Here is a 52,175-nt window from a genome sequence, read left to right on the forward strand (position 1 = left end):
TGGATTCACATTGAGTATAACTAACAGTCGACCTCACCTGATATTCAGCCCAGTTATGGCCTGTATGGATTGCTTTAGACACTTCCTTCTCTATGGTCTGTCTCTGCTCTCTTGGAATCAACTCTACTGTTGCAGCCTTCTCACTTTGCATACAAAGTCACACCCTTTACGGCATGTGAGTGACAAAGAAAGAGGGGGAACCAGGAAACTAATATGTTTGTTTTGAATGACGGAACATAGTGCCACTTCATATGAAGAATGCACTTGGTGCATTTAAAAAGGGTGATCTCTCCTTCCCTCTAAAACTAACTGCTTCTGCTAGAAGTACAGAGTCTTTTCTGGCCAGCTCTGAAAAAGCTAGGTAAGAATGATAAATACTAGGAAAGGATGTTTGTATATTTGAAACGCAATGGCAGAGTCCTGTGAGAGGTCCAGACTAGATGCTACGTAGGAGATCTATGACTCCATGCATGTCTCTCCATGCATAATTTCCTCCCAAACTGATTCCCCAGATCCAAATCCACAGTGCCTTGAAGCTGCAATTACCTACAGAGGGTGAGCGTAGGAGCACAATTTGGGTTAAATGGCAAGATCCATCACTGGACGGCTGAAATATATTGTTCCTGTCAATCATGAAATTAGGAGCTGTGATGATATGCATTTGTCTTTTAAATATTTTAGACCTTTATTCTTTGTTTTTAGATCCTTTTAAATATTTTACATTGTTCTTAACATTTTTAATATATATTTACTTTTTTATCATAATGTATTTTCATTATACTGTATTAACATTGTTGTTACATTTGGGTGTTTGCTGCCCTGGTCCCTTTTAAAAGAACTGTAATAAAAGCATGCATAGATAGAAACTTTATTTGCATTAGCCACTAGCCATAGCAATAAGAAAAAATATACTGGGGATAGAACTAAATAGTTAGGGATACAAAATACATTCTGGAGGTCTACATCAATACAAATGACAGAACTGATGCATGATCCCACAGATAAAATATGTGAGCCAATAGGCTTTCTTTTGATTCCCCCCCCCTAATCTGAGGAATATTAGTAAGTTAATCAAATAATAGATCTTATTCTAATTGCCCCTGCTAACAATTTTGCAGTTTTTGCTGTCACCTGGTTATCTTGATCTACCAGAAGAAAGACACAGTAGCAGTGCTTGAGAGTCCTGGTTTGGGTAGTAGTAGAGGGGTAATAACCTCACTCCTCAAATCTTTATAGAGAATGCAATCTAGCAGTAATAAATACATAAGCAGATTGTTGGCACCTGTCTGTCTCCAGAGACAATGAAGTGCGCCTCCAGGCCTGAAGTCAAACCACTGCAATAGCAGCACCAAAGTGACCTCCCTGGAGCGCAAGCCTTGGCAGTGTGTTATTTTGCAGGCTGGATTCAATTGCATAAGCAGCAAATTCAGGTTGTACATAATAAACCCACTTCCACCCAAATTGGATGTTTTTGTGATAAGGAGAATGAAAGGAAATGCACTAGAAAGCGTGAGGTGACATTTGCTTCTAACCATGCTGTCTAACTTCCCAGCTAAAAGAATTAGGACTATTTATCCACAAACAGGTTGTCTGTAAGTGACCATAGCTGGTGGCAAGTATGAAGAAGGAGGTCTCCACCTTCATTTCCATGTTGGTGGACTTAATGTGAAAGATAAAAGGTGGGTGGGGGCTTCTGGAGAGTCGCATCTTTTCCCCCTTCTCCCTATTCCAAACAAGCGGGGAGCTGGTTCAGATGTGGATATCAATGGGGAAAGTGTATACATGCCTTGCCTCCACCTGTGGGCGTTCTCAGATGTTGGCAGAGATTTGGGGTGCTGCTGCTTCTGGGATCCAGAGATTGCAGGGACTTGAGGCTTCTGTGCTGCTTCTCCAGACTCAGCAACAGACAGGCCAATGACAGGAGCACTACCTTTTCATTGCTGATATTGTGTGTTTAATAGTACGGCTCCTAGAGGACATTCAGATTGAAACAAAACATCTGTTGTCTGGAACTGACTGGAGCTGAACCACCCAGAGAATACTTCAGAAGGACAGCAATGCCAATAGTTACTTCCGCATTGACAGTGTGGCTTCTGCAGCTGACCATGCTACAAGGTGACTGATGGAGTTGGGGAAGAGCTTGGAGAACAGTTACTCCAAGGTTTCATTTCTTAAAAAAATTAAAAGTTGTGAGGGGTCCTGGGAAATCATGCCTTCTCTGTGCCCATATTTTTCCAGGTACAGTCCCAGATTTACAGAAGCTATACCGGTTTCTGATTTGATCCTGGAATGTCCCACTTTTCCTTAGGACGTCTGTTCTTCCCAACTTAGATAGTTCCAGGGTAAAGCCATAACATTAAAAGAGCTAAAGTCCTGATGAGCCCAGGTTTAAATGTAGTTCTAAATACATCCCCTAAGAACCATGTTTCAGAATGAACTCGTGGCACAATTGTCAAATGTGTTAATTTTTCAACCAATTGTGAAAAGATTGGCTGCATTCACAGACAATCATCTGTCAGGTTATTAAGCTGACATATGCACATGATGCCTTTTGCCCACCCCACACAGTCTATTTGCTCCTCCTCTACTTTAATAACGCAAGCTGTTATTAAAGTAGGAAGCTTCTAAGGAATCTTCATGGTTCATGTTTTGTCCAAACCAGTGAACTATGGTTACCAAATTCAGAACTAGCCAGGCAATTAAACCGCTATCAACCCACTTTTTTATAACCTGGTTTGTTTAAAAGTGATTAACTATACTAACCAGGTTTTCAGAACATGGGATAATAGAGTTAACTAGAGGCTTCTTGCTTTGAGTATGGCATGCCCAAAGAGAGGAGTGAAGGGGCTCTGTTCACAAGCAAATAATTTGTGCATACCTTGGCTTGTTGAATAGAGACATGTTTGTCTGAAGTGGGCCAGTGTAAACAAGTTCCCTTCCCCCTTGTTCATACATACAATCCTACACTGTGTCATTCTTCTACAATGACTCTTACCTGGGGTATCTTCTTTCTTTATTTTCCTCAGGTGCTACAAGCTCAAAAGCAGGTAAGAGTCGTTCAATACATTGGAAGGAGTTTTTCACAGGAATCTCTGTGGAGGAAACTAAAGAAAAGGCCTCCTAAAAACCAGAGGTCTTGTAATCCAACATCCTCACCTTAGATAGGATACTCCTTAATATGTCACATTGATATGAGGAAGATCAACCCACAATAAGCTGATGTTGCCACACCCAGTGGCATAGCGTGGGGGGTGCCAGGGGTGCCGGGCGCAACATCGGGGGGGGGGCGCGCTCGCTGCCTCCGGAGTCGCCGAAGAGCCTCGGGCGCAGGCTGTAGCGCAGCCGCATGTCTCGCGGAACCGACGAGCTGTGCGCGCGTCCGGGCTGAAGGCGCCCGGCAGGCAGCGGCTCTCAGCGCTCGCCGCGGAGGACGCGCCAGGCAGCCCCTCCTCAGAGCCCCGCCTCCGCCGCTGCTGCTGCAGCTGCTGGGCTGTTGCATTTTCCTCGCCTCTCTGCCCCCCTCCCCCTCCGGGCAAGCGGCGTCGTTTGGGCGGCAGCGCCAGCGGCAACTCGCAGGTTAGGGGTTAGGGGAGGGCGCAAATTACTTGCCTTGCCCCGGGTTAGGGGGCGCAAATTACTTGCGTTGCCCCGGGTGCTGACAACTCACGCTACGCCGCTGGCCACACCACAAGTAAAAAGTAGAGCAAAGAAGGCATCGCATTCTAGATGTGATTGCATGGTCTTCAGTAAGAATTGGTTTTAGGTGTCCAACTTCCTTAAGACATGGTGCCAAGCTGCACGCTGTAATGCCAGGGTGGAGGAAATACTCAGTCCTCGAGATTCTCCTCAGTTCATGCCCCCTCCAAAGGCCACACTGCTTTCCCCATGTCACCCACCCTCACCAGCCAGCCATTCATACTGCCTGCTTGGAATGTGTCCTTCAACTGTGCTGCTACCTTTTTCTTATCTGGATGGAGGAAGATGTCAGTGAGGGGATGCAGAAGCCTCTGGACTTTTGCGTGGCTGGAATGTGCTCTACTTTACAAAGGTAACAGTCTCAATTCCTTTGCCCACTAAGCTGTGGAAGAAAGGCCCACCCATCAAGCATCTCACATGAAGAATCTTAAAATGACTCTTGCCGTCTTAATCTCTGACCCATGGAAACCAAAACCCCCAAGGTTTTACATGGTTCTACTTCTAGCTATGGTGATGGAAGATGTATGGGAGAAAGGGATGCCAAAACTGAGAGCTAAGAGTCCAGGACTCATGGATTCCACTACCACATATATGAGTAAGGATGGGTGAGAATTTTAATTTGGTTCACATTTAAAGGTAATTAATAATAATAATAATAATAATAAATTTTATTTATATCCCGCCCTCCCCAGCCACAGCCGGGCTCAGGGCGGCTAACAACAATCAAATAATAATCACACAATCTAAAAATATTTCATTATAAAAATTAATTAAATCAAATTGATGGCAACCAATTAAGCAGAATTATGTGCAGGTTGCCAGAGGAGGGAGTCAGGCTGCGCCCTGACCAAAGGCCTGGCGGAACAACTCTGTCTTGCAGGCCCTGCGGAAAGATGTCAGGTCCCGCAGGGCCCTAGTCTCTTTTGACAGAGCATTCCACCAGGTTGGAGCTGCAGCCGAGAAGGCCCTGGCTCTAGTTGAGGCCAGCCTAACCTCTCTGAGGCCTGGGACCTTGAGGATGTTATTATTTGCAGACCGTAGGTTTCTCTGTGGGGCATACCAGGAGAGGCGGTCCCGTAGGTACGAGGGTCCTAGGCCGTATAGGGCTTTAAAGGTTAAAACCAGCACCTTAAACCTGATCCTGTACTCCACCGGGAGCCAGTGCAGCTGGTATAATACCGGATGAATGTGGTCTCGCAGCGAAGACCCCATAAGGAGTCTCGCCGCGGCATTCTGCACCCGCTGGAGTTTCTGGGTCAGTCTCAAGGGCAGCCCCACGTAGAGCGAGTTACAATAATCCAGTCTGGAGGTGACCGTCGCATGGATCACCGTGGCTAGGTCAGGACGAGAGAGATAAGGGGCCAACTGCTTAGCTTGGCGGAGATGAAAAAATGCCGCCTTTGTTATAGCTGTAATCTGCGACTCCATAGAAAGGGAGGTATCGAAGATTACACCCAAACTCTTAACGGCCGGTGCTGGCACTAATTGCACCCCCGCAAGAGATGGGAGTTGCCCCCTCGATCCCATATCGTCCCGCCCCAGCCAGAGGACCTCTGTCTTCGAAGGATTTAACTTCAACCGGCTCCCACGTAACCATCCAGCCACAGCTTCCAGACATCTGGTCAGTGTGTCTGGGGCCGAGTCAGGATGGCCATCCATCAACAGATAGAGTTGGGTGTCATCAGCATACTGATGGCAACCCAGCCCAAAACTCCGGACAAGCTGGGCGAGGGGGCGCATAAAGATGTTAAAAAGCATCGGGGAGAGAATTGCACCCTGAGGCACTCCACACACCAAGGAGTGGCGTGATGACAATTCCCCCCCAAGCGCCACCCTCTGTCCCCGACCAGAGAGAAACGAGCGCAGCCATTGAAGGACTGTGCCCTGGATCCCCACGTCGGCAAGGCGGTGGTCCAGGAGTTCGTGATCGACCATGTCAAAGGCTGCTGACAGATCTAGAAGAATCAGCAGCCCTGACCCGCCTCGATCCAGCTGCCTGCGGAGATCATCTGTTAGGGCGACCAGAGCCGTCTCGGTCCCATGACCAGCGCGGAAGCCGGACTGGAATGGGTCCAGAGCAGATGTTTCATCCAGAAACCTACCAAGCTGTTCAGCAACCGCTCTCTCAATCACCTTACCCAGGAATGGAAGATTCGAGACCGGGCGGTAATTGGATAGATCTGAGGGATCTAATGATGTTTTCTTTAAGAGCGGACGCACCACCGCCTCCTTCAGTTCCCCTGGGAATATCCCGGTGCCAAGGGACAAATTGATGATATCCCCCAGGGGGCCCCGCACCTCGTCTGGACACGCTCTAATCAGCCATGACGGGCACGGGTCAAGAGGACAGGTGGTGGGCTTTCCAGCTTGGAGGAATCTGTCCACATCGGCTGGAGATATCCGGTCAAAGTGGTCCAATACTGGACCCGAGGACAGTCGAGGGGCCTCCAGTTCCTTTATTGTATCCAAATTGGCAGGGAGGTCATGGCGGAGCAACAGGACCTTCTCCGCAAAAAAGCTCGCAAATGCCTCACAGCTGTGTGTCAGATTGTTATTTAAATTTGGCTGTCCTTCAAGGGACGTTAAAGACCGAATTATACTAAATAATTGCGCCGGGCGAGAGCTAGCGGATGCAATGGAGGCCGAGAAGTAAGACTTCTTAGCAGCCTTCACTGCCATCTCATAGGTTTTCATAAAAACCCTATAAGATGTTCTTGAGGCTCCGTCACGGGCACCCCGCCATACTCGCTCTAGCCGTCTGAGGTCCCGCTTCATTTTCCGAAGCTCCTCGGTAAACCAGGGAGCCCGGTTTCTGCGAGGTCGCAGAGGGCGCTTAGGTGCGATCTCATCGATGGCTGCCAGGAGCTGGGTATTCCAGCCCTCAACAAGCTCAGTCGATGAGTCGCCAGGGGGAGCAAGGTCCCGCAAGGCTTGACGGAATCTATCCGGGTCCATCAGCCTCCGCGGGCGAGCCCAAATCGGCTCGCCACCTAAGCAGGGTGGGGGTGGAAAGTCAATCCTGGCTTTCAGAGCGTAGTGATCAGACCATGGCACCTTCATCGAAGGAGACATGATCACATCTATACCGGCGCCAAAGATCAAATCCAGCGTGTGGCCTGCTTGATGTGTGGGGCCCGAAACAAACTGGGAGAGCCCTAGTGTCGCCATGGAAGACACCAGGTCCAGAGCCTGTGAGGAGGGAGTGGCATCAGCGTGGAAGTTGAAGTCTCCCAATACCAATAGGTTAGGGAACTCCAAGGCCCAGCCGGCCACCGCCTCCAGCAGGCCTGACAGGGTGGCTGCTGGTGCGCTAGGTGGCCGGTACACCAGCCAGACAGCCAAGCTCTCCTCGGAGCCCCACACTAGGCCAACACATTCAATGCCGGGGATCGATGGCGATGGTAGAGCCCTGAAAGAACAATTTTCCCGGATTAATACTGCCACCCCTCCCCCCCGGCCCACAGTCCGTGACTGGTGGAGGACGGAGAAACCCGGGGGCACCATCTCTCGTAAGGTAACAGTTACCCCTTCGCGCACCCAGGTCTCCGTCACACAAGCCAGGTCAACTCCCTGCGAGATAAAGAAATCTCGCAGGGTAGCGGTTTTGTTGCCTATAGACCTGGCATTGCACAACACCAGTGAAGGAGGTGAGTAATCCTTGCTCACCCTACCCTCGTCTCTCGGGATGGGGCGCAGATTGGAAGGGGTACGAGCGTATCCATATCTCGATCCCCTTCGCCTATAACATCTGCCCCCACCGCCATACCTCCCTCGCCCCTCCACGGTCGCAATCCCAAGCCTCATACTAACCTCCATTTACAAATAGAAAACAAAACAACCAAAACAATTATGCCCAAACAAAACCAATCCCCGCCCCACTCAGTGTCCAACCCCAAAAACAAAAGGCCTAGTTTGCACTTTCTCAAGCAGTAAGCAGTATATGTGAAGCAAAATACAACCATACTTCAAACTTCACCCTTTTCCTAATTTTGCACTGCAGAAATTAAACTGCTGTAAACGTGTTAAGAAATAAAAAAGTCAATTTCACTTACCAGATGAAATGCCCATTAAACCCAGGAGAATCAATGACAAGAAATATGGTTTTAAAATCTGCAAAAAAACCTACTTGTAAACTAATTCAAATTTAGAATTTTTTTTCCTCGTGTTTTCCACCTCTTCTGCTACATTACTTCCATTATGTGTGTGCTGCAAACCGTAATGGCAAATCCTCTTATTTCCTCTTCCACAGAGAGTGGGCAGCTGATAAATGCTCCAAAAATATTTGGGGGCCAACCAGCCTCTGATGGGTCATGGCCCTGGCAAGTCAGCATTTCGCTGTTTTCTTATCCTATTTGTGGAGGCTCCCTCATAGCCGAGCAGTGGGTCCTGACAGCAGCTCACTGCTTCTTCTATGGGTGAGTATCATACAGTATGTATTGCTTTGCAGCCATTATAAAGCTTCACCATACAAGGCCAGACTAATTTCAGCTGCCTACCAGTCAGCTTCCTGGTGTCTTAGGCCTCAGCTGCACCATACACTTAAAGCACTATCATACCACTTTAAACAGCCATGGCTTCCCCTGCAGAAACCTGGGGACTGAAGTTTGCTGAGAGCTGTTAAGAAAGTCCTGCTCCTCACACAGAACTACAGTTCTCAGAATGGTTTCAAAATCCATCCCTCTTCCCATGGAATCGAGCTCTTGGAATTGTAGTACTCTGGGGGATACAGGGTTAGGGTGAAAAGCAGGAACTCAAAGGTCAGCATTGCCAGATCCTCTTATTGTTATTTTTTGCCCTTCTATTCACAGAATCGGGCCCATGTTCCATTATAATGTCCTCCTAGGTGCCCATCAGCTCTCAAACCTCTCTGATAATGCTGTAGCATCTGCTGCAGAACAGATTATCCTCCATCCTGACTACAATGGCAGCATTGACCACACAGCAGATATTGCTTTAATCAAGCTGAAGTCGCCTGTGAGCTTCACTGACTACATCCTCCCCATCCGCCTGCCAGAGTCCTCTACAAGCTTCTCTTCAGAAGAACACTGCTGGGTAACTGGATGGGGAGATATTCAAACTGGAGGTGAGGGGTTTTCTTCGTAGCACTTTTTCAGACTCTGTGACTCATCCAAATGAACAGCTCCGGGGCGTGGCATTGGGGGGAGGGTCCACAGGGGTGGTTGCCCTGGGCACAAAATTGTTAGGGACACAACATTTCAACATCCAACGCTGCCTCAATACGTCTGTGCACTTCCGTCACTGGGCTCTGTTGAAAACGGTTTCTCCATGCAAACCAGGAAGTGACCTCTCCAGACAACAGAACAACTCTTCTTTTCTTATCTCTGTTGCTGTGATCACCTGGGCGACGCGGATACCGTTAGGTGGTTGAATGCACGTGCGTACTCCGTCCATTTCCCTCACAAAAGTAACATAGAAAAATGCATACCAGAATGAAATTTGCACTAAAATGCTGGTGAATCTTCATGAGGATTTTTTAAAAAAGAATTGCAAAATGAACATTCCACACACACACCCCCGGGCCAATCCTACCATTAGGCAGAGTGGTACAGGTGACTCAGGTGGTGAAGGGTGTGGAGCAGTCAGAACTGTAGGCGTCATGTGATCTGCCTGCGCTCTCAAAGTAGCCCAGTACCCTCAAGTGCAGTGGAGGATTCTGTCCCACTGCCTGTGTTAAAGAAAACACCAGTATTGTTCGTGGAATCTCAGAGGGAGGGAATTTGGTATTTTGCCTCAGACAGCAAAATGTATTGGGCTGCACCTAGGTTTCCCTAGAAATAAATATGGGAGGAGAAGTTGTCCCAAAGTGTGGCAGCTACATATCTACAGTGTACTCAGTGCTAAATTTTTGTCCTACGGAATGCCTCTGCATTCCATGAACACTTTTCCTTTCTCTATCTTCTAGTGCCTTTACCTGCCCCACAAACTCTCCAGCAAGTGAAGGTGCCGCTCATAAGCCGAGAAGCCTGCAATGCTCTCTTAAACAGTGTCTCAGAGAAGGGCTTAAGAAAGGATCCCGTCAAGCAGGATATGATCTGTGCTGGTTACCCAGAAGGTGGGAAAGATTCCTGCCAGGTAGGTTGCTCCATGACCTGTTCTTCATACAGCCATCAGAGAAGGTAGACAAAGGCAGGCTCTGGCGTGATGGCATTATAAAAAGAAAAATACCTTGTGTCTTTATGAAGAGAATTTTACAAGAGATTCTGCCTGAGCATTAGGAAAAATTTCCTGATGGTAAGAGCTGTTCAACAGTGGAACAGACCCCCTTTGAAGGTGGTGGACTCTCCTTCCTCAGAGGTTTTTAAGCAGAGGTTGGATGGCCATCTGCCAAGAATGCTTTAGCAGAGATTCCTGCATTGCTGCGGATTGGACTAGATGACTCTTAGGGTCCCTTCCAACTCCACAATTCTATAAATCTACAATTCTTTGAATGATCACGTTGTGTGAACATAGCCCTTAGCCATTTCTTCCTAATTTTGGTCTACCATTGGGAGATGGCACCTTGCAGCTTTTCAGATTCACCTATTTCCCCAAGAGTTCTTGTTGTTTTGTTTAAAAATATTTCTGTGCTGCTTGTTTTAGCAATAAAACCTAAAAATATAAAAGCTTCATATAACCAAAATCAAGAATAAAGCAGATTTGAAAGAATAAAAAAATACTTCCTCTGTTTAAAATATGTATAGCACACCTTTCTTTATAAAAAAAAAAGTTTCCCATACATGTTGTAGTGGGTATGAGTTACTCGTGCGTAAACTGGTGCCTTTCTCGGTTAATTTGCCTTGTTAAACCTTTCTGGCTGCACAGCCCCTTCTCATCGTGGCTGTCTCAGTCACTGGCAGAATCCGTCAGTGGGCGTTTCTTGAACCTCTTCCAACATAAAAGTTGTTTGACACCCAGTCTCCTCCTCCTCTCACTGCGCGGGAGTCTTCTGCGCAGGGAAGGCGTGGGTAGCGGAGGACCTGGGCTCTCCTCACTGATGTCCAGTGAAGAGTCCTGGAGCCCTCTCTCCACTTCCCCCATCTGCCTCCCTTTATCCCCGGTGTTGCGCTGATTGGCTTCCCCCTCTACTGAGCTGTTTCTCCCCCTGCTGCTGGGTCCTTCGCCAGCATCATCTGGGAGCCTCCCCTTCGCCTCTCGCTCCGATGTCAGTTCCCTGACACATGTCAACTCAGAAACAAGTCCTCTTGTTTGGACTCGATGGCCCTTGTGGTCTCTTCCAACTCTATGATTCTATGATTCTGTTTGGTGGGGTTAGTCTCAGGCCCCTGACCATGAGTCATGCTAGCTGTAATTGTTAGGATATAGAGACCAACAACATCAGGTTCCCCATCTCCTATTGTTGTTGTTGTTGTTTAGTCGTTTAGTCGTGTCTGACTCTTCGTGACCCCATGGACCAGAGCATTATAAACCTTATTTCAGCCCCCTTGGCTGATCAGTATTTGGAATCTGTTGCTAGAGTTTTCCACCATGGATTCCATGTTTTCTCCCATCTCTTTCTCCACAGGGTGATTCTGAAGGACCTTTGTTTGCCCCAATGAGTCCTGTTCACTTCAACGAGACTTAGTTCCAGGTCAATGGGTAAAGGGTTGCAGCCTTGGTCATTTAACTGTATGGCTTGGGGCTCAAATGTTGAAACTCAGTAAAATCCACATAAATTTGTATCTGAGATGAAAGCCATCAGTTCTAAAGGGAAGAAAGTTTACTTATATTGTTTTTGAAAGATGGACACCACACATATCATCACAGATGATGCTTTCCCCCCTTCTCTCTCACACAGACCTAAATGCCTCTTTTAAGATGGCCCAAGTCATCTACAATTGTTAGAATTAGTTGTGTTGTTGTTGTTGAATTGAATAATCCTTATTAATTTTTTCAACAATCTTTCAAACCCTACAAAATAGAGCAATATTTCTACCCCTAGTGTTACAGGTGCAGTCGAAGGGGGCTGAGGCTGACAGGGTCACTATGTTGTTAGTACCTGCCGGAGGCAAATGAAGATTTATACCGGGTGCTGGGAACTTGTTGTCCTCCAGATGTTTCTGGAATACAACTCCCACCATCCCTGACCATGAGCCATGCTGGCTGAAGCTGTTGGCAGGTGGAGTTCAGAGGCATCTGAAGGGCCACCAGTTCCCCATCCCTGGTTATAAACCTCATTCCAGCTCCCTCATCTAATCGGTATTCCTAATCAGAGTGCTCATTGCCGTGTTCACCACAGATCCTGTACCATCTCCCATCTCTTTTTCCACAGGGTGACTCCGGGGGACCCTTAGTTTGCCAGCTCAAAGAAGGTTGGATGCAGGCTGGGATTGTGAGCTGGGGAAGGGGCTGTGGCCAACCCTCCCGCCCAGGTGTCTACATTTCAGTACCTTTCTATGCCAACTGGATCCAAGAGAGAATACAGGGTAGAAATGCAGGTGGTGGGGAAATTGGTGGGCTACCCAATGTTGTGACATTCACCTCGGTGGCGTTTGTACTGGCCCATTTGTGAGAAACCAGTCTGCTGGCTTCCAGTCTGCCCACCGATTGTATGGAATAGCTTTTCTTTCTTTTTTTAGTTTTAGTTTTTATTTATACTTTGCAAATGTATACATTTCATTAGTTTTACAATCAATTTAACATTCTCCATTTGAGCTCGTTTTCTCCTCTAAATATATAATTTTCAAACAAAATCAAGAGCAGATGAATGGATATGTTCACAGCTGCTATATTCACAACTAAATATGATTACATTAGAGTATACATTTGAGTTTTATTATTAACAGCATGCAGGGTAATCTTTGACTTCCTTCCCCCTTCTTCCGCGGTTCCTTAAATTTATTTTTTAATATCTTCTGCATATCCAAATTCATTTAACTTGTTCATTTCATTATCAACTGCAAATATATACTCTTATATAACTGCAGGTTATTAGAATAATCCTGTTATTGTTTTTATCTGTTTACAATCTGTAAATATTCAATAAATCATTTCTATTCTTTTATAAAAAGTTTGTTATCTTGATTTCTGATTCTTCCGGTAAGTTTCACCATTTCTGCATATTCCAAAAGTTTTTGTATCCGTTCTTCCTTTGTTGGGACTTCTGCTTCTTTACACTTTGGGGCAAGTAGCATTCTTCCTGCTGTAGTAGAATACATAAATAAATTTCTATACAATTTAGGTAGTTCTGTCCCTATAATTCCCAAAAGAAAAGCTTCTGGGGTTTTTTAAATAAAAGTTATTTTGAACATCCTTTTCAGTTCATTGTATGGAATATCGTGAGTTAGGCTGCTGGTTGGACTCATTTAAATCACCACATGTAGTATGGATTCAGGGATGCTTACCTTTACTTCTATTTAATCTCAGCATGTCTACCTTATCACATTTCAACTGTTTTGTAAACATCTGATAATGGATTAACCAACCAGCAACCAGCCCAGACATCAATACTGAGCAGCTACATGGTAGAAGAGAGAGAGAGAGAGCAAAGGCTTTGTTAACGCTTTCTCCCCAAGTAAGGGGGTGTGACCTAGCTAAACCTGACTGGACAGTTTACTCTATGGTCTTAACCCCTTCATGCATGTTGGTTAAGCATGTTGGTTATATGAGGCTGATTTATCCCACAAGAACAATTCTGGGAGGCAAATTAGGCTGGGAGAGTGTGACTGGCTCAAGGTCACCCAGCGAGCTTCATGGCTAAGTGGGAGTTTGAACTCTGGTCTCCTAGGTCCTAGTCCAACACGCTAACCACAACACCTCACTGTTACACCCAAAGTGCCCTGGAATTGTCACTTGGAGAAAAAGCAGAGACTTTCTTCATCCATGGTCTTCATTTGCAAGCTATGATACTTCAGACTTTTACAGTGATACTGAAAGTGCTGCTTTAATGTCCACAATTCCATTTTATTTATTTTATTTTTTATTAAATTGACATTTTTAAATGACATGAAAACAAGTGGAGAATAAATTCATCACCTGGAACATAATGAAGTATAAATTGAATTTTTTCAGCTCACTCAAGTCTTTTATTAGCAATAGTCTGGATGCAATAAGATTGCTTTGTATTTTACTCATGATTTTAAAATCATCAATAAATTGTTATAGAATGCTTGCAATCGTTTTATAGCTTCTATTCTTTGTATGATTACTCCCCCCCCCCCTTTTAAGTATGTTGTCATATTAAGTGGGAATGATGTTCCCTATTCCTTGCTCTGATCCAAAGTAACGCCTCAACCTTGATCAGAATAGTAATAGAATGAAATCTCTTACCATTGACAAAAAATATAGTTGATGGAGCCATTATTCTTTACAGCAATCTTCAGAAACTACCATATTTTTCGCTCTGTAAGACTCACTTTCCCCCTCCTAAAAAGTAAGAGGAAATGTTTGTGCGTCTTATGGAGCGAATGCAGGCTTCACGGGCTATCCCAGAAGCCAGAACAGCGAGAGTTCTAGCTCTCGCTGTTCTAGCTTCTGGCTTAGCCGTGTGAAGCCTCCGCAGGGCAGCGGACAGCCTTCATCCCACTGCCCTGCGGAGGCTTCGCGCAGCTATCCCTGGCTTTTGCAGGAGGTGGGGGAAGGGACAGAGAGCGCAACTCTGTCCCTTCCCCCACCTCCCAGAAAAGCCCGTAAGAGCCGTGCTCCCTTTAAAGAGCACGTGGCTCTTGCGGGAGGTCAGGGGAAAGCCAGGAGGCTTGCTTTCGCTGAAGCCAGGAGAGCAAGCTTTCGCTGAAGCCAGGAGAGCACCGATCCCGCTTGCTCTCCTGGCTTCAGGGATAGCCCTGCAAAGCCTCCTGGGCGAAGATGGAGAAGCGCTCCCTCTTCGCTCAGGAGGCTTCTTATTTCTTGTTTTCCTCCCCTAGAAACTAGGTGCGTCTTATGGTTGGGTGCGTCTTATAGAGCGAAAACTACAGTATTTGGAACTGCTTTTGTGCTGACATAGCTAAGCAACGGTATTATCATTGAGATAGCAGCAAGGCCCTGTGTAATTTGAACTGAGTTCCTGGATAAAAGAGTAGAAATATATGAAACATCTGTGTAACAAATAAATAATTATGGCTTATTACGACAGAACAGCAATACCACCAAACAATTTTGAGAAAGATAAGGATTTTTAAAAATGAAGACTGTCCATTTTGAGTTGGAAAATGCTGGGGGGGTTAATATGATATTGAAAAGAAGAAGAAAAATAACTATGTTCAGAAATTTTCTGATTTCAAGGGTAGCCAACACTGTGCCTTCCAGATATTGTTGGAATAAAACTTCCATCAGCTTCAACAGCAACATAAAATAGTCAGGCATAATAGAAATTACAGTCCAGTCACATCAGCCCTCTTGTTTTATTGCCAATGACAGCCAGGAACCTTCTAGAGACAAAAGGTGGAAGAACTCAATCACAGACTGAGCCCTTTACATAAAGCAGAGGCAAATTTAGGTCGCACTGGGCACAGAGCCTTGGGGGCGCTGCAGGGAATGCTGTAACTATGAGGTAGAATGAAAGGCAAGAGGCCGGAGGCCACCACATTTTGGCATCACACAGGGCACCACTAAAATGTGAGGCCTCCAAGGTCCTCCACTGCATAAAGGGCAATATCAAAATTGTGATGGGGATATTTCTTGGCCACCAGGCAGTCAGTACACCACAATCTCCTCCCTGTATAAAACAGGGACTGCTTTGGAAAGTCAATCAAAAATCCATCTTTATCTGAACCCCCTGCCTGAAAGAGCAGCTGTCGAAACACTAGAATCCCATTCCTTGAGCTGCAAATTTCCAACAGAGATCAGAAGGTCACGGAATTTCCTCAGCTGCTGAACTACATTGAATTATGTTAGCAGCGGCTATTTGAGAAGTGCAATTTCAAGAACCATATGCATTCATCCGAGTCTGTAAGTGGCATGCTGCTTACCTGGTAAGTACGGTCCTGTAAAAGGTAAATGTACCCCTGCCCGTACGGGCCAGTCGTGTCCGACTCTAGGGTTGTGCACCCATCTCACTTAAGAGGCCGGGGGCCAGCGCTGTCTGGAGACACTTCCAGGTCACGTGGCCAGCGTGACAAGCTGCATCTGGCGAGCCAGCGCAGCGCACGGAAACGCAGTACGGTCCTGTACCACAGCCAAAAACAAACAGTCCCTGCCCATAGACTTGTCATCTTGCCAGAAGCTCAACACAAAGGAAGAGGGAATGACGGAACAGGAAATACATGATATGGGGGACTCTGGAGGTGATATGGGGAATTCAACGAGGTGCCCTCCATATGCTCCATATGCTCCATTGGCTGTGGCACATCAGGGCTGAAGACCAAAAGCTTCTAATAGGCACCATGTTAGCTCCTCCTGTAATGTTGCCTTAGCCTGTCAGTACAGCACTGGCATGTGCAGAACTGGTGCACCAGATCCTCTTCCTCCTCCTTCTTCTATTAATTTTATTATTTGTTAAATTTGCATACCACCCTTCATCCAAAGATCTCAGGGCACATCACAGCATAAAAACACAAAATAGAAACACAAAGTGCTTAATAAAAACAAGAACAAAACAAAAAGTAAAACCATAATTAAAAGGACATCGCATGCTAATCATCCCAAGGCCTGGTTGAAGGGGAATGTTTTTGCCTGGTGCCTCACTGTGGCTAGTGGGTGTGAGTGGTTTGTGTCCATCCATTGCATTATTAACATTAAACCTGTTAAATAGAAGGCCTGACATGACTTACAATGCTGGATGACCGAGTGTGTACGGTTACCAACCACACTGGAACTTTATTTGTTTGGCCATCGATGGCTACACGTAATGCTTTGAATACAACCAAAGCAAGTCTATAGTTGCCGTCAAATGATACTATAACAATGGAATAAATGGAAGTAAAAGAACAAAAGCAAATGAAATAAATTCCTCCTATCGGTATTCACTGCAGTAGGTGTGGCAGCGATACTGACATGCAAATCTTTATAGCTGGTGCTGGATTCTATAAAACTATGTAGAGCTTTGGAATGAGGAAACAGCCCAGATAGTTGATGCAACTCCCTCACAAGTGCCCTCTCCTTAGGGAATAAAGTTGGTTGAGTTTGCATTTTAATGCAAACCTACGTAATTCATGCTTCCAAAACTATGTGCAAACGAAAACACAACTATCCTTTGAAATCCTCCTAATTTTGTGCTGCAGTTATCCAAACAAATAATGCATACATTAGGAAGAAGTGTGATTAAAAGCAGATATATTAGTGAAAATGACATGCAAAAATATATTACATTACTACTACTACTACTACTACTACTAATAATAATAATAATAATAATAATAATAATAATATTTTTATTTATATCCCGCCCATCTTGCTGGGTTTTCCCAGCCACTCTGGGAGGCTTGCAAACATGCATATTAAGTAGAATTGCATACAAAATTGCAAAAATGCACATTAATATGTTAACTATTTTTTGTGATTGCAGGGGATCTACTTTGAGCATGACTAACGTGATCACACCCAATATCTTGCCCAGTTATGGCTTCTGTGGATTGCTCTAACCATGTTTTGCATCTCATGCTGCATGCAGTCACACCCTTTTTTATTTAAAAAAATCAAAATATTTTGTTTATTGTTGTTCAAACCAGGAAACTAATGTGCTTGTTTGGAGTGACTACTACATAATGCGGCATGATAAAATAACACGTCTGGTATATTTATAAAGGGTGATTTCTCCTTCCCTATAAAACTAGCCACCATTCCTAGAATACAGAGTCTTTTCCACCCGGCTATGAAGGAACCAGGTAGGAATGACAAGACTAGGACAGGATGTTTGTATGTTTGAAATGCACAGGCAATGTTGTTTGAAGTGGCCAAAGTGGATATTGTATAGGAGATCTATGTATCTCCCTGTGGAATTTCCTCCTACATTGATTTCCCAAATCCAAACCCCATCCACTTGCAGCTACAATTAGCTGCAGAAAGCGAACATAAAGGCACCATTTAGGTTGCATAGCAAGATCCCATTATGGATGGCTGAAAGATCTTGTCCCTGACAACCCTGAAATTATTAGTCATGAGGGCATGTGACTAGTACCATTGGTATCCCTCTCCTCCATGAATTTGTCCAGCCCTGTTTTAAAGCCACCCAAGTTGGTGGCCATCACTGTCTTCTGCAGGAGCAAGTTTCATGGTTTAACTATGAAGGAGCCCTTCTTTTTTTCTGTCCTGAAAAAAAACGTAGAGAGACTCTCAGGAACCCAAAGAGGAGGAAATGCACAGAAGCACCACCCTTTCCCCTTGATTTGGAACATTATATAGCACAGTATATTGAGATCAAAGTTCAGCATTTACTAGCATTCGTTGGAAAAGAACCATCTGAAAGACACTTCAGAGAAGGACTGCAGAATCAGAAGTGAGTGGAGTATGTTGTTTTGCCCTCCTTACTGGTATTGTGGCTGCTGCAACCAAATTGTGCTAAAAGGTGATGGATTGGTGAATGGGAATCAATCCCTCAAGTTTTCCCCACCTTTCAGGGGTGTAAAAAGGAGACGGGTTTAAAGAGTGACGGCTCTAGACTGTCACTATTTTGCGGGGCAGGGGGATTCAATGACATAACCAGCAAAATCAGGTTGTGTGTAACAAACCCACTTCCTAGCAAAATTAGATTTTTTTGTGATAAGAGTGAAGAGAAATGCACTAGGAATTGCAGAAGAATATCTGCTCAGCACAGTAACAGCAAACCTTCCTGCCGAAAAATTAGGATGAATGTTCCATAAACAGGTTGCCTGTAAGGGGAAATTGTTTGTGGCAAGTGTTTAAAAAGAGGAAATTATGCCCCAAATAGTAAGAATTCAGAATTTTATAAGAATTTAGAAGAAAAAAATTGGGATCATAATAATGAAAATATAATTCTCGTAGGAGACTTTAATGGTGTGACCTCTGTAGACTTGGACAGAAAAGAAAGAAATAGGGTTATGAACGGTGGGAAGTTCCCTCTTACCTTCTTCCAATTTCCAATTCTCAGAAACCCAAAAATTGGGAGATAGAATAGCTAATATTTTGGTTTCCAAGAAAATAATATTAAGACCAAGTAAAGCAGAAATTTTGCCCAGAGTAATGACAGACGATAACCCGACAATGCTGGAAGTAACACAGAAGAAGGAGTACATGAAAAGGTGGAGACTAAATGAGAGTATCCTGAATGATGATGATGTAGTTTAAAAAGCCAAAGATATGTTAGAAGATTTTTTTCAAATTAATAACAAACAAGGGATGGATATTAATATAATTTGGGGTGCCAGTAAGGCATATATGAAGGGGTTCTGCATCCAACAATCTGCTATGAAAAAGAAAAAAAGAGATCAAAACTTCAACCTAATGCTTAAAGAAATAAGACAGAATGTAAAAAAATTGGCAAAAAATCCTAAGAATGAGGAAGCCCAAGTGAGGATTAGGATACAGTGGTACCTCGGGATACATACGCTTCAGGTTACAGACGCTTCAGGTTACAGACTCCGCTAACCCAGAAACAGTACCTCAGGTTAAGAACTTTGCTTCAGGGTGAGAACAGAAATCGTGTTTTGGCGGCGTGGCAGCAGCAGGAGGCCCCATTAGCTAAAGGAATTGCAACTACTAAAAGTTATCCAGATAGTATATCTATAATGTTTCACCATTTATAATTAGTCTAGCCTTTGGGGAGTTATAAATTGCTTTTATACCATGACATATTTTCTTGCCTATATTCATCATTTCCAATGTTTTCTGCATAAATACCCACGAAACATTATAAAAGGCTTTCTCTGCATCCACCAGGATCAGTGCTGCCTTCTTTTCTGGTCTCATTTCTAAGTATTCTATTGTATCTGTTACCAGTCTTATGTTATTATAAATTTGTCTTCCCGGTAGGAAGCCTGACTGATCTTTATTTATTATGCTTGCCAATATCTTTTTCAATCTGTTAGCTAGAATTTTTGCAAATAATTTATAATCTGAGTTTAGAAGGGAGATTGGTCTATAATTTTTAATTTCCTCTAAGTTGGATCCAAGTTTCAGTATTAATGTAATTAGGGCCTCTTGCCATGATTCTGGCACTTGACCTCCTTCTAAAATGTTGTTTTTATTTCTTCTAACACTGGTTATATTTTCTCTTCCAGTTTTTTATAATACATTATATACTATCTGGACAACTTTTAGTAGTTGCAATTCCTTCTTTTATTTCACTTTAGTATTTCTAAGGGAACAAGACACGGCTGTCCTCTTTCACCTCTCCTCTTTAACATAGTTTTGGAAGTATATTTGAAAGCAATAAGAGAAGGCTAAGATAGAAGGAATAAAATTTGGTCAAAGGGCTTATAAGGTTAGAGCCTTTGCAGACAACCTAATAATCACAACAGAAAACCCACTAGAGAGTATTGCAGCATTGGAAAAAACAAATGAATTTGGACAACTATCAGCATTCAAAATTAATAAAGAAAAAACAAAATTATTGGTAAAAAACGTTTTCAGACATCTCAGCAGCTGAACGTTTTGGAAGCTGAACACCGAAAACCCAGTAGTGAATGCTTCCATTTTTGAACACTTCCGAACGGCTTCCGAGGCAAATTTCTCCATTTTCCCTGTTGAACTTGCTGACAGCCCTTTGATCCTCAATTTTCAAATGTTTCGGACTTCCGGAAGAGATTAGGTTCAAAAACCGAGAGTCCACTGTATCCTTTCTAAAGTTACCTTGGCAGCTGGGTGCTATGCTTCTGTGTGTGAAACTAGGAAATGGAAAAGTCAGTGTTTTTCTGTTAACCTAGTATTTTTCTCTCTCTAGTAGATTAAAAGAGGCAAGGGGGGGAGTGCCCCTCTGTTTTTGAGGTTATTTGTTTGTTCATTTCTCCTCCCATCTTCCTTGGAGGTGGAGATTGCATGAACAGGATTTACTGGTGGTCTCCCTCCAAAACCGCTTAGCTTCTCCAAAGTTTCTGCATTATGCACTTACTTTAGAGCATGCCTTAGGGTATTCTGAGCAGAGGTAGGTGGTGCTGATTGTAATGATAGAGTGGAAGTCAGGGTGAAGACCAACACTAGATGGAGCGAGATCCTGTGACAGGCAGGGCCAAATAATTCTAGTTTTGTTCCCATCACTCTCCCTGCTGAGTTCTGCAAGAGCAACACTAAGTCTAGGCACTTCCAGCCCCTGGACTGGCTATTAAGTAGGAAGACCAGCAGGTGGGGGCTGGCTGAGGCTGGTGGAAGAATGTTCCATTTGCCCTCAAGAGCCATCATCCACTGGTTCAGGGGTGTCATAATACTATACCACAGGCAGAATGGTGTTTTCCCCCTGATATTGAAAGAAACACACGATTTTTCAGTGTGAAACTGGGTGTCTCAACTTGAGTGTGGAACTAAGCACTTATACACACCCACATGCAGGTAGTGCTTTAGTGGCTCAGGTTCTGAGAAGGTGGCACGTCCAGCTCCCTCCGTCAAGCTAAAGAACAGTTTTGTGCATGCAGAAATGAAGAGAAGAAGCAGTTTTGGAGAGATGCAAAAGCAACAAGAGGGAGAGCTGGGAAGACACCTTGGTGGTGCCAATATCTCCCTAAAGGGAGGTGGAAGACCTGCTGCAAGGGGGAAGTGTGCTATGCTCAGCTTGTATATCTGTAAATAAGCTAAATATTACAAAAAAAAATCCAGTTTTCTCCCCAAAGGAAATAAAAACTCAAAGGAGTGCTGCCATTTACAGTCTTGGAAAGCAAGAAGCAGGCATCAAAATGATTCATCCATTGAGCCCTGCATTTTTCTCCCCTTCCTTTTCTCCCCTTCCTCTTTTATCTCCTCTGTGCTGAATTCTAGACTGAAAGCAGCTCAGGGCAAGGACTTTTGTTCTTCATAAATGCCATGCATATAAATGGGGCTTTAGATAAACTACCACCAATAGTACCACTAAGTAATAATAACAACAACTATTTTGTTGTTGTTGGCACCCATCTGTCCCCCAACAGAGGTATTACTCCTCCCCTGATACCCCATACACCCCAATAACTATTTTACACTGTTATTAATTGGTAATTTGTTTATTTTCATTTATTTATTTTAAAACACTTACGTACTACTTTATATCTATTCCAAATCCATAATATCACTCAAGCACTGCCAGAAAGTTTGGCAACCATAGCCCAAGGCATGCAGGAGACAGGAGGTCTCAGGAGGTCAGCAGCGATTTGGGGTGCTGCCAGGATCCAGAGGATTGAGGGACTTGGGGGTTCTTTGCTGCATCTCCAGATTCAGTGAAGGAAGCATTATCCTTTCACCCTTGATACTGTATTTGATCCTAGAAGACATCCAGACCAAAATAAAACATCAATTATCCAGAACCGACTGGTGCTCAACCACTCAGAGGACACTTCAGAAGAGGGACAGCCATGGCAACTGTGTCTTTCACGCTGGCTCTGTGGCTTCTGCAGCTGACCATACTGCAAGGTGACTTATAGGGCTTGGGAAATGCAGAAATCCCCTCCATGTAGCCTTCATTTAGGGGATAGGAAGGGAATCTGGAGCGATAAAAATATTTTAAATAAAAAGCTTGCCACTACATTTCTTCCTTGTAGCTCAAAGAAGCTTCTGTAGGGGATCTGGCCACATGACCCGGAAGCTGTACGCTGGCTCCCTCGGCCAATAAAGCGAGATGAGCGCTGCAAACCCAGAGTCGGCCACGACTGGACCTAATGGTCAGGGGTCCCTTTACCTTTACCTTTAACCTCAGCAAGGTTGATGCATCTTACACCTTTAAGCCATGCAATACAAAGGTGGGAAGCTATCAAAACAGCATTTCTCCTGCACACAAAATCACAAAAAAATTATTGTTGCTTTGAGGAGGAAAGGAAACCACATGCTCAGCGTAACACAGAATACTTATTTCTAAGAGCAAAGGATTTTGAGAGTCAAGTCTACCTGGCTTCATCATGTGTCCCTCATTCTAAACTGAAAGAGTGGAGGGGCAAACTTGCCCTCTACTAAACTTAGAGGGAAGAATTATGCTAGGAGCTTTCTCTTGTACCCCTGCTGCTGCTAAGTAGCGGCATCTAAAAGCTCTGAGAGCCTTTGCTCTATTGTAGCCCTAGGGAACACACACCCGTTCACATTGCTTGCCAATACTGAATACCCACTGCACCTGAACTGCCCACGTCTCCCCACAACTCCTTCAAGCCCCTCCCCATAGTCACCTTCTCCAAGGCCATGGCACTTTCAGGGGGCATTTTTAGGGGGGGCTCCATGTTCAGAGGGTGTTCAGCTCTGTTCCCTGGTTCCATACAACATTGTGTGTGCGACGTCAGGATGTTACATCAGGTCCCCACAAACCTCTTTAGAAGTTCGTGCCTCTGCCCCAGCCCATTTCCTTACAAGATATATATCTTGTGCAGACACATTCACATGAAAACATGGATCTCAAAAAAAGGGGGGTACTACAGTTACCGTATTTTTCGCTCTATAAGATGCACCTGACCATAAGACGCACCTAGTTTTTGAAGGAGGAAAACAAGAAAAAAAAAATTCTGAATCCCAGAAGTAATCCCTCTTGCTGTTCTGGCTTCAGCGAAAGCAACGCAAAGCCTCTTCAGCACATTGGGAGACACGCTCCGGCTGCCCTGAATAGACTTTGCGCTGCTATCCCAGAAGCCAGAACAGCAAGAGGGATCGCTGTACAGCAATCCCTCTTGCTGTTCTGGCTTCAGCGATAGCTGCGCAGCCTGCATTCACTCCATAAGACGCACACAGATTTCCCCTTCCTTTTTAGGGGGGGTGCGTCTTATAGAGCGAAAAATACGGTAATTGGGAGCTTCTTGCTTTGGTTATGGCTTGCATAAAGGAAGAAAAAATGGGTACGCACATAAGCAGATACATGAATTCCTGGAATTGGCCTGTGTGACAAGGTCCCTTCCCCTTGTTCCTACATACAATCCTATGCTGTAGCTTTCTTCTACAATATTTCTTACCTGAAGTATCTGTTTTCATTTTCCTCAGGTGCTGCCAGCTCAACAGCAGGTAAGAGCAATTCGTTATATTGGAAGCATTTCTGTGCAGGAGTTTCACCCGAGGAGATCAAAACCAAACGAGGACTACTAAAATCAGAGGTCATGTTATCCAATCTCCTCACCTCAGATAAGATACTTCTTAATGTGCCACATTAATATGAAGACAGCAGATCCAAATCAAGCTGGTTCCAGCGCATTACAAGGATAGAGAAAGAGGTTTCTCCCATTCCAGGTGCTGTTGCATGGTTTTCAGAAGCAATGTCTTCTAGATGACCAACTTCCTTAAGACATTAAGCCAAGCCACAAACAGAGATGGGGAAGCTAGTCCGTCCTCAAGGCTCTCCCCATTTCATGTACCCTCCAAAGGCCACATCTCTCTCCAGCCAGGCTCCACGCTGTCCTTGAGTGGTTCTGTCTGCTTGGAAAGCATCCTTGAACCATATTGGTGCCTCTTCCTTGCCAGAAAAGATGTGGTGGGGGAATGTAGAGACCGCTGGACTTTTGTGTGGCTGAAATGTACCTTTCTCCACAAAGATAACAGTCTCACCCATTCCTTTGCCCACTTTGCCTGCAACTCCACCCACTTAGCTAAAGAAATGAAGGCCCCCATCGAGCCTCTCACACAAAGAATCTTAATCCCTGACCCACAGAAACTTGAAACCCCAAGATTTTAGGAGGTTCTGCTTCCAGCTCTGGTGACAGAAGAGTTAGTGGAGAAAGTTCTGGGCTGAGAGCTAGGAGTCCAGAACTCAGGGATTCCATTGCCACATCTATGACTAGAGCTGGGTGGGAAATTTGATTCAGATCACATTTAAAGATGAACCTACCTGGTTAGCATTTTCTGAAACAACACATGAAATTAAACACAGCTCTCCTTCCAAATTCTCCCTTCTCCAGAATTCGCAGTGCAGTTCTCCAGTCAGGTAATATGCAGAAAAATGCATATGCTAACGTAAAGTGTGAATAAATGCATATGTTAGCAAAGACATACAAAGATGTATTATAGTAGGGAAAATATCTTTGCAAACTGTTTACATTGGGGGACTTCTGGGTTAGCGCCATCGGCAATGGCGGAGTTCCTCTGACCGAGAGGAACCCACTCCGTGAAAATCGGGTTTTGCCGCCGCGGCGAAGGCGGAGACCCTTTAAAAATTCCAGGCGAAGGAAGCCTGAGAACGTGGGATTCGGCTGACACCAGGAGCGCCTCCCCTACTCGCAGGGAAACCCTTTTTCAGGGATCCGAAGTGACGTGGGGTGAGTGGCGCGGTGTTTTGAATCAACCGCTACTTTTATGGAGTGAAGCCGCACAGCCGTTGCCGGAGAGCGCTGACTTTTTCCTGTGGACAATTGGACTCTAAACAAGTTCCCGTGAGTAGAACAGAAAATTGGATTAAGAAACATTTTAATTTGGCACTGAAGCGGGAAGGTTCTAAACAGGAAGTCCGCCTCCCGTTTTTGTAAATAGATTGAAGCAAAAACTTCACAAGCTAAAGTCTGGAAAGTCGTATATAAAGGTCTAAATCTCCTTCAGTTATTACCACCAAAACCCCTCTTGGAAGCAGGAGAAAATGGGGGGAATTTTTGATTATTCAAGCCTGCAGGAGAGAGAGTAAAGAAAGATAAATTCCCACCATCTCAAACCTGGGAACGGGGTGTCAGAGACAGAAATTTATGGAGAAGTTCATTGACTGTGAATGGAATGTCTTTTGACAGATAGTTAAAAAAGAGAAATAAATTGATTCCAATGTTGCCTTTTGCATTCAAAAGAAACAAAATATTTGAAAAATGAAAGTAATTTTCTTTTGTTGGTTCTGCTTTCAAAAGATGGATACAAATAGAAATTGTCTCCTCTAGAGGGAGCTTGCTAAATTGTTGCTGGAGTCGATTTGGGGATTTCACAGCTGTGGAGATTAGGATCGTGAGACCAGACTCTGACCTTGAATAAAAATGTGTTTAGAAGAAGTTTTGGTGCTTGCTTTTTGCAAGACAAGCGCTTTGCTGGAGCAGATGCATGAGAAGATGGATTTGATGACTGTTGCAGTCAAAAACTTTGGACAAACGGCGAATACCCATGTAGAAACCATTCAGGAACCAACCCAGGAACCTGTTTTGACAGGGCAAGTGCAGAAGATAATGGAGGAGGTTGCTGTTGAACCTCAAGTAACACAAATGGAGAGACTCGAGGCCTTGCAGGAGCATAAGCCGCTGTTCTTGAAGTTTGAATCTGGAGTGGACCGGGGGGGGTCTGGAGTTGTGAGGGATCTTAATTTTGGAGGGACTTTGAAACTTGCTCTTAAATACTTTCTGGATTACAGTGTTGACTGTGGGGAATGGGCTGATCTGCTGAGGGGAGATGGAGATATTTTTGGATTGGAGTCCCCCCGAGGCCTACCCCCCAATGAGAAAGGAAAGAAATTAAGAAAAAGATCAACAAAAGACAAAGTAAAGTGCAGGTATAAACAAGAAGAAGATCTGCAGAAGGGACATGGAAAAGACTTAAGAGCCTCGGACATAAGATCACCAGGTTGATGGACTAGATGGAATGGACAAGAAGGACTTACAAAACCCGAGACCAGGAAGAAGAGACGTTGGATGAAGATTGGAAGAAAGTTTTTTTAAAATTTATTTTGAGAATTAGTGTAAAATTAACGAGTATTAGGAAAAATGTTGGAATGAAACTATTTGGCTTTAGTAGAAATGATATAAGGAGTCATGTACAAATAAGTATTAAGTTTTAAGTTTTAAGGTTTTTTATGGTAAGATAAGGTTAAAATAAATTAAGGTAAATTGAATGACAGAATATAGTGAAAGATGGAAAGGATTTGCTGAGTTAATTAATAGGTTAGACCGTTAAGATAAATTATATAACAAAAATTGAGAAAGATGGAAAGAATTTGCTGAAACAATTAATTAAATTAGAATACAAAAAGGGAGGTGTGAGGAGGTCGATGAAACAAGTAAATGAAAGATAAAGATATGGAACATTGGATGTGTGTTTTAATGTTATTGTGTTTTTTTGCTGTATTGTTGTATTGTTTTTTATGCTTTTTCTTTTATGTATTGTAATGTATGTCTTGTCAAATTTTTTGTTCTTTTCTTTTCTTCTTTTTTCTGTAATTCTTAAACTTATAATAAATATCATTTTAAAACGGAAAAAATGTTTACATTAGGGGAGATTGTACATAAATGCTGGTGAATTTTCATTAAAGCCTTTGCGGGGGGGATGCAGAGTTGTGTGCAGCTGAACTTAGACGACTGGAAGAAACTGAAATTGATAAATTTGCCCATCTCTGTCTGTGACTAACTAAGGGCACTTCTTATGCTAAAATGGAAAATTAAAAATCCAACTGAGTTTTCAGAAATAATTCAAAAATTCAAGATTTAGCAATCAGAAACACACAAACACATAGCCCTATGATTAGGGGAAGGAGGTTTTTAAGTGTTCCATGTTCTCAAGATTTACATTTAGCTTTTATTGGTATATTCTAGAGAATATTGTTTTATCAGATAAAACTTTTGTTCACTGTTCACTTCTTCAGTAATTTTTTCAAAGTTCTTATCACTTACATGGGAATTAAGGCCAAAGTACAGGTGGTGTTAATTGGGACCCCAGTGTGGCAGGGAAGGGCACTCTAACTAAGCCTTTCCCCCTCAACTTTGGTTCTGCAGGGTAACCTCTCCTCCATGCAGAGGAGGGCCTGATCCTGATCATGGCTGTGGTGAGGCTAAATGGTTTAAGTTCTGAAATGCACACATCAAGGTCCCAATCCAGATCTAGGAGCCCACATTGGAAATCTGTGAACAAAAGATCTTGCACTCAATGGCAAACCACATACTTAACACCATGTGTAGCTGGGTCCTTGGTCTCATTGAAGAAAATGAGACTTACTTGTGATAAACATGCACAGCATTGGGCCACATGTTCCAAGGACTGAGGATTTATTGGGCAATAAATGTTGTGTTAAGAAACAGTAAGTCAGTTTTACTTACCAGATGAAATGCTCACTAAATCCATCAAAATTGATAACTGGAAATCTTGTTATGAGGATTAAAAAACACTTACTGGAAAACCAATTGAAATTCAGAAATTTTGATTCCTCATGCCCTTGTCCTGTTCTGCTCAAAGAGCTCCAACTTGGCTGTGCTGCAAACCATAACAGCAAGTCCTCTCATTTCCTCCTCATCCTTCACAGGGTGTGGGCAACCAATAAACTCTCCACGAATTGTTGGTGGTCAACCAGCCTCACATGGGTCGTGGCCCTGGCAGGTCAGCATTTTACGGAACCTTTATCCTATTTGTGGAGGATCCCTCATAGCTGAGCAATGGGTGCTCTCAGCAGCTCACTGCTTCTTCAACAGGTGAGTATCTGATGGGTATTGCTGTGCAGCCGTTATCAAGCGTCACCTGAAAGACGGCTCAAGGGCAGGCTAATATCCTCTGCCTGCCTGTCAGCTATCTGGTGACTCAGGTGTACAATACATTCAAAGCAGAACCATGTCACTTTAAACAGTCATGGCTTCGCCCCCCCCCCCAAAAAAACCCAAACCCTGGGGACCGTAGTATGTTACAGTTGCTCAGAGTTGTTAAGAGACTCCTGTTCCCCACACAGAGCTACAGTTCTCAGAATGTTTTCAAAATCCATCCCTCTTAAAAAAAAAATTTTAAAAAAATCCATCCCTCTTCCCAGGGAATTGAGTTCTTGGAATTATAGTTCTCTAGGGAGTCCAGGGTTAGGGTGAGCAGCAGGAACTCAAAGGTCAGCATTGACAGATCCATTTGTTTGTTTGTTTGTTTGTTTGTTTGTTTGTTTGTTTGTTTTGTCCTTCTATTCACAGAATAGGGTCCATGTTCCAATACAATGTCCTCCTAGGTGCCTATCAACTCTCACACGTCTCAGATAATGCAGTGATATCTGACGTGGAGCAGATTATCCTCCACCCTGACTACAATGGCTTGAGTGGATCCACTGGAGATATTGCTTTAATTAAGCTGAAGTCCCCTGTGAAGTTCACCAACTACATCCTCCCCATCTGCCTGCCAGAGTCCTCTACACAGTTCCCTTTGAACAAATCCTGCTGGGTGACCGGATGGGGAAATATTCAGTATGGAGGTGAGGGGTGTTCTTCAAAAGGCTCATTCAGACTCTGGGGCTCATCCTAATTCATCCCAAAACTTTTGCAGACACAAGCAGTATTAAAAGTGGAACCCATTGAAACTGCCCCAAGACCTTCATGAGCACAAATCCTCAGGAATGCACAATAAAAATGCTATCTGGAAGGCCCCAATTATAGTCCTTCTTGAGCATTCAGTTTGATTTGGTTATGGGGCAGCTCCAAGGGTTTAGGTATAAGCATTTTTTGTGCATGCAAAAAAAATCCATGCACCTGGAACTGAACCCCTGTGCAAGATGTGATCATACTGCACTTGGAATCCGCAAACATTTTGGTACGTGCTTGAATCCCTCCCACAAAATGCTGACACTCTGGAGGCAAATTCAGTACAAATAGGAGAGAAATTTAATTCTGTTTTCATTTAAATTACACTTTCTCCAAAGCATACTCAAATGAAAACATTGCCACTCTCTGAATTTTGCCATGCAGTTCTGCAGCCAAGTAATGTGTACAAAAATGCTTACATATGCTGGGGTAAAGTCTGTATAAAAATGCATGGGTTAATGAAAATGCATGCATATATTAGGAGAAAATTGCACTGGGCTGCGACTGGATTTTCATGAGGATTTCTTTTTTTAAAAAATGCATTTTTTAAATTTCCCAAGGTCCAACTCTACCATTAGGCAGAGTGAAGCAGGTGCCTCAGCTGGCAAGCGCTGAGAGATGTGAAACAGCCATGTTATCTGACTTTCATTCCAAAGCTAGCCTGCTGCTCTTAGGGGTAGTGGAAGCCCAGCCGGCCCACCGGTGAGGCAGGCTGCAGCAACTGCCTCAGGCAGCAGAACACTAAGAGGTAGCACCCCTGCAAGTGCCCCACAGACTCCACTACTGGCAGAAAAGCAGTGGCTTCCAATGAGATCTGATGAGAACTCACCCAAACCTGCCATCAATGGTGTTACCCAGGTAACAGAGGATTTGGCAGGGGGTGGCAGCAACATTGGCACGTTCTGGTTTTCCCTCAGGAGCCAAATTGGGACATGCCACCCCTGAGTGAAATATGATGTCCCACTGCGCATGTCAAAGAAAGCACCAGTATGGCCGCCTTCTGCACATGTCACATGTTCCTGGAACAGATGGCCAAGCATGCAAAAGGAAGGGAGATAGTAGTAATGGGGGACTTCAATTACCCGGATATTTGTTGGATGTCAAACTCAGCCAAGAGCATAAGGTCAAACAGATTCCTCACTGGCCTTGCAGACAACTTCATTGTCCAGAAGGTGGGAGAAGCAACAAGAGGAACAGCCATTTTAGATCTGGTCCTAACCAATGTTGATGAGCTGGTTAGTGGGGTAGAAGTGGAAGGATCATTAGGCACGAGTGATCATGCTCTTCTGAAGTTTACTATACAGCGGAAAGGAGCAGCCAAGCATACTAGGACTCAATTTCTTGACTTTAAGAAAGCCGACTTCATAAAACTTAGGGAAGTGCTGGGTGAGATCCCATGGACAGTAATACTAAAAGGAAAGGGAGTTCATGATGGCTGGGAGTTTGTTAAGAGGGAGATAGTAAAAGCACAACGTCAGGCAATACCATTGAGACGGAAACATGGAAGGTGCCTAAAGAAGCCAGGGTGGCTATCTAAAGAACTTTTAACTGAGTTAAGATTAAAAAAGGATGTGTACAAAAAATGGAAAAGGGGGGAAACCACCAAAGAGGAATTCAAACAAATAGCCAGCACGTGTAGACACAAAGTCAGAAAAGCTAAAGCACAGAATGAACTCAGGCTTGCTAGAGAGGTTAAAAGCAACAAAAAAGGCTTTTATGGGTATGTTCGTAGCAAAAGGAAGAACAAAGAAACAGTGGGGTCACTCAGAGGAGAAGATGGTGAAATGCAAACAGGGGACACAGAAAGGGCTGAACTCCTCAATGCCTTCTTTGCCTCAGTCTTCTCCGATAAAGAAAACAATGCCCAACCTGAAGAATTTGGAGCAAATGATTCAGCAAAGGAAACACAGCCCAGAATAACTAAGGAGATAGTACAAGAATACTTGGCTAGTTTAGATGTATTCAAGTCTCCAGGGCCAGATGAACTGCATCCAAGAGTATTAAAAGAACTGGCAGATGTGATCTCAGAACCACTGGCAGTCATCTTTGAGAATTCCTGGAGAACAGGCGAAGTCCCGGCAGACTGGAGGAGGGCAAATGTTGTCCCTATTTTCAAAAAGGGGAAAAGAGAGGACCCAAATAATTACCACCCAGTCAGTCTGACATCAATACCAGGGAAGATTCTGGAGCAGATCATTAAGCAAACAGTCTGTGAGCACCTAGAAAGGAATGCTGTGATCACCAATAGTCAGCATGGATTTCTGAAAAATAAGTCATGTCAGACTAACCTGATCTCGTTTTTTGACAGAATTACAAGCCTGGTAGATGAAGGGAACTCAGTGGATATAGCCTACCTTGATTTCAGCAAGGCATTTGACAAGGTGCCCCATGATATTCTTGTAAAGAAGCTGGTAAAATGCGGTCTTGACTATGCTACCACTCAGTGGATTTGTAACTGGCTGACTGACCGAACCCAAAGGGTGCTCATCAATGGTTCCTCGTCATCCTGGAGAAGAGTGACTAGTGGGGTGCCACAGGGTTCTGTCTTGGGCCCGGTCTTATTCAACATCTTTATCAACGACTTGGATGATGGACTCAAGGGCATCCTGATCAAATTTGCAGATGACACCAAACTGGGAGGGGTGGCTAACACCCCAGAGGACAGGATCACACTTCAAAACGACCTTGACAGATTAGAAAACTGGGCCAAAACAAACAAGATGAATTTTAACAGGGAGAAATGTAAAGTATTGCACTTGGGCAAAAAAAATGAGAGGCACAAATACAAGATGGGTGACACCTGGCTTGAGAGCAGTACATGTGAAAAGGATCTAGGAGTCTTGGTTGACCACAAACTTGACATGAGCCAACAGTGTGACGCGGCAGCTAAAAAAGCCAATGCAATTCTGGGCCTCATCAATAGGAGTATAGCATCTAGATCAAGGGAAGTAATAGTGCCACTGTATTCTGCTCTGGTCAGACCTCACCTGGAGTACTGTGTCCAGTTCTGGGCACCACAATTCAAGAAGGACACTGACAAACTGGAACGTGTCCAGAGGAGGGCAACCAAAATGGTCAAAGGCCTGGAAACGATGCCTTATGAGGAACGGCTAAGGGAGCTGGGCATGTTTAGCCTGGAGAAGAGGAGGTTAAGGGGTGATATGATAGCTATGTTCAAATATATAAAAGGATGTCACATAGAGGAGGGAGAAAGGTTGTTTTCTGCTGCTCCAGAGAAGCGGACACGGAGCAATGGATCCAAACTACAAGAAAGAAGATTCCACCTAAACATTAGGAAGAACTTCCTGACAGTAAGAGCTGTTCGACAGTGGAATTTTCTGCCAAGGAGTGTGGTGGAGTCTCCTACTTTGGAGGTCTTTAAGCAGAGGCTTGACAACCATATGTCAGGAGTGCTCTGATGGTGTTTCCTGCTTGGCAGGGGGTTGGACTCGATGGCCCTTGTGGTCTCTTCCAACTCTATGATTCTATGATTCTATGATTCATGCTCTGAGCTGTAGTGAGTGCACACCCGCCATGCACTCACTGCTAAAAGTGCGTGTGTCTGAATGCACTTGAATTATTCTGCCTCTGCTTTCCATGACCGCTTTCCATTTCTCTCTCTCTCTCTTCCAGTGCATTTGCCATACCCACAAACCCTTCAGGAAGTCAAGGTGCCACTCATAAATCGAGATTCCTGCAATATTCTCTATAACAGTCGCCCAGTGATAGGCCTGGGCTGGGATCCTATCAAGCAGGATATGATCTGTGCTGGTTACCCAGAAGGTGGGAAAGATTCCTGCCAGGTAGGTTGTTCCATGACCTGTTCTTCATACAGCCATTGCAGGTGGTAGACAAAGGCAGGATCTGGCGTGGTGGCATTTGAAAACCCCTTATGTTATTACTGTATGTATGAACTTACATTGTGTGTATATAGTACTTAGGCATTGCTTACTAATTTGACTCTAGCTAGGGAGACTATTTTTCAGATTCTCCCATTTTTCAAAGTGTTATTGCTTTTGTTTCATCTTAAATATTGTGATGCTGCTTCTTTGGGCAATACCCCAAATATTGCAGGTGCCAGAGGCTGGCAGAATCACTAGAACTATCTTTCATTCATTCCATTCATGCATGAGGTGATAAATTTTATTATTTTAAAGGTTTTTTTATTCAATTTTACAATTCACATTTACATTCAAACCAAAATCGTAATCATAGACATATAGTAGTCCCTGAATCCTTGGACTTCCCTCCATGGGTTCCATTGTTAATCTTTTTCAACTGCATCCAGTGGCGTAGCGTGGGGGGTGCAGGGGGGGCCGGCCGCACCGGGCGCAACATCTGTGGGTTAGGGTTAGGGGGCGCAAATCCACGGGTTAGGGGGCGCAAATCCACGGGTTAGGGGGCGCAAATTACTTGCCTTGCCCCGGGTGCTGACAACCCACGCTACGCCACTGACTGCATCATAATAATGTTCTCTATTTTTCCTTAAAATCTCATTCTTACCATAATTCTTGTTACATTAAAAGTGTTGTTAAAATCCTCCTTTTACAGTGTTCTCCCAGGTAACTTATAAATCCCCCCCCCATTCTTTATTGGATTTATTGCCTTCTTGGTTTCTGATCTTCATTGTCATTTTTGCCATTTTGGCAAATACAGATAAAGATTTAAACCAGACATTGGGAACTTGTCCACACTTCTGCTTGCCCAAGAGGTTTTCCACTTGTCCCATGATTTGAGGCATGAGCGGTTTTTCGTCTGTCCTGCCATGTTCCCTGGGAAAACCTACTGTTTACCGCTAACATCAATCCGCAGAAAAAAACCAAAGGACTTCCATTCCAATAATAATAATAAATTTTTATTTATACCCTGCCCTTCCCAGTTTAAAAACCCGTCTCAGGGCGGCTAACAGCAAATATAAAACATTGATTAAAATGTGACTTTAAAACAGCATAAAATACAACATAAAATGCAGCATCAATATCAATAACATTCAAAAATTCAGGGGTCATTGGGGGGGAGGGCCCAGTCAGTAGACATCAAATGATCACCAGGGCTAACTGGCCAAGTTGGTCCTACTAGGGCCAGCAAGGAGACCAGGGAAGAATTTAAATGTGGGGTCGCAGAAAGGATTTCTTTATAGAAGAGGAAAGGAGAAAGGGAATAGAGGATCAGGCTAATTCAAATTGAAGGCCAGGAGGAATAGCTCTGTCTTAGAGGCCCTGTGGAAGGAGATCAAGTCCTGCAGGGCCCTAGTCTTGTGGGACAGAGCATTCCACCAGGTCGGAGCCACAGCCAAAAAAGCCCTGGCCCTGGTGGAAGATAATCTGGCTTCCTTAGGGCCCTGGATCTTTAAGCTATTATTATTCATGGACCTTGGGGTCCTCTGCAGGACATACCAGGAGAGGTGGTCCCGTAAGTACAAGGGTCCTAGGCATCATAGGGTTATAAAGGTCAAAACTAGCACCTTAAACCTGACCCTATACTCCACCAGGAGCCAGTGCAGCTGGTAGAGCACTGGATGAATATGCTCCCATGGCAAGGACCCTGTGAGGAGCCTCGCTGCAGCATTCTGCACCCGCTGGAGTTTCTGGGACAGTTTCAAGGGCAGCCTCACAGAGAGAGTTACAGTAGTCAAGCCTGGAGGTGACTGTTGCATGGATCACTGTGGCCAGGTCGGAGTGGGAAAGATAAGGGACCAACTGCTTGATACGGCGAAGATGGGAAAATGTCGCCTTGGCTGTTGCTGTAACCTGCGCCTCCATGGAAAGGGAGGTGTCAAGGATTACACCCAAACTCTTAACGGAAGGCAATGGCACTAATTCGGCCCCCGCAAGAGAAGGGAGTTGGTCCCCCAGCCCATGCCATCCCGACCCTGTCAGAGGACCTCTGTCTTTGAAGGATTTAATTTCAGTTGGCTCCCACAAAGCCATCCAGCCACAGCTTCCAAGCATCTGGTCAGTGTGTCCGGGGTCAAGTTGGGGTGGCCGTCCATCAGCAGATAGAGCTGGGTGTCATCAGCATATTGGTGAAAACCCAGCCCAAAGCTCTGGACAATCTGGGAGGGGGAGCATAAAGATGTTTTTAAAAGCATTTACCATTTCAGTGGTAAACAGCAGGTTTTCCTGGGTGAGAGCGGCAGGACAAGCCTAGTTTGTGGACGAGCCTAGATATTGCTCAGCTACAACTCCCAACACCCCTTTACCATGGGCTGGAACTGTTGGGAGGTGGAGTCCCCCATCCCTGATTATCGCACTGATTCCAGCTGCTTCACCCAATCAAGATTCAGAGTCTGATATCAGAGTGTTCAGCGTAGATCCTCTGCTACCTCCCATCTCTTTCTCCACAGGGTGACTCTGGAGGACCTTTGGTTTGCCAGCTTGAAGGAGTTTGGACCCAGGCTGGGGTTGTAAGTTGGGGAGATGGCTGTGCTGAAAGAAACCACCCTGGTGTCTACACTCTAGTGCCTTTCTATGCCAACTGGATCCAAGACAAGATGAGTAGCGGAAATGGAAGTGGTGGCAAAAGTGACCAACTACACAACGCCCTTGTTGTGACATTCACTTTGGTGTCTCTTCTGCTAGCCCTTCTGTGAAAAACCAGTCTATTGGCTTTCCCTCTTACCTATAATTGCCTGGAATATTTAGGCTGCTGGAGGACTCTGTTTAAATCACCACATGCAGTAGATCCAGGGAAACCTACCCCTACTTCTCTCTGATTAATACAGGCATTAGCCTTACCACATTTCAGTTCCTTTGTAACCATTTGATCATAGCTTAAGCATTTATTATTAAATTTTGATCCCACCTTACCTGCATGGAGCTGAAGATGACATACATGGCTCTCCTCCTCCTCCCCATTTTTATCCTCACAACAACCCTGTGAGGTAGGTTCAGCTGAAAGTGTATGACTGGCTCAAGGTCTCCCACAGGCTGACTGGAAATTTGAACCCTGGCCTCCTCGGTCCTAGTCCAACACTCTAACCATGGCAGCTTACTCTTACACCCAAAGAACCCCAGGATTGTCAGCTGGAGAAGAAGCTGAGAATTTTCCATCCATGGACATCAGTTGGAAGCTATGATATTTCAGACTTCTACAGTGATACTGAAAGTGATGATTTAATGTCCACAATTCCTTTTTATTTATTTTAAGTGGTGCCTGTCGTTCCATTCTTAAAAGAAAATTAACGTTTTTAATTGACATTTTTAAATGAAGTGGAAACAAGTGGTGGATAAATTCAGCCCCTTGGAGAAGACATAATAAATTATGAACTTTAAAATGAATTTCTTCAGTCACTTGATCTTTTATTTGTGACGCTTCAGAGTTTTAAAATTATCAATAAATTATTATAAAATACTTGCAATTGTTTTATTGCTTTAATCTTTGTATGATTATTTCTTCTTTTCTCTTTTAATATTTGTATGTATACACAAAGAGAAAGAGAATGTTTTTATGTACTATCTCTGTCTGCTTCAACTACCTCCATTTCTTTATGCTTTGCTCAGCTTTTTCCTCTTCTTTCTGCATCCTGCATGCATGTATATTCAGTGGTTCCTTGGTTCTCGAACTTAATCCGTTCCGGGACTCCATTCGACTCCCAAAACCATTCAAAAACCAAAGCGCAGCTTCCAACTGGCTGAAGGCGCTTCCTGCACTCAATCAGAAGCTATGGTAGCCACATCGGACATTTGGCTTCTGAAAAACGTTCACAAACCAGATCACTCACTTCCAAGTTCAGGAACCGATTTCTTCAGGAGCCAAGCCGTTCAAGTACCAAGGTACCACTGTACTGAGTTAGACCATTGGCCCAGATGTTGTGGGAAGGGGCAGAGGCTAACAGAGTCACTAGAACTACCTTGCCAGTAAATGCTGGAGATACTAAAGATTTATTTTTTAAAAAAATAATAATATTTATTAGTAGTTTTCAGAATTATAAGAAGAAGAAAAAACATTAAAAAAACAACACTATAATAGACAGAGAGAGAGAGAGAGAAAGGAAAAAACACAAAAACCAATACAACAAAAAGATAAAAAGAAAAAAGAAAACAACACAAATCCCAGATTACATATCTAAAACTTCCATTTGCTTGTTTCATTGACTTCCTCACACCTCCCTTTTTGTATTCTAGTCTAATTAGTTATTTCAGCAAATTCTTTCCATCTTTCTCAATTTTTGTTAAAAAATTTATCCTAACCTAATTTAATCTAATAATTAACTCAGCCAATCCTTTCCATCTTTCCCCATATTCTATTATTCACATTGCCTTAATTAATTTAACCTTATCTTACCCTAAAACACCTTAAAGCTTGAATCTTAGTTATCAAATATACATTACTCCTGATATCATTTCTACTAAAGTCATATAGTTTCATTCCAACATTTTCCCTAATATTCATTAATTTTTAGCCAATTCCCCAAATAGAAAATTTTCTTTATAAATTTTCTTCCAATCTTCATCCAACGTCCCTTCTTCCTGGTCTCGGATTGTGTCAGTTCTTACTGTCCATTCTATCTAGTCCATCAACCTGGAAGCCTTATGTCCGAGGCCCTTAAGTCTCTTCCATGTCCCTTCTGCAATTCTTCTTCTTCTTGTTTATACTTGCCCTTTCTCCTGCTTCCAAGGGGGTTTCAGTAATTCTAAATGAAGGAAATTTAGACTTTTTTGACAGCTTTCCAGGCTTTAGCTTACAAAGTTTTTGCTTTAGTCTATATACAAAAAGCGGAAGGCAGACTTCCTGTTTTGAACCTTCCCACTTCGTTACCAAATTAAGAAATTTCTTGATCCAATTTTCCGTTTCTACTCACGGGTACTTGTTTTAAATCCAACTGTCCACAGGAAAAAGTCAGCGCTCTCCGGCAATGGCTGTGCGGCTTCACTCCGTGAAAGTAGCAGTCAGTTCGCAGCACCGCGCTTCTCGCCCCACTTCACTCCGGAGCCCCTAAATGGGATTCCCTGCGAGTAGGGGGCGCTCCTGGTGCCCTGCCGAACCCCACATTCCCAGGCTTCCTCCGCCTGGGATTTCTAGCGGGTCCCCACCTTCGCCGCGGCGGGAAGACCCAGTTTCCACGGAGCCCATTCCTCCGAACGGAGGAACTCCGCCATTCACCGATGGCGCTGACCCGGAAGTCCCGAGCTACTAAAGATTTAAACCAGACACTGGTAACCTCTGACCCTCCATTGTTGCTGGTCAACAACTCCTACCATCCCTGACCATGGACCATGCTGGATGGAACTGCTGGGAGGTGAAGCCCAACAACATATGGAGGGTTTCAGGTTCACGAAATACAAAATAACATGCAATGTCTCTCTTCTTTTGTTCAGGTTATAAAGTCTTTTGGTTAGATTCAGTGTAAGACAAAATAGTATTCCTCATTGTTGACAAACATAATAACATTGTACAAAACAGACAAATCTCTTTAATTTGACCCCTCAAGACCCTTCGCTTAATATGGTGATTTTTCAAGACGTGACGTTTCCCAAACTTTAAAATAACAATATGTTAGATTAGCACCAGCAAGATGCTTCCAGAACAAGATTATAGTTAGGTCAAGACATGGTGGTTTTAAACAACAGTAGATGTTTGAGTAAAGCAGAAGTAGCAGTACGCTGAGAAGAAAATGGTGGTTTTATACAACAATAAAGGTTTGAGTAAAGCAGGGATGGAGTAACACTGAGGGGTTGTTATTTTGTTAAGCCACTTTTAACAAGTACAGATATCAGAGATGAGCACAACACAAAAAGCTACTACAACAAAGCCTTTCCAAACTCGGGAAACAAGCTCTGGATTCAAACCTTGTTTGAAACTGCCACTTCCCCCTGTGTGGCAGATACTACAAGGAGGAGGGTTGAAATGTTAGAGGGCGGAACTTTACTGCATTACAGGGGTTGGACTAGATGACTCATGGAGGTCCAGCTCTACAATTCTATGATTCTGTACATGTCACATAGCTTGCCCTTTGCCCCTTACACAATCCTACTGCACTCAGGTGCCATCGAGGGCACTGTGCTTTATCAGTGTTGAAATAAGATTCAAAAGTCAGTCTGTCACTGCTCCTCCACCTCAAGCATCTGATTGTTCACCTCAGTCAGCAAAAATGCCTTAAGTTGGCCCTGCCTGACTTAAAGACACAGGAACCTGGCCAGAAAACCTGTCAACACCAGTAGCAGGAATGGGGAGATGAGAGGTCTGGGATTGTGGGAGAGAGTGAGAATTTGAGGTTTTGCAATGGGGCTTAGATAATTCAATAGACCTTCCAAGTGTCCCTATTTTCCAGGGACAGTCCTGGATTTACAAAAGCTGTCCTGGTTTCTGATTTGATCCCAGAATGTCCCACTTTTCCTTAGGATGTCTCTATTTTCATCAGAGAAATGTTGGCAGGTATGGAGTCATGTGACCTCTGAGTCAAGGAGATAAGTAACAATATAATCTTTAGAAGACATCTGAAGGCAGCCCTGTATTTTTTAAATGTTTATTGTTTTATTCGGTGCTATTTTTCTAGAAAAAGTAGTGCTGGAACTCACCATGAACACCTCCCTTGTTCTCTTATAATGGCAATGGGCCCCACCTGAAAGGTGCCAGAACTAAGTTCCGGTGAGTTCTGGCCTGTGCTCATTTTCCCACTCATATTGAAATACTGCCCCTCAATGAGGCCAAACTTAGATTCACAAAATGTTTAGGGATATGGGTACCCCCGCGTAACCCCAGAAGGAAAAGCACTGGTTCCAGCTGAAAAAAGCCCTGGTTTCATTATGTTTTTCTATATGTTGGAAGCTGCCCAGAGTGACTGGGGCAATCCAGTCAGAGGGACAGGATATAAATAATAAAATTATTATTATGGGAAAAGATGTCCCTATTTTCATCAGAGAAATGTTGGAGGGTATTTATTCAAAGAACTGAAATTTATATGTTGCACCCCCACTCCAGACGTAGAGAGAATATCAGGAAGCCAAAGAGGAGGAAATGCACAGAAGCACCACCCTTTCCCCTTGATATGGAACATTATATAGCACAATTAATTAAGATCAAAGTTCAGCTTTTCCTCGCGTTCACTGGAAAGGAACCATCGGGAAGATACTTCAGAGAAGGACTGCAGAATCAGAAGTGAGTGGAGCATGTCGTTTAGCCCTCCTTACTGGTACTGCGGCTGCTGCAACTAATTGTGCTAAAAGGTGATGGATTGGTGAGTGGGAATCAATCCCTCAAGTTTTCCCCACCTTTCAGGGGTGTAAAAAGGAGATGGGTTTAAAGAGTGACGGCTCTAGACTGTCACTATTTTGCGGGGCAGAGGGATTCAATGACATAACCAGCAAAATCAGGTTGTGTGTAACAAACCCACTTCCTATAAAAATTAGATATTTTTGTGATGAGAGTGAAGAGAAATGCACTAGAAATGCAGGAGAATATCTGCTCAGCACAGTAACAGCGAACCTCCCTGCCAAAAAATTAGGATGAATGCTCCATAAATAGGTTGGCTGTAAGGGAAAATTGTTTGTGGCAAGGGCTTAAAAAGAGGCATCCCTTCTCAAATGCATATCATGGAATGTTGATGGACTGAACAGTAAATCTAAAAGAGAGAGAGAGAGAGAGAGAGAGAGAACATTTTTTTTTTTAAAAAATGGGATATTATGTGCCTCCAAGAAACCCATATAAAATAGGAAACAGAAGAATTCTAATTAATAAAAGACTGCGTTCAGAATTTATTTCAGCAAGTTCAGAGAAGAAGAGGGGGGTTGTGATGTATGTTAACCTCGACCTAGAACCAACGTTACTATTCAAAAACGAGGAAGGTAGAGTATTAGGAGTGGAAAGAAAATATGGGAAAGAAAAATTAACTATTATAGGAATTTGTGCCCCAAATAGTAAGAAATTAGAATTTTATAAGAATTTAGAAGAAAAAAATTTGGGGTCATTATAATGAAAATATAATTCTCGTAGGAGACTTTAATGGTGTGACCTCTGTAGACTTGAACAGAAAAGAAAGAGATAGGGTTATGAACGTTGGGAAGTTACCTCTTACCTTCTTCCAATTTGTAGAGAATCTTGATCTTTGCGACATATGGCGGATTAAACACCCAAATGGGAAAGATATTACACACTTCTCAGAATCCCAAAAATTGGGAGGTAGAAAAGATAATATTTGGGTTTCCAAGAAAATAGTATTAAGAACAAGTAAAGCAGACATTTTGCCCAGAGTAATGTCAGACGATAACCTGACAATGCTGGAAATAACACAGAAGAAGGAGTATATGAAAAGGTGGAGACTAAATGAGAGTATCCTGAATGATGAAGATATAGTTTAAAAAACCAAAGATACGTTAGTAGAATTTCTTCAAATTAATAACAAACAAGGGACGGACAATTTGGGATGCCAGTAAGGCATATATGAGGGGGTTCTGCATCCCACAATCTGCTATGAAAAAGAAAAACAGAGATCAAAACTTCAACCTAATGCTTAAAGAAATAAGACAGAATGTAAAAGAATTGGCAAACATCTTAAGAACAAGGAAGCCCAAGTGGGGATTTGGATATAACAAACACAAGTTGAGAATTTACTAAACAAAGAAGTCGTAAATAAAATTAAATGGCTCAAACAAAAAACTTTTGAGTCAGCAAACCGTTCAAAAACCGGGGTTCCACTGTGTCCTTTCTAAAGCTACTGTGTGGTGTGTGAAATTGGGCAATGGAAAAGTCAGTGTTATGATGTTAACCTAGTATGTTTTTCTCTCTCTAGTAGATTAAAAGAGGCAAGGGGGGAGTGCCCCTCTGTTTCCGAGGTTATTTGTTTGTTCATTTCTCCCCCCATCTTCCTTGCAGCTGGAGATTGCATGAACAGGGTTTACTGGTGGTCTCCCTCCAAAACTGCTTAGCTTCTCCAAAGTGTCTGCATTATGTGCTTCCCTTAGAGCAGGGGTCAGCAACCTTTTTCAGCCGGGGGCCGGTCCACTGTCCCTCAGACCATGTGGTGGGCCGGACTATATGGGGGGGGGGTGAACGAATTCCTATGTCCCACAAATGCATTTTAAAGAAAAGGACACATTCTGTAAAAACACACAGATTCCCTGACCATCCGCAGGCCGGATTGAGGCGATTGGGCTTCATCCAGCCGCAGGGCCTTAGGTTTCCTACCCGCTCCTTAGAGCATGCCTTAGGGTATTCTGAGCAGAGGTAGCTGGTGCTGATTGTAATGGTAGAGTGGAAGTCAGGGTGAAGACCAACACTAGAAGGAGCAAGATCCTGTGACAAGCAGGGCCAAATAATTCTAGTTTTGTTCCCATCACCCTCCCTGCTGAGATCTAGGCACTTCCAGCCCCTGAACTGGCTATTAAGTCAGAATTGCAGCAGGTGGGGGCTGGCTGAGGCTGGTGGAAAAATGTTCCATTTCCCCTCATGAGCCAGCATGGGGGGGGGGGGGGTTTCCTGACATTGAAAGAAACACACGTGTGAAACTGGGTGTCTCAACTTGGGTGTGAAACTAAGCACTTATACACACCCACACTTGTACATGCAGGGAGTGCTTTAGTCAAGAAGCAAAGGTCCTGGCCCAGGTTCTGAGATTGGAGAAAGTGGCATGCCCAGCTCCCTCCATCAAGCTAAGGAAAAGTTTTGTGCATGCAGAAATGAAAAGAAGAAGCAGTTTTGGAGAGATGCAAAAGCAACAAGAGGGAGAGCTGGGAAGACACCTTGGTGGGGCCAATATCTCCCTAAAGGGAGGTGGAAGACCTGCTGCAAGGGTGAAGTGTACTATGCTCAGCTTGTATATCTGTAAATAAGCTAAATATTACCAAAAAATCCAGTTTTCTCCCCCAAAGGAAATAAAAACTCAAAAGAGTGCTGCCGTTTACAGTCTTGGAAAGCAAGAAGCATGCATCAATATGATTCATCCATTGAGCCCTGCATTTTTCTCCCCTTCCTCTTTTATCTCCTCTGTGCTGAATTCTAGACTGAAAGCAGCTCAGGGCAAGGACCTAATCCTTAGTTCTTCATAAATGCCATGCATATAAATGGGCTATAGATAAACTACCACCAATAATACCACTAAGTAATAATAACAACAACTATTTTGTTGTTGTTGGCACCCATCTGTCCTCCACTAGGGTTATTACTCCTCCCCTGATACCCCATACACCCCAATAACTATTTTACACTGTTATTAATTGGTAATTTGTTTATTTTCATTTATTTATTTTAAAACACTTACGTACTACTTTTTATCTAAGTATTCCAAATCCATAATATCACCCAAGCGCTGCCAGAAAGTTTGGCAACCATAGCCCAAGGCATGCAGGAGACAGGAGGTCTCAGGAGGTCAACTGCGATTTGGGGTGCTGCCAGGATCCAGAGGATTGAGGGACTTGGGGGTTCTGTGCTGCATCTCCAGATTCAATGAAGGAAGCATTATCCTTTCACCCTTGATACTGTATTTGATCCTAGAAGACACCCAGACTGAAATAAAACGTCAGTTATCCAGAACCGACTGGTGCTCAGCCACTCAGAGGACACTTCAGAAGAGGGACAGCCATGGCAACTGTGTCTTTCACGCTGGTTGTGTGGCTTTTGCAGCTGACCATACTACAAGGTGACTTATAGGGTTTGGGAAATGCAGAAATCCCCTCCATGTAGCCTTTGTTTAGGGGCATAGCTGTCAACCGTCCCTTATTTGGCGGGAAACTCCCTTATCCCAGCGCTGTGTCCCACTGCTGTCCCTTATTGATGATGTCCCTTAAATTTCCCGGGTTTCATGCTCGCCCGGCTTGGGAGGGAAGCAGCGGCTCGGGGTCCTCCGCCGCGAGAGAGAGCGTGCGCAGAAGCTGCCGTATCTCCATCTCTCCCTTTTCCCCCTCAGGGGAGCTTCGTGAGGAGACGGGTGGCGCAGGGCGAGCAGGCAGCCCCTCTCTTGCGAGACTTCCGCCACGCTGCCAGGGGAAGCTGGAGGTGGCAGCGGTGGCTGAGGAGGCGGCCTGAGGGAGGAGGAAGAGGAGGGGATGGGGAGGGACGCAGAAGGGCGACACTTCAGCGGCCGCCGCAGCACTGCAACCACCTCATGCCGGGCTTGCGGGCGGCGTAGGCGATAGTCTCTCTCCCTCCCCCCTCTCTTGGGCGGGGAAGGGCCGATGGAACTCCTCACGCCAGGACGACAGCAGCCCCGACATGCTGCTTAGCATACCCTCCAACCAGTGCAGCATCTTAATGTAGTGATTTTCCCCCTCTGCATCCCTTTCTTAACTCTATTTTTATAAATCATTTGTCCATCCATAGTTCAAATTTTTACTACAAGTTTTCTTTCAATCCTACCAACGTATGTAACTCTTTACAATAGCTTTTCAACTAAATCATAAACTTTCCCCATTCTCTATGAAAGAGGTCCTCTTCCTGGTTTCTAATTCTGCCTGTAAGCTTTCCCATCTGGACGTCGTTCATCAGTTTTGTCTGCCACTCTTCTTTGGTTGGAGTTGTAGACCCTTAGGATCATCTAGTCCAACCCTCTGCAAAACAAGTCAGTCACAGACAAAGATGCATGGTTCCATCAGTGGCGGATTTATATGTAAGCTAAGCAAAATCCCTTATTTTGGCTGCTGATCCCTTATTTTTGAGGCTGCTGGTCCTTTATTTTCAAATCTGTAAGTTGACAGCTATGTTTAGGGGACAGGAAGGGAATCTGGAGCGATAAACATATTTTGAATAAAAAGTTCGCCACTAAATTTCTTCCTTGTAGCTCAAAGCAGCTTCTGTAGGGGATCTCACATTAACTACATCTTAACCTCAGCAAGGTTAATGCATCTTGCATCTTTAAGCCATGCAAGACAAAGGTGGGAAGCTATCAGAACAGCATTTCTCCTGCACACAAAATCGCAAAAAAAATTATTGTTGCTTTGAGGAGGAAAGGAAACCACACGCTCAGCATAACACAGAATTCTTATTCCTAAGAGCAAAGGATTTTGAGAGTCAAGTCTACCTGGCTTCATCATGTGTCCCTCATTCTAAGCTGAAAGAGTGGAGGGGCAAACTTGCCCTCTACTAAACTTACAGGGAAGAATTATGCTAGGAGCTTTCTCTTGTACCCCTGCTGCTGCTAAGTAGCGGCATCTAAAAGCTCTGAGAGCCTTTGCTCTATTGCAGCCCTAGGGAACGCACCCCCGTTCACACTGCTTGCCAATACTGAATACCCACCACACCTGAACTGCCCACATCTCCCCACAACTCCTTCAAGCCCCTCCCCATAGTCACCTTCTCCAAGGCCATGGCACTTTCAGGGGGCATTTTTAGGGGGGGCTCCATGTTCAGAGTGTGTTCAGCTCTGTTCCCTGGTTCCATACAACATTGTGTGTTCGACGTCAGGATGTTACATCAGGTCCCCACAAACCTCTTTAGAAGTTCGTGCCTCTGCCCCAGCCCATTTCCTTACAAGATATATATATTGTGCAGACACATTCACATGAAAACATGGATCTCAAAAAAAGGGGGGGTACTACAGTTACTGTATTTTTCGCTCTATAAGATGCACCTGACCATAAGACGCACCTAGTTTTTGAAGGAGGAAAACAAGAAAAAAAATATTCTGAATCCCAGAAGTAATCCCTCTTGCTGTTCTGGCTTCAGCGAAAGCAACGCAAAGCCTCTTCAGCACATTGGGAGGGGTGCTCCGGCTGCCCTGAAGAGACTTTGCGCTGCTATCCCAGAAGCCAGAACAGCAAGAGGGATCGCTGCACAGCAATCCCTCTTGCTGTTCTGGCTTCAGCGATAGCTGCGCAGCCTGCATTCACTCCATAAGACACACACAGATTTTCCCTTACTTTTTAGGGGGGGGGTCTTATAGAGCGAAAAATATGGTGATTGGGAGCTTCTTGCTTTGGTTAAGGCTTGCATAAAGGAAGAAAAAATGGGTACACATTTTTCTATTGCAGCCCTAGGGAACGCATCCCCGTTCACACTGCTTGCCAATACTGAATACCCACCACACCTGAACTGCCCACATCTCCTCACAACTCCTTCAAGCCCCACCCCATAGTCACCTTCTCCTAAGAGCCATGGCACTTTCAGGGGCATTTTTGTAGGGGGGTGGGCCCACTTAATGTTCAAAGGGCGTTCAGCTCTGTTCCCTGGTTCCATACAACATTGTGTGTGTGACATCAGGATGTTACGTCAAGTCCCCGCAATCCTCTTTAGATGTTTGTGCCTCTGCCCCAGCCCATTTCCTTACAAGATATATATCTTGTGCAGACACATTCACATGAAAACATGGATCTCAAAATGTTGTTGTTGTTGTTATTTCTTACCTGAAGTACCTTTTCTGCTTTTTCATTTTTCCTCAGGTGCTGCCAACTCAACAGCAGGTAAGAGCAATTCCATATATTGGAAGCATTTCTGTGCAGGAGTTTCACCCAACTTCCTTAAGACATTCAGCCAAGCCACAGACAGGGATGGGGAAGCTAGTCAGTCCTCAAGGCTCTCCCCATTTCATATACCCTCCAAAGCCTACATCTCTCCCTCCAGCCAGGCTCCACGCTGTCCTTGAGTGGTTCTGTCTGCTTGGAAAGCATCCTTGAACCATATTGGTGCCTCTTCCTTGCCAGAAAAGATGTGGTGGGGGGTTGTAGAAACCGCAGGACTTTTGTGTGGCGGGGTGGGAAATTTGATTCAATTCACATTTAAAGATGAACCTACCTGGTTAGCATTTTCTGAAACAATACATGAACTTAAACACAGCTCTCCTTCCAAATTCTCCCTTCTCCAGAATTCGCAGTGCAGTTCTCCAGTCAGGTAATATGCAGAAAAATGCATATGCTAGGGCAAAGTGTGAATAAATGCATGTGTTAGCAATGACATACAAAGTTGTATTATAGTAGGGAAAATAGCTTTGCAAAAATGTTTACATTAGGGGAAATTGTACAAAAATGCTGGTGAATTTTCATTAAAGTCTTTGTGGGGTGGAGGGGATGCAAAGATTTTGCACTCAATGGCAAATCACATAATTAACACCACGTGTAGCTGGGTCTCATTGAAGAAAATGAGACTTATTTATGATAAACACTGACTGGAAAACCAATTGAAATTCAGAAATTTTGATTCCTCATGTCCTTGTCATATTCTGCTCAAAGAGCTCCAACTTGGCTGTGCTGCAAACCATAACAGCAAGTCCTCTCATTTCCTCCTCATCCTTCACAGGGTGTGGGCAACCAATAAACTCTCCACGAATTGTTGGTGGCCAACCAGCCTCAAATGGGTCGTGGCCCTGGCAGGTCAGCATTTTACGGAACTTTTATCCTATTTGTGGAGGTTCCCTCATAGCCGAGCAATGGGTGCTCTCAGCAGCTCACTGCTTCTTCAACAGGTGAGTATCTGATGGGTATTGCTGTGCAGCCGTTACCATCACCCAAAAGACGGCTCAGGGGTGGGCTAATATCCTCTGCTTGCCTATCAGCTACCTGGTGTCTCAGGTGTACAATACATTTAATGCAGAACCATGTCACTTTAAACAGTCGTAGCTTCCCCCCAAAAAAAACCTGGGGACCATAGTACGTTACAGGTGCTCAGAATTGTTAAGAGACTCCTGAGCTACAGTTCTCAGAATGGTCTCAAAATCCATCCCTCTTCCCAAGGAATTGAGCTCTTGGAATTATAGTTCTCTGGGGAGTCCAGGGTTAGGGTGACAAGCAGGAACTCAAAGGTCAGCATTGACAGATCCATCTGTTTGTTTGTTTGTTTGTTTGTTTGTTTGTTTGTTTGTTTGTTTTGCCCTTCTATTCACAGAATGGGGTCCATGTTCCAATACAATGTCCTCCTAGCTGCCTATCAGCTCTCAAACCTCTCAGATAATGCAGTGATCTCTGACGTGGAGCAGATTATCCCCCACCCTGACTACAATGGCCTGGATGCCTCCAGTGGAGATATTGCTTTAATTAAGCTGAAGTCCCCTGTGAATTTCACCAACTACATCCTCCCCATCTGCCTGCCAGAGTCCTCTACACAGTTCCCTTTGAATGAATACTGCTGGGTGACCGGATGGGGAGATATTCAATCTGACGGTGAGGGGTGTTCTTCAAAAGGCTCATTCAGACTCTGGGACTCATCCAGATTCACCTGCATAAGGCTTAAATAGTGGTTAATATTACGGGCGCCTCCAGACTGGTGTTTCTTTGAGGGTGCGTTCTGCAACAAGTTGTTTGTGCTATAATAGTGTATTAGTGGTAGATTTATACAGGGCCATCCACACATGATTCCCCTTTTGCCATTTTTCTGCAGTGCTTCTCAAATGTCCTAGCATTCTTACTATCTGGTAGGGCGCTTTTACACTATAATGCAACAGAAGTAGGACCCCCCCCCCCCAAAAAAAAGAGTCCCTGTACATTTGTGATATCAGAAGTTAAAGGATTTCAGCAGGAAGTTACAAAACATGCACCAATGGGAAATGAAGCAGTATGTCCACCCCAAAACCTTTGCAGACGCAAGCAGTATTGAAAGTGGAATGCACAATAAAAATGATATCCAGAAGGCCCCAATTCTAGTCCTTCTTGAGCATTCAGTCTCATTTGGTTATGGGGCAGCTCCAAGGGTATAAGCAATTTTTGTGCATGCGCAGAACACCTGGAACTGAACGCCTGTGCAAGATGTGATCATACTGCACTTGGAATCCCCAAACCTAACATTCTGGTATGTGCTTGAATCTCTCCCACAAAATGCTGATACTCTGGAGGCAAATTCAGTGCCAGAATTTTCATGCCATCATTTTCCACAGTGCTTTACAGTATGAATTGGGGAGAACAGCTCCCTATCCCAAAGACAATCCCAACATTTCCAGGGGGAAAGAAGGAGGCATGGAATATTACAGATGGGAGAGAAATTTGATTCCGTTTTCTTTTAATACAAACCTACCTAAATTGCACTTTCTCCGAACCATACTCAAACGGAAATATTGTCACCCTCTGAATTTTGTTATGCAGTTTGGCAGCCAAGTAATGTGTACAAAAATGCTGGGGTAAAGTCTGTATAAAAATGCATGGGTTAATGAAAATGCATGCATATATTAGGAGAAAATTGCACTGGGCTGCGACTGGATTTTCATGAGGATTTCTTTTTTTAAAAAATGCATTTTTTTAATTTCCCAAGGTCCAACTCTACCATTAGGCAGAGTGAAGCAGGTGCCTCAGCTGGCAAGCGCTGAGAGATGTGAAACAGCCATGTTATCTGACTTTCATTCCAAAGCTAGCCTGCTGCTCTTAGGGGTAGTGGAAGCCCAGCCAGCCCACCGGGGAGGCAGGCTGCAGCAACTGCCTCAGGCAGCAGAACACTAAGAGGTAGCACCCCTGCAAGTGCCCCACAGACTCCACTACTGGCAGAAAAGCACTGGCTTCCAATGAGATCTGATGAGAACTCGCCCAAACCTGCCATCACTGGTGTTACCCAGGTAACAGAGGATTTGGCAGGGGGTGGCAGCAACATTGGCACGTTCTGGTTTTCCCTCAGGAGCCAAATTGGGACATGCCACCCCTGAGTGAAATATGATGTCCCACTGCGCATGTCAAAGAAAGCACCAGTATGGCCGCCCTCTGCACATGTCATGCTCTGTACACCCACCATACACTCACTGCTAAAAGTGCATGTGTCTGAATGCACTTGAATTATTCTGCCTCTGCCTTCCATGACCGCTTTCCATTTCTCTCTCTCTCTCTTCCAGTGCCTTTGCCAGATCCACGAACCCTCCAGGAAGTCAAGGTGCCACTCATAATTCGAGAAATCTGCAATATTCTCTATAACAGTCGCCCAGTGATAGGCCTGGGCTGGGATCCTATCAAGCAGGATATGATCTGTGCTGGTTACCCAGAAGGTGGGAAAGATTCCTGCCAGGTAGGTTGTTCCATGACCTGTTCTTCATACAGCCATTGGAGGTGGTAGACAAAGGCAGGCTCTGGCGTGGTGGCATTTGAAAACCCCTTATGTTATTACTGTATGTATGAGCTTACATTGTGTGAATATAGTACTTGGGGAATTGCTTACTAATTTGGCTCTAGCTAGGGAGATGGCTCTTGACAATTTTTCAGATTCTCCCATTTTTCAAAGTGTTATTGCTTTTGCTTCATCTTAAATATTGTGATGCTGCTTCTTTGGGGCAATACCCCAAATATTGCAGGTGTCAGAGGCAGGCAGAATCAATAATAATAATAATAATAATAACAATAATAATAATAATAATAATAATTTTTTTATTTATACCCTGCCCTTCCCGGTTCAGAAACCAGGCTCAGGGTGGCTAACAACAAATTTAAAACACTTTAAAACACTTAATTATAAAAGCAGCATAAAATACAGTATAAAAACATGAATAACAGTAAAAATCAAAAATCAATTAGATAATCCCCAGGGCTAGCTGGTTGAATTGGTCCTACTTGGGCCAAGGGAGAATTAGCTGTGGGGTCTCAGAGCGGGTGATCTTCATAAAACACTAGAACTATCTTGTCCATTCATGCCTGAGGTGATAAAGATTTATTATTATTTTTTATTCAATTTTACAATTAACATTTACATTCAAACCAAAATCGTAATCCTAAACATATAGTAGCCCCTGAATCCTTGGACTTCCCTCCATGGGTTCCATTGTTAATCTTTTTCAACTGCATCGTAGTAATGTTCTCTATTTTTCCTTAAAATCTCATTCTTACCATAATTCTTGTTACATTAAAAGTGTTGTTAAAATCCTCCCTTTACAGTGTTCTCCCAGGTAACTTATAAATTCCCCCATTCTTTATTGGATTTATTGCCTTCTTGGTTTCTGATCTTCCCTGTTATTTTCACCATTGTGGCAAATAAATATAAAGATTTAAACCAGACATTGGGAACTCGTCCACACTTCTACTTGTGTAAGAGGTTTTCTGCTTGTTCCATGATTTGAGGCATAAGTGGTTTTTTGTCTGTCTTGCCATGTTCCACGGGAAAACCTACTGTTTACCACTAACATTAATCCGCAGAAAAACAAACTGATGTCCATTCCAATTCAGTAAACAGCATGTTTTCCTGGGCGAGAGCGGTGGGACAAGCCTAGTTTGAGGACAAGCCTAGATATTGCTGAGCTACAACTCCCGACACCCCTTACCATGGGCTGGAACTGTTGGGAGGTGGAGTCCCCCATCCCTGATTATCGCACTGATTCCAGCTGCTTCACCCAATCAAGATTCAGAATCTAATGTCAGAGTGTTCACCATAGATCCTCTGCTACCTCCCTTCTCTTTCTCCACAGGGTGACTCTGGAGGACCTTTAGTTTGCCAACTTGAAGGAGTTTGGACCCAGGCTGGGGTTGTAAGTTGGGGAGTTGGCTGTGGTGGAAGCGACCACCCTGGTGTCTACACCTTAGTGCCTTTCTATGCCAACTGGATCCAAGACAAGATGAGTGGTAGAAATGGGAGTGGTGGTAAAAGCGACCAACTACACAACGCCCGTGTTGTGACATTCACTTTGGTTTCTCTTCTGCTAGCCCTTCTGTGAAAAACCAATCTATTGGCTTTCCATCTTACCTATAATTGCCTGGAATATTTAGGCCGCTGGAGGACTCTGTTTAAATCACCACATGCAGTAGATCCAGGGAAACCCAACCCTACTTCTCTCTGATTCATACAGGCATTAGCCTTGTCACATTTCAATTCCTTTCTAACCATTTGATCATAGTTTAGGCATTGCGTGCCCAGGCGGAGAAGAGAGAGGCCGTCAGAAGGAATAATAACTCATGACAACATGTTATGGAATTAAAATTGGCTACAACTTTATTAAACCTTTCTGATGTAGGAAGACCTTGGCTTAGGCATTGGGCATGTATCCCTCCCAGCCCCCCAGCTGGGGAATTGGGGCTCCTAGGGGTTAATGGGATAGAGGAATGTGCACTACAAGACACTTGTGTACACAGGCAGCCTACCCCATATCTGTGCAACGCAGGGGAGTTCACTGACAATCTTTCAATGTATGGCCAGTGACTCCCTTTTCACAAACCCCTTTAAGAGGGAACCCTGGAATTGGGCATTGTTGACCAGAAAGTGTTAAAGAAGGATAGAACATTTTTAATGTATGCAACAACAGCAGCAAGAATACTTATCGCAAAGCATTGGAAGACACAAGATTTGCCCACACTGGAAGAGTGGCATATGCAATTGATGGACTATATGGAACTGGCCGAAATGACTGGCAGAATCCGTGATTTGGGAGAAGAGACAATGGAGGAGGACTGGAAAAAATTCAAGGACTATTTACAAAAACATTATAAGTTATATGAATGCCAATAATTTGCATGAATTGAAAAATTAAGC

General features: G+C 44.0%; 2 protein-coding genes across 9 annotated transcripts; both read left to right on the forward strand.

Annotated features, from left to right (window-relative positions):
• Nucleotides 1-233: 233 nt before the first annotated feature.
• On the forward strand, nt 234-12,635 carry LOC308571895 (serine protease 27-like). Its single transcript, XM_081167528.1, has 7 exons — nt 234-361; nt 1,962-2,115; nt 3,027-3,047; nt 7,946-8,111; nt 8,505-8,779; nt 9,620-9,789; nt 11,966-12,635. Exons 2-7 carry the CDS (start codon nt 2,058-2,060, stop codon nt 12,203-12,205), a joined length of 930 nt encoding a protein of 309 aa, XP_081023654.1. The 5' UTR covers nt 234-361; nt 1,962-2,057; the 3' UTR covers nt 12,206-12,635.
• Nucleotides 12,636-18,015: 5,380 nt separating this feature from the next.
• On the forward strand, nt 18,016-51,879 carry LOC308571894 (serine protease 27-like). Of its 8 annotated transcripts, none has more exons than XM_081167525.1 (7): nt 18,016-18,064; nt 21,975-22,119; nt 46,199-46,219; nt 47,052-47,217; nt 47,637-47,911; nt 49,561-49,730; nt 51,118-51,879. In XM_081167525.1, exons 2-7 carry the CDS (start codon nt 22,062-22,064, stop codon nt 51,361-51,363), a joined length of 936 nt encoding a protein of 311 aa, XP_081023651.1. In that variant the 5' UTR covers nt 18,016-18,064; nt 21,975-22,061; the 3' UTR covers nt 51,364-51,879. The 8 variants fall into 8 exon arrangements, with proteins under 8 accessions (XP_081023651.1, XP_081023652.1, XP_081023653.1 ...); XM_081167526.1 differs by having other exon boundaries at nt 18,055-18,144; XM_081167527.1 differs by lacking the exon at nt 18,016-18,064 and adding an exon at nt 18,129-18,144 and having other exon boundaries at nt 21,978-22,119.
• Nucleotides 51,880-52,175: the final 296 nt, after the last annotated feature.

This window comes from Podarcis bocagei, assembly GCF_964188305.1.
Source record: "Podarcis bocagei genome assembly, chromosome: 13".
NCBI classification, from domain to species: Eukaryota; Metazoa; Chordata; class Lepidosauria; order Squamata; family Lacertidae; genus Podarcis; species Podarcis bocagei.

Excerpts from the sequence above, each read along its gene's own strand:
- LOC308571894 (XM_081167525.1), top strand. The coding sequence starts at position 22,062 with ATGGCAACTGTGTCTTTCACGCTGGCTCTGTGGCTTCTGCAGCTGACC. Across the intron at positions 47,218-47,636 it reads GCTCACTGCTTCTTCAACAG|AATGGGGTCCATGTTCCAAT; the intron begins GTGAGTATCTGA and ends TTCTATTCACAG. Across the intron at positions 49,731-51,117 it reads GTGGGAAAGATTCCTGCCAG|GGTGACTCTGGAGGACCTTT; the intron begins GTAGGTTGTTCC and ends CTTTCTCCACAG.
- LOC308571895 (XM_081167528.1), top strand. The coding sequence starts at position 2,058 with ATGCCAATAGTTACTTCCGCATTGACAGTGTGGCTTCTGCAGCTGACC. Across the intron at positions 3,048-7,945 it reads TGCTACAAGCTCAAAAGCAG|AGAGTGGGCAGCTGATAAAT; the intron begins GTAAGAGTCGTT and ends CCTCTTCCACAG. Across the intron at positions 9,790-11,965 it reads GTGGGAAAGATTCCTGCCAG|GGTGACTCCGGGGGACCCTT; the intron begins GTAGGTTGCTCC and ends CTTTTTCCACAG.